The sequence below is a fragment of the Schistocerca gregaria genome, chromosome X (assembly GCF_023897955.1).
Source record: "Schistocerca gregaria isolate iqSchGreg1 chromosome X, iqSchGreg1.2, whole genome shotgun sequence".
In the NCBI taxonomy this organism is placed as follows: Eukaryota; Metazoa; Arthropoda; class Insecta; order Orthoptera; family Acrididae; genus Schistocerca; species Schistocerca gregaria.
This window is the reverse complement of record NC_064931.1, coordinates 694123973-694196061: the sequence shown is the minus strand read 5'-3', so window position 1 is coordinate 694196061 and position 72089 is coordinate 694123973. Positions and strand designations below refer to the sequence as shown.

General features: G+C 42.4%; 1 protein-coding gene across 1 annotated transcript; it reads left to right on the top strand.

The window, feature by feature from the left end:
• The first annotated feature begins 24210 nt into the window (after positions 1–24210).
• Positions 24211–57294, top strand: LOC126297695 (putative uncharacterized protein DDB_G0271606). The gene is made up of 3 exons (XM_049988817.1): positions 24211–24352; positions 52986–56301; positions 56445–57294. Exons 1-3 carry the CDS (start codon positions 24350–24352, stop codon positions 56456–56458), a joined length of 3333 nt encoding a protein of 1110 aa, XP_049844774.1. The 5' UTR covers positions 24211–24349; the 3' UTR covers positions 56459–57294.
• Positions 57295–72089: the final 14795 nt, after the last annotated feature.

Below are 72089 nucleotides of genomic sequence, written 5' to 3'. Positions count from 1 at the left end.
TAGGCAAGAGACGGGAGACCAAGGCAGCAATGCAATCTGATGGACGACCAAGACGTCTCGAACGTTCCGTGCCACGTGTGCTCGTGCATTATTCTGTAGCAATGTGGCCTTTGTCAAACTCCGAAGGTATGGGGACAACAGGCTCCAACACTTCAGAGATGTAATTCCGGGTGCAGGAGCGGTATGGCGATGCATAAGGCAACAGTTCAAATGTCTCTCACCACGATGTCTGGCCATCGTGGTGGTGCAGGAAGAATCGGAATTCGTCGGTAACAACCATGTCGTTCTATTCGGTTGTCCGTGTACGTAGTTCATCGCACCACTGCCGGCGCAGACGCCTGTGGCGTTCTCTCTGAGGCAAATGCAGCAATGGACGCCTTGCGCACGGACCTCTCTGCTGCAAACGACGTCGAATGGTACGCGCGGGCACAGCTTGTTGCACGACAGACCGATTTGTTGGGATGTGGCTCGTGAGTGGCAGAGCGATCCACCACTGCAATGCCAACAGTATGCCTCTCATCGCGTGTAGTGTTGCAACGAGGTGAGTGCAATCGGTCCCGTCGTTCCGTCGTTCGCTCCTGCATCCAGCGATTACAGATCCACATCACAGTTGCTCGGTTCCGTCCGACGCGATCACCGATTTCTCTGAATGATATTCCGCAATCCCTATATGTAACTATTCTTCCTCGCTCGAACTCCGAAACGTGCTCGAAAGACGTTCGCTGTCTTCCACGAGGCAAACTGAAACTCTTTACGCAAAACGACCGCATAAATGAAACGTTCCAGCAAGTCGACGCGGCCACCTGTTTCCCTCTTGCAGTGATGCTACTGGCGCCTATGATGTCCACCTACGCTGAAATGCTAATAATGTGCGTTTCTCGTCGCTCACACCGGCCGGCTGAATACCTTGTTGCTAGCTACAGAGCTGAAATGTAAAAACTGAATAATAAAACAAAATTATTGTTGTAACTACACGAAGTGACCTTTTCTGTTAAATAGCCAAAACTAATAAATTCTTTTATGCAACAGAACTATCCGTGAAAAAATCTAAGTAACACTGAAATATTTCATTCGGTGTGTACTATTGTGTGCCTACGTAACAAAGATCTTTACACTCAACATTAAAAAAAAAACACAAAATCGCACAAAAATATTACAACGAAGTTACAATAGCTGACAGAGTAAATACAAATGTTATTACATATACGCGTAGCGCTGATTTGCTTTGGAGACCCTGTGTTGCAATCTAACTACATAATCACAGAAAAACCAGAGGGCTATCCCAGGCGAATAGGGTCGACATATGTAAGTTTTCAATTTAGTTTATCTGTAAAAGAAAATACTCAATATACTATTATCAAAAATTTCTCCTGTCGTAACGTGTGCTTTAGACATCGTACAGCAATATTTACTGTTCGTTGCCCTTGTGTTGCACGCGTGAACAGTATTGAGAAACAAAACTTTGTACTTAGTGAAAGATAGTATTTTATATAATGAAAACTAATCATGTACACGGGGAAAATCGTTTAACTGAAACGCGGTACGGAAGTACATTACGAAAGTGGAATTTCTGACCTGATATATCCACAAAAATAAAATACTGCTCTCCTCAGAAGAAAAATGACTGATATTCCCTACAATGTTCACCGTAAGCCAATCTGCTTGTTTAGCACAACACCTGATAATTTTGACTACGAACTGTTTCCTCATAAGAATCCAATGTGAGGTCTACCCTGAAATAAAATTAACTTACTTATTGCCCAGTATGTTTTGTGTCTGGTTTACTGATGTTATAAGCAAATAGGAATCAGTAGATGCACCAGCTAAAGCAAATATAAACTACTCACTATAGAATTTGTTTTATGTTTCTCAGAAACAATTTTTGGCTTCTTGTGGCGTAAGGTGCAATGCGGACACGACAAAATATTCAAAACCTTGCTAAGGATTATGGAGAAGCGTCTCACTTTAAACAACGTCGTTCTTGAAAAATTAAACTCTGATCATTGTCAAAAACACTGTGCAACATAAGAACCCAACAATTACGAAAGGCCCTCAGTATAAGAATAACAGACACTCCAGACAATAGTGTTTTTTGTGACTTAATGAAAACAAAGGGATCAATTTAACACTAATCATGAATGTTATTAGTTATATGAAGGACGATTATTTCCTTGAATTAATAGTTCTGGCAAATAAATATTTCGTTCTTGCACATGCATTGGATACCTTCAAAAAATCTTCTCCATCAATAGGATCAATAACGTACATTGGTGAACAATTTTTCGTCTCCATAATAAAGCATTCCAGATAATTTCTCTCAGATTCACAAATATCAAACCTCCATTCCAAACAAAACAAAACAAAAAAAAATCACGACTGCTCCCTACTATGCCTAAGAATGCTTCAGCGCTGCACGACTGACCGGCGAGGAAGCGAACCACAGAAACTTCTACACAGAGTCAACGATCTTATTCACTACTCGTGCAGCCTGTTCATTCATCTTTGTCCCAGTACAGTGTTGGTGAATTATTTACAATTACAGAAACCGTATAAAAACCTTACAAAGTAATTAAACTTTTCTATTGCGAGCGTTTTCCTGTTGCTCCAAAGCCGTCGTATTAATTGTTTGTCACCTGACGTCTGGTACGTATTCCTCTTTTAGTAAAGTCCTGAACAGAGGGTGAATCCTCTCATGGACTTGTTTCACATTTGAAAGGTGAGAGCATTTTCTGGCCATAAACACCTTCTTAGAGTGAAAGACACGACTTTCATGGATTTGTTAATTGTAAGTACTTACGACATATGTAATAGCGTACCCCAGTTACCATAGCTACTATTTACATAATAAATTGACATTTTACTCAATGTCCTACAAACTCACTCTCATCTATCGTTCTCTTGCAGGTGAAGGGCACTAGTCAGTAATTTCTGTATGTGCAATAGTCGACATATCTACTTAAATAATTCAGACATGAGGGTTGTGCCTCGGTCTGTTATTATCCTTTCTGGTGTGCCGCATTTCAGTAGCTACTGGTTGACTAGAGTGGGAGCCAGTGTGTCTGCTTGTTATTTTGCTGTGGCGCTGATGGCCAAGCGACGTGAGGTATGATCAGTTATTGTTAATACATATCGGTTTTCCTCTGGTGTTTGTGCAGATGGTCAGAGGACATAGAGCCCTACCATTTGAAATGGTTTCTCTGCCTCAGACAGTTTTTGCAATGGGATTTGCTCACAACTCAACTCGGCTCTTTGAGCGGAAGAGATTCAGTTACTTGCGAAGTATTCGACAAGTTATTTTCTTGGTGGCCATCGGTGATTTTCTGCAACACGGGGTTCCTTGGCTCATTATCCACTGCACCCAGCTAAAATGGAATTATGGGCTTGTCTCAATACTTGATCCTATAAACAGGCTGGCACAAAGATGCAGCGGCCACATCATATATGCCTGAAAAGCACTCCGTTGTCAGAACTGAATTGTGCTTGTTTTGTGTACTGACGATGATGTTTGGTTTGTTGGGCGCTCAACTGCGCAGTTACCAGCACCCGTACAAATTCCCAACCTTGGCTCAGTCCAATCTCACCACTTTCAGGAATGATGATGAAATGATGAGGACACCAAAAAATGGTTCAAATGGCTCTAAGCACCATGGGACTTAACATCTGAGGTCATCAGTGCCCTAGAACTTAGAACTACTTAAACCTAACTAACCTAAGGACATAACACACATCCATGCCCGAGGCAGGATTCGAACCTCCAACCGTAGCAGCAGCGGGGTTCCGGACTGAAGCGCCTAGAACCGCTCGACCACAGCCGCCGGCGACAACTCAAACACCCAGTCATCTCGAGGCAGGTGAGAATCCCTGACCCCGCCGGGAATCGAACCCAGGACCCCCTGCTCGGGAAGCGAAAACGCGACCACGAGACCACTAGCTGTGAATGTTTTGTGTACTGCTGATAACCGAGGTCGGTGGTGTGAGATCTTCGTCACTCTTCTCTGTCTAGTCCAGTGCATCCTACAGCGCATTCTTATGATTTAACTCGTCAGTATTACCATGAGATTACCGTGGATGTTGCACTGCTTCAAAATCAAATTCGCGAAGCCTTAAGATCCCGCGGATTGGCCTAAAGGTTGGATCCTGTAATCCCAGGAGCCATTTTAGGCCAGTGTGATATGTTATGACCTTAAAACGCCTCCCATACAGATAACAAGTGAGATACGTGATACTAAAAATTGATGTTCCTTTCCATCCACCTTTTGCTTAGAGTACAACCGAGGGCATGGTTGCTCGAATCACAAAATAAAATGTTTTTGATAGTATGGAAAAATGAGAACAAGACCCATGGTCAGTAATTCCTTCACCACTGAAATGCTTGTTAATTTACTCCTTTAATTAACAGATGCATAAGTGGCCTTCCGACCTCTGCAAATTTTACAATGTATTTTCTACAGAAATTCGTGATTCCGAGGTAAGATTGTACTTTCTTCCGCCGAGCTAGGCATTCTCAAATCTGCTGTAGATTGCGCAAGCTGTGGGTCTTTAGGTACCCTTCCCTGGCCAATAATGTGATCTAAATAGCGGACTTCCTGCAATACAAGGTGACACTTTTATAAGCCGAGGGTCAGCTGTGGTGCTCGCAACTATTCCAACACCTCCGGCAGTCACACCATGTGCTCTTGAATGTTCTTGGAACGTACTACTACGCCTTCCAGATATAGTAGGCATTGCTTTGGCTCCAGGCTCCTTAAACCCCCGTCTAACAAGTACTGAAAAGTCACCAGTGCGTTTCTCAAAGCGAAAGGCATTCGATGAAACTGAAAATGTCTGTTCTGGGCCGATCATCCTGTACTACTTCTAACTTGGTGTAATGTCTCTGTGATATTACGCATGGGGTAAACATCGGTAACCATTAGATGATTTAGAAATCTGTAATCGCAGCAGAACCTACAAGCGTTTTTCCCATCAGAGGACTTCTGGGGTATAACTGCTACTGGAGGCAACCTGGTACTAGTACTTTCTTCTATAATTCTCTTCCAAAGCCGTTGGTCAATCAACTCCTCCATCACTTGTTGTAAGTAGTGGGGGACATGGTATGGTTTCCTGTATGTAGGCGATTTGTTCCCATCGGAAATTCAGTGTTGCACAAAATGTGTAGCTGTCAGTGGTTAAATAATCCTGCATATCCCTCCAATAACTCTCCCATATCAATCCTATCACGTACTTTCAGATGTGACACTTTTCCCCTTCGTGCAGTTAACTAGACATCCTCTAAAACTTCCAAGTTATCTACCAGTATTCCTTTCGATAGCCTCACGTCCTCTGAACCATTATTATCTATACTGATGGGCACTTCTCAGTTACCATCTAACTCCCACACATATCGCGAACTACGTCGAATGAAACATTGCGCCTGATACAGTACCTCGTTTTCTGGCTAGGGTTCTACCAAAAATACAGTATTTATCATAAAATCACCTCTTTCATTCATCCAGACCACCCTTCCTGTACTTTTGGTATCATATCCCGCGAGTTGAGCCTAAGAGTCTGTGAATACAGTTTGATTGCCTTATCTGACGTCTTATGTCTTACTTGCAGCAATTCAGTTTTTTCAGCCGTAAATCCAAGACAGAATGATGTCCCATCCAGTTCTACAACGCACTGTTGTAGATCGACTTTGGCGTGATTTTTAGTCTGCAAGTTCAAACCCAGAGTGACATCGTAGCTAATGCCGACGATAGTAAGAAATTCCATACATTGTATTGTACTGTATGTTAAACGGGCACCTAGAAACGACGGAGAGGCTCCGTCCCCACCGCAGCCGCAGTGGTCCACAACCCCACGACGACTACCGCAGTACACTTCACCCCTCCGCCGCCCCACACAGAACCTAGGGTTATTGTGCGGTTCGGCCCCCCGTGGACCCCACAGGGAACGTCTCACACCAGAGGAGTGTAACCCCTATGTTTGCGTGGTAGAGTAATGGTGGTGCATGCGTACGTGGATAAATTGTTTGCGCAGCTGAGGCGGAATAAAGGGCGGATTCGTGTCGGGGACCAGGCCCTCCTTCCCGCCGGGAAACTTCCACACATACTCGGAAGTCTCTCCCTGCCACACGGAAACCAAAAAATGTGGAACTGTGAGAATTCACACTCTGACCATCATCACAACTTAAACTTCAACGTGTTGGGCTTAAACTCAGCACATTCAAAACACCCCTTTTAGCCATGGATAGCTGCGATCATTTATTAGCCGGCCGCTTGTGGCCGAGCGGTTCTAGGCGCTTCAGTCCGGAACAGCGCTGCTGCTACGGTCGCAAGTTCGAATCCTGCCTCGGACATGGATGAGTGTAATGCCCTTAGGTTAGTAGCTTTAAGTAGTTCTAAGTGTAGGGGACTGATGACTTCAGATGTTAAGTCCCATAGAGCTTAGAGCATTTTGAACCATTTGAACAGCACGATGCGGTCACCGACTGGAGTCACAGACAGCGACAATCTGTTATTAACGGCGCGCTCCCGGAAATATGCAAGTACGCGGTCTCGCTTTCGGCTGATGCAGATACTTCCCTATGAGCCTTTGAAACTCTGGTGAATTCCAGAGTGCAGGTGAGCCGGGGTAGAAGGAGGCGGCGGCAGTGAGCTCCTGTGGCAGCACCCAGGCTGTACTGAAGGCGCTCATTGATAGTGCTGCATGCTGGAAGCTTCATCATTGCCAGCCTGGCAGCCTGGGAGTGGGAGTTCGTTGCTCTGACTGAACCACCCATGGATGGCAGAGAGGATGCGATGGTGTGGGGGCCTTCACTGTAGCGGCCGTAGCTGCTTCTTCTACCTCTTGCGCAGCCATGACCAGCACTTTGCACAGCGGTGCGCATCGCTTGTGTGCATGTTTGATGCATATGCTGTAAACAAATAACAACGGTTAATTACATCAGTATCCCAGAATAATAATTATATTCTGTAACGACGATGGCTGCAATATAATCACCTTTTTCACTCTGTGTCCCAGGATTGAGCATTACAGTCGATCTGTCTGCTGGTTCTCCCACTCAATACAATATTTCCACCTTATCATCCAAAAGGACGAGATGGCACTGCTTTTCAGCAGCCACAATCTCGTGCACACACTTTAATATTTCATCCTCTCCAGAACTGTTGTTGTGGAGCCACTGACCCGTCTCACAGATGTCATCTACGACAAGATACTGATTATAAGAAACAACAACGAAAAACGATCGGTACTGAATTTGCCTATAGCGAGATATTGATTATACATAACTACGAAAAAATAAAAAAAAGTTCATACCGGATAGAAATGATGACTTCTGGTCATCATTCTCAATACATATCCCGGCTAGATTCCCATCTTCCTCTTGCTCCATAGAAACATCTACAACAAAGAGGAATATGTGCCTCACGCAACTGTATACGACTAAAAAATGGCTAACGGCAATATACACTACTGGATATTAAAATTGCTACACCACGAAGATGACGTGCTACAGACGCGACATTTAGCCGACCGGAAGATGATGCTGTGATATGCCATTGATTAGCTTTTCAGAGCATTCACACAAGGTTGGCGCCGGTGGCGATACCTACAACGTGCTGACATGAGGAAAGTTTCCAACCAATTTCATCTACATCTACATCTACATTTATACTCCGCAAGCCACCCAACGGTGTGTGGCGGATGGCACTTTACGTGCCACTGTCATTACCTCCCTATTCTGTTCCAGTTGCGTATGGTTCGCGGGAGGAACGACTGTCTGAAAGCCTTCGTGCGCGCTCGAATCTCTCTAATTTTACATTCGTGATCTCCTCGGGAGGTATAAGTAGGGGGAAGCAATATATTCGATACCTCATCCAGAAACGCACCCTCTCGAAACCTGGCGAGCAAGCTACACCGCGATGCAGAGCGCCTCTCTTGCAGAGTTTGCCACTTCAGTTTGCTAAACATCTCCGTAACTCTATCACGGTTACCAAATAACCCTGTGACGAAACGCGCCGCTCTTCTTTGGATCTTCTCTATCTCCTCCGTCAACCCGATCTGGCACGCATCCCACACTGATGAGCAATACTCAAGTATAGGTCGAACGAGTGTTTTGTAAGCCACCTCCTTTGTTGATGGATTACATTTTCTAAGAGCTCTCCCAATGCATCTCAACCTGGTACCCACCTTACCAACAATTAATTTTATATGATCATTCCACTTCAAATCGTTCCGCACGCATACTCCCAGATATTTTGCAGAAGTAACTGCTACCAGTGTTTGTTCCGCTATCATATAATCATACAATAAAGGATCCTTCTTTCTATGTATTCGCAGTTGCCACTCCCTGCACCAAGTGCCTATCCGCTGGAGATCTTCCTGCATTTCGCTACAATTTTCTAATGCTGCAACTTCTCTGTATACTACAGCATCATCCGCGAAAAGTCGCATGGAACTTCCGACACTATCTACTAGGTCATTTATATATATATTGTGAAAAGCAATGGTCCCATAACACTCCCCTGTGGCACGCCAGAGATTACTTTAACGTCTGTAGACGTCTCTCCATTGATAACAACATCCTGTGTTCTGTTTGCTAAAAACTCTTCAATCCAGCCACACAGCTGGTCTGATATTCCGTAGGCTCTTACTTTGTTTATCAGGCGACAGTGCGTAACTGTATCCAACGCCTTCCGGAAGTCAAGGAAAATAGCATCTACCTGGGAGCCTGTATCTAATATTTTCTGGGTCTCATGAACACATGAAGCGAGTTGGATCTCACACGATCGCTGTTCCCGGAATCTATGTTGATTCCTACAGAGTAGATTCTGGGTTTCCAAAAACGACATGAAACTCGAGCAAAAAACATGTTCTAAAATTCTAAAACAGATATAGGTCTATAGTTGCGCATCTGCTCGACGACCCTTCTTGAAGACTGGGACTACCTGTGCTCTTTTCCAATCATTTGGGACCTTCCGTTACTCTAGAGACTTGCGGTACACAGCTGTTAGAAGGGGGCAAGTTCTTTCGCGTACTCTGTGTAGAATCGAATTGGTATCCCGTCAGGTCCAGTGGACTTTCCTCTGTTGAGTGATTCCAGTTGCGTTTCTATTCCTTGGACACTTATTTCGATGTCAGCCATTTTTTCATTTGTGCGAGGATTTAGAGAAGGAACTGCAGTGCGGTCTTCCTCTGTGAAACAGCTTTGGAAAAACGAGTTTAGTATTTCAGCTTTACGCGTGTCATCCTCTGTTTCAATGCCATCATCATCCCGGAGTGTCTGGATATGCTGTTTCGAGCCACTTACTGATTTGACGTAAGACAAGAACTTCCTAGGATTTTCTGTCAAGTCGGTACATAGAATTTTACTTTCGAATTCACTGAACGCTTCACGCATAGCCCTCCTTACGCTAAGTTTGACATCGTTAAGGTTCTGTTTGTCTGAGAGGTTTCGGCTGCATTTAAACTTGGGGTGAAGCTCTCTTTGCTTTCGCAGTAGTTTTCTAACTTTGTTATTGAACCACGGTGGGTTTTTCCCGTCCCTCACAATTTTACTCGGCACGTACCTGTCTAAAACGCAATTTACAATTGCCTTAAACTTTTTCCATAAACACTCAACATTGTCAGTGTCGGAACAGAAATTTTCGTTTTGATCTGTTACGTAGTCTGAAATCTGCCTTCTATTACTCTTGCTAAACAGATAAACCTTCCTCCCTTTTTTATATTCCTATTAACTTCCATATTCAGGGATGCTGCAACGGCCTTATGATCACTGATTCCCTGTTCTGCACTTACAGAGTCGAAAAGTTCGGGTCTGTTTGTTATGAGTAGTTCCAAGATGTTATCTCCACGAATCGGTTCTCTGTTTAATTGCTCGAGGTAATTTTCGGATAGTGCTCTCAGTATAATGTCACTCGATGCTCTGTCCCCACCACCCGTCCTAAACATCTGAGTGTCCCAGTCTATATCTGGTAAATTGAAATCTCCACCTAAGACTATAATATGTGAAATGTATTCCAAATTTTCTCTCAGTTGTTCTGCCACTAATGCTGCTGAGTCGGGAGGTCGGTAAAAGGAGCCAATTATCAACCTAGCTCGGTTGTTGAGTGTAACCTCCACCCATAATATTTCACAGGAACTATCCACTTCTACTTCACTTCAGGATAAACTACTACTAACAGCGACAAACACGCCACCACCGGTTGCATGCAATCTATCCTTTCTAAACACCGTCTGTGCCTTTGTAAAAATTTCGGCTGAATCTATCTCTGGCTTCAGCCAGCTTTCTGTACCTATAACGATTTCAGCTTCGGTGCTTTCTATCAGCGCTTGAAGTTCCGGTACTTTACCCAAGCAGCTTCGACAGTTTACAATTACAATACCGATTGCTGCTTGGTCCCCGCATTACTCGTACACAAACACCAGATGACCGGCGTTGCTTGGTGAAACGCTGTTGTGATGCCTCGTGTAAGGAGGAGAAATGCGTACCATCACGTTACCGACTTTGATAAAGGTCAGATTGTAGATTATCGTGATTGCGGTTTATCGTATCATGACATTGCTGCTCGCGTTGGTCGAGATCCAATGACTGTTAGCAGAATATGGAATCGGTGGGTTCAGAAGGGTAACACGGAACGCCGTGATGGATCCAAACGGCCTCGTATCATTAGCGAGTCGAGATGACAAGCACCTTATCCGCATAGCTGTAACGGATCTTGCAGCCACGTCTCGATCCCGGAGTCAACAGCTCGGAGACCATAGCTGCGGTTACCCTTAACACCGCATCACAGATGGGATGGTGTATTCAACGACGAACCAGGGTGCACGAATGGCAAAACGTCATTTTTTCGGATGAATCCAGGGTCTGGTTACAGCATCATGATGGTCGCATCCGTGTTTGGCGACATCGTGGTGAATGCACATTGGAAGCGTGTATTCGTCATCGCCATACTGGCGTATCACCCGCCGTGATGGTATGGGGTGCCATTGGTTACACGTCTCGGTCACCTCTTGTTCGCATGACGGCACTTTGAACAGTGGACGTTACATTTCAGATGTGTTACGACCCGTGGCTATACCCTTCATTCGATCCCTGCGAAACGCTACATTTTAGCAGGATAATGCACGACCGCATGTTGCAGGTCCTGTACTGGCCTTTCTGGATACAGAAAATGTTCGACTGCTGCCCTAGACAGCACATTCTCCAGATCTCTCACCAATTGAAAACGTAAGTGGTGGCCGAACAATACGCCAGTCACTACTCTTGATGAACTGTGGTATAGTGTTGAAGCTGCATGGGCAGCTGTACCTGTACACTCCATCCAAGCTCTGTTTGACTCAATGCTCAGGCGTATCAAGGCCGTTATTAAGGCCAGAGGTGGTTGTTCTGGGTACTGATTTCTCAGGATCTATGCACCCAAACTGCGTGAAAATGTAATCACATGTCAGTTCTAGTATAATACACTCCTGGAAATGGAAAAAAGAACACATTGACACCGGTGTGTCAGACCCACCATACTTGCTCCGGACACTGCGAGAGGGCTGTACAAGCAATGATCACACGCACGGCACAGCGGACACACCAAGAACCGCGGTGTTGGCCGTCGAATGGCGCTAGCTGCGCAGCATTTGTGCACCGCCGCCGTCAGTGTCAGCCAGTTTGCCGTGGCATACGGAGCTCCATCGCAGTCTTTAACACTGGTAGCATGCCGCGACAGCGTGGACGTGAACCGTATGTGCAGTTGACGGACTTTGAGCGAGGGCGTATAGTGGGCATGCGGGAGGCCGGGTGGACGTACCGCCGAATTGCTCAACACGTGGGGCGTGAGGTCTCCACAGTACATCGATGTTGTCGCCAGTGGTCGGCGGAAGGTGCACGTGCCCATCGACCTGGGACCGGACCGCAGCGACGCACGGATGCACGCCAAGACCGTAGGTTCCTACGCAGTGCCGTAGGGGACCGCACCGCCACTTCCCAGCAAATTAGGGACACTGTTGCTCCTGGGGTATCGGCGAGGACCATTCGCCACCGTCTCCATGAAGCTGGGCTACGGTCCCGCACACCGTTAGGCCGTCTTCCGCTCACGCCCCAACATCGTGCAGCCCGCCTCCAGTGGTGTCGCGACAGGCGTGAATGGAGGGATGAATGGAGACGTGTCGTCTTCAGCGATGAGAGTCGCTTCTGTCTTGGTGCCAATGATGGTCGTATGCGTGTTTGGCGCCGTGCAGGTGAGCGCCACAATCAGGACTGCATACGACCGAGGCACACAGGGCCAACACCCGGCATCATGGTGTGGGGAGCGATCTCCTACACTGGCCGTACACCTCTGGTGATCGTCGAGGGGACACTGAATAGTGCACGGTACATCCAAACCGTCATCGAACCCATCGTTCTACCATTCCTAGACCGGCAAGGGAACTTGCTGTTCCAACAGGACAAGCACGTCCGCATGTATCCCGTGCCACCCAACGTGCTCTAGAAGGTTTAAGTCAACTACCCTGGCCAGCAAGATCTCCGGATCTGTCCCCCATTGAGCATGTTTGGGACTGGATGAAGCGTCGTCTCACGCGGTCTGCACGTCCAGCACGAACGCTGGTCCAACTGAGGCGTCAGGTGGAAATGGCATGGCAAGCCGTTCCACAGGACTACATCCCGCATCTCTACGATCGTCTCCATGGGAGAATAGCAGCCTGCATTGCTGCGAAAGGTGGATATACACTGTACTAGTGCCGACATTGTGCATGCTCTGTTGCCTGTGTCTATGTGCCTGTGGTTCTGTCAGTGTGATCATGTGATGTATCTGACCCCAGGAATGTGTCAATAAAGTTTCCCCTTCCTGGGACAATGAATTCACGGTGTTCTTATTTCAATTTCCAGGAGTGTATATTTGTCCAATGAATACCCGTTTGTGATCTACATTTCTTCTTGGTGCAGCAATTTTAATGGCCAGTAGTGTATTACAAATGTACTTACATTCTTGCTGCATTACGGCCTCCAGCAGTCCCTCAAGGTCGGTAGGCAGCCGCTCTAATGCTGCAACGGTGAGATTAAAAATTTTATAAACACTTGTTAGGATTTGAACACATCAAGAATAGTTTTCTGAAAATGTAAACAATCAAAGAGAATTTGGAGATGCACCTTTTGAGCTTGCTGTTACTGGTGACTTACACCATCCAGTTTTTGCTGCTCTAGTGATAGAACAGGAGGTGAAATGTTATAAGCACTTGTAAGGACCTGAATACTTTAAGAGATATTTTCTGAATGCTGGCGATTTTCAACTTCCAGCTGATGCTCTAATTCAGCCAGCATTTCGGGAATGAATGCTGAAACAGCAAGGACAAAAATCTTGTGGAATCACATGTTACAAAATTTATCACAATGTCGAAAAATTTGAAACCATTGCTATGACATTTTATAACTGTTGCAATTTGAACTCATATTTTTTTTATAAACGCTTACACGGCAATTTCCCCAAGTTTGGCCGTTTTCCATCACCGTTGCCACTGGCATCGCTACTGGTTGGCCGTTTCATATCGCAAGAATCACACGGACCCAACTAGACACTATCAAAGTCTGATGTTGGATGATGGTTGTTGGGAGGGGGAAGTTGGGTTTTATATACCTTCAGACTCTGTCCTATATTTTGCTGAGGACCAATATTAACTGAAAATGCCATACCAGCAAGTTATAACTTACCTTCAACGCCGCCTCCCTCCCCACCAGCTCTACTCTGGCGTCCATAGGCCACCCTGTGTGTGTGTGTGTGTGTGTGTGTGTGTGTGTGTGTGTGTGTGTCAGATCTAGGCTCCTTTCTGTTTTCTGCTTCGCTTTCTTTCCATGATAACAGCACCACCTGTGGACATAGTTGCAACATATCTCACATATACACTATGGTAAAAAAAAAAAAAGAACAGAATGGACATAGGCCGCCAATTTCATCGACATGGTCGAAATTATAAAACGTTAGTTGTACACAGGCTGAAAACAAGTGACGAATGATACTATATACTACTTATTCCACGTTATCGAGCAACCTGATGTTCTCACTGTGTTGCCACGACGATGGGAACTACCTCGTGAGATGGCGTATCTCTCGTTTAGTTTCTGTGAGTTATGGACCTATCTGTGGGCTGGATGTCGCCGATCAGGATGATTTGATTTCTCTGAAACTCAGAAGAAATTGTTACACATGAAGACCTGCTGTATCTTACTACAGATCCAGTGCACATGAAATTTGCGAAACCTACAAGTTAGTAAAGAAGGTGTGAGTTGATCGAGTAACGGTTCTAGTATCAGTATAGTGTACTTGCACAACTAGCACGTCACTATTGGTCAGGAAAAACTATGCATGCGCCAGAGGGCGTTGTAACATCGTGGCAATCGCAGAACGATGGGATGACCCTTCGCAGCTATGGCGAGGGTGGTTTTATGGTCCCTTTAACACCTTAAGCATATGATTATGGAACTTGGCTCTTCCAAAACTGGCGAGACGTCACGCTACCATCTAAAACAACTCTCTTTGACCCTGCGCACTAGTCACCAGGATGGTAACGCTGGCCACCTTAGCAACCTAACCACACAACAAATATTCCGGGGACCGGTTTATACACTAATGCATGGTCGTATTCATCAGGAACGAAAACAGAAGGGCGTCACTCTAGCTACTCGTGCGTCAATCTCTCTTACATTTACAGTCTCCCATAGAAAGCACACCAGTGCTGAACCAAAACTTCTGACCAAACCATAGAGAATCGACTACAGACACGACAGCCCACTGGAAACGAAATGATGGCGATCCCTGAGGAGCAGACAGATTACCAACACGTCGATATATTGTTCACAGGCGAAAATTATGACCTTCATCACCTATCCTGACATATGCACGAACATTTCCAGGGACGGTGCCTGATGCAGAACTGTCGGTCACACGAAACAAAAGAGAGACCTAGAGAAGCACACAAAACAACAACAACAACGAAAACAGAGATATTTCGTAGAGACTAACGTGGACCCTATCCTACAAACAGTAACACATAAAGAAAATTTCACAAAAATGAGAAGATCAAACCAAATAGCAATAAAAAATGAAAGCAACAAATGAAAATTTCTTATTTTAGAAATAGTTTGACATCTGGCGTCAGTTACGAATGGCACTGCGCTGCTGTAGACCATTAGACGGGTTCAGAACCCTAATTCCGATTCCGTCGTCATCGTTATAGTTCTGGTTCTGTCTTCCCCACTGGTTGTCTCCCTGCTCGCTATGCCCTTGCTCATGTTCGTTTCTGTCAAAGCTTCGGGCATTGTCAGCTAAGTAGCCTCGGTCCCCGTAATTCCTCTGCTACGGCTGTACTACTCTTTCCTGACGCACACGCTGCAATTCGTTTCACTCATTCGTACTATCATTATTCTTGTCGAGTTGCTGATTATTGTCTTCGTTTAACCTTCTTCTTTCCTTTGTATTTTCTCTTCCAAACACAAGTCCCAATTCCTATAACCAACATTTAAACATTTTACTGTTGTCACCGAATCTGTAAGCAATGCGTCGAATATTTTGAAAGGGCTTTTGTATCCGGACACTTAAAAATCTGTTAATATCACTATTTCTTGCTTAATGCGATCTTGCATTTTTTGTAGCGAAAAACGCATCTCTAAATTCGTCGAAGGAACTGCAGCGTGCAGCAACGTCTCACTTTTTTCCGCAGCGACTCCCTCCACCTGAGCACAAATAAAATCCAGCTTCGTATTAAGTGGCCATGAATGGGGGTGCGACTTGCTAACCTGTCCCAGCCAAATCTTGGAATGTAAAGTATTCCCTACCTCTCCGAAGTTCTAAAGTGTAGTAGAGACAAGAAGTACACTAGGGGCCATTAAAATTGCTACTCCAAGAATAAATGCATATGATAAACGGGTATTCATTGGACATATATATTATATAAAACTGACATGTGATCACATTCTCACGCAATTTGAGTGCATAGATCCTGAAAAATCAGTACCCAGAACAACCACCTCTGACCGTAATAACGGAATTGATACGCCTGGGCATTTTGTCAAACAGACCTTGGATGGCGCGTACAGGAACAGCTGCCCATGCAGCGTCAACACGATACCACAGTTCATCAAGAGTATTGACTGGCGTATTGTGACGAGCCAGTTGCTCGGCCACCATTGACCAGACGTTTTCATTTGGTGAGAGATCTGGAGAATGTGCAGGTCAGGGAAGCAGTCGAAGATCTTCTGTATCCAGAAAGGCCCGTACAGGACCTGCAACATGCGGCCGTGCATCATCCTGCTCAAATGTAGGGTTTCGCAGGGATCGAATGGAGGGTAGAGCCACGGGTCGTAACACATCTGAAATGTAACCGTCCACCGTTCGTGCACCGAGGTTCGTCGTTGAGTACACCATCGCCTGCGCTCCTGTCTGTGATGAAGCATCAAGGGTAACCGCAGCCATGGTCTCCGAGCTGATAGTACATGCTGCTGCAAACGTCGTCGAACTGTCCGTGCAGATGGTTGTTGTCTTGCAAACGTCCCCATCTGCTGGCTCAGGGATCGAGACGTGGCTGCACGATCCGTTACATCCATGCGGATAAGATGCCTATCATCTCGACTGCTAGTGATACGAGACCTTTGGGATCCAGCACGGCGTTCCGTATTACCCTCCTGAACCCCCGATTCCATATTCTGCAAACAGTCATTGGATCTCGACCAACGCGAGCAGCATTGTCGCAATACGATAAACCGCAATCGCGATAGGCTGCAATCCGACCTTTATCAAAGTCGCAAACGTGATGATGCGCATTTCTCCTCCTTACACGAGGCATCACAACAACGTTTCACCAGGCAACGCCGGTTAATTGCTGTTTGTGTTTGAGAAATCGGTTGGAAACTTTCCTCATGTCAGCACGTTGTAGGTGTCGCCACCGGCGCCAACCGTATGTGAATGCTCTGAAAAGCTAATCATTTGCATAGCACAGCATCTTCTTCCTGTCGGTTAAATTTCGCGTCTGTAGCATGTCATCTTCGTGGTGAAGCAATTTTGATGGCCAGTAGTGTATTTGTGATCGAATTGGGTGCTCCTTCCGCACTTGAACACCTCATCAACTCCACTGTCTGAGCAGGTTGGACATGTTACACTAAATCGACTCTACAGCGACCATCGTACGGACCCGATTTACTGCTAAGGGCGTCCAGTGTGGCTACTCGCGGCCGTTCGGAATGGATCTCCGAGTGCACACTGACCGCCTCTCTGTTCCGGTTGTGTGGGCCGCCGCTCGAATCGGAATCCATCAGTAAAGATTGAACCGACAGTGACCCACATAACCGTACAGGCTCCTGTACATCTTCCCCTGCAGCGCCTGTTTTGAACGTTTGCTCAAGGTGAGCCACTTGATCATCTATTTTCGTGCTTTATTAGTGCAAAATGGCTAAGCAGGGATGGCTAGCGGACAAATGTAAGGATGTAGAGGCTTATCTCACTAGGGGTAAGATAGATGCTGCCTACAGGAAAATTAAAGAGACCTTTGGAGAAAAGAGGACCACTTGTATGAATATTAAGAGCTCAGATGGAAACCCAGTTCTAAGCAAAGAAGGGAAAGCAGAAAGGTGGAAGGGGTATATAGAGGGTCTATACAAGGGCGATGTACTTGAGGACAATATTATGGAAATGGAAGAGGATGTAGATGAAGATGAAATGGGAGGTGTGATATTGCGTGAAGAGTTTGACAGAGCACTGAAAGACCTGAGTCGAAACAAGGCCCCCGGAGTAGACAACATTCCATTGAAACTACTGACGGCCTTGGGAGAGCCAGTCCTGACAAAACTCTACCATCTGGTGAGCAAGATGTATGAGACAGGCGAAATACCTTCATACTTCAAGAAGAATATAATAATTCCAATCCCAAAGAAAGCGGGTGTTGACAGATGTGAAAATTACAGAACTATCAGTTTAATCAGTCACAGCTGCAAAATACTAAAGCGAATTCTTTACAGACGAATGGAAACACTAGTAGAAGCCGACCTCGGGGAAGATCAGTTTGGATTCCGTAGAAATGTAGGATCACATGAGACAATACTGACCCTACGACTTATCTTAGAAGCTAGATTAAGGAATGGCAAATCTACGTTTCTAGCATTTGTAGACTTAGAGAAAGCTTTTGACAATGTTGACTGGAATACTCTCTTTCAAATTCTGAAGGTGGCAGGGGTAAAATACAGGGAGCGAAAGGCTATTTACGATTTGTACAGAAACCAGATGGCAGTTATAAGAGTCGAGGGACATGAAAGGGAAGCAGTGGTTGGGAAAGGAGTAAGACAGGGTTGTAGCCTCTCCCCGATGTTATTCAATCTGTATATTGAGCAAGCAGTGAAGGAAACAAAAGAAAAATTCGGAGTAGGTATTAAAGTCCATAGAGAAGAAATAAAAACTTTGAGGTTCGCCGATGACATCGTAATTCTGTCAGAGACAGCAAAGGACTTGGAAGAGCAGTTGAACGGAATGGATAGTGTCTTGAAAGGAGGATATAAGATGATCATCAACAAAAGCAAAACGAGTATAATGGAATATAGTCGAATTAAGTCGGGTGATGCTGAGGGAATTAGATCAGGAAGTGAGACACTTAAAGTAGTAAAGGAGTTTTGCTATTTAGGGAGCAAAATAACTGATGATGGTCGAAGTAGAGAGGATATCAAATGTAGACTGGCAATGGCAAGGAAAGCGTTTCTGAAGAAGAGAAATTTGTTAACATCGAGTATAGATTTAAGTGTCAGTAAGTCATTTCTGAAGGTATTTGCATGGAGTGTACCCATGTATGGAAGTGAATCATGGACAATAAATAGTTTGGACAAGAAGAGAATAGAAGCTTTCGAAATGTGGTGCTACAGAAGAATGCTGAAGATTAGATGGGTAGATCACATAACTAATGAGGAAGTATTGAATCGGATTGGGGAGAAGAGAAGTTTGTGGCACAACTTCACCAGAAGAAGGGATCGGTTTGTAGGACATGTTCTGAGGCATCAAGGAATCACCAATTTCGTATTGGAGGGCAGCGTGGAGGGTAAAAATCGTAGAGGGAGACCAAGAGATGACTACACTAAGCAGATTCAGAAGGATGTAGGTTGCAGTAGGTACTGGGAGATGAAGAAGCTTGCACAGGATAGAGTAGCATGGAGAGCTGCATCAAACCAGTCTCAGGACTGAAGACCACAACAACAACAACATTCGACATACGGTCGACCACCACCTCACTTGCTCTTAGTCGACTGCTGAAGGTCTTTATGTTCTGATTCACTGTTTGATTCGAATGCTTAGCACTTCCGGCTGCATCGACATCTATCTTCTTGGCTGCTGCCACTCCTAATTTAGCTAAACGCATGTCTCTTTTTGTGGCAATTGCAGTTTGTTTTGCTTCTGCACACGTTTTTTGCTATTTTCAACATCTTTTCCCTGAGTTCAATTATTTCAGTAGGAATTCACTTCGTAAGTTCTGTAAAATATGCGTGTCGTGCCTTTTCAGCCTCCTCTCTCCCCTTCTCTGCCTCATTCCTCTTTTCCACCGCCTCGAGAATATCCTTACGAAATTATTCGGCCTTTTCTTCTCTCTTTCTTTCCGCTTCCTACCTGCTCTTATCTGTTTCTTCTCTTTTTCTCTCCATCTCTCTAAGAAGAGTTAAAATAGCATCCTGCGGCTGTCCATATGCCATACCAGTAACAGGGGGTGCAACTCTGGATTCCCGCGCGCTATTGTGGTGGCCCCGACTGACTGCCCTGTTGCCTGTCTGTAACGGGTTCTGGATTGTCATAATGGCTTCAATATGGTCGGGATACGGCGTGGCTCAACGGAATCCGCGCCGCACGGAGTGGCCGCGTGGTTTAAGGCGCCATGTCACGGACTGCGCGGCCCCTCCCGCCGGATGTCCGAGTCCTCCCTCGTGCATTGGTGTGTGTGTTGTTCTTAGCATAAGATAGTTTAAGTTAGTTTAAGTAATGTGTAAGTCTGATTACCTCCGTAGTTTGGCCCCTTAGGAATTCACACACACGTGCAGAATCCGCATAATCCTGGACGGAAGGTGTCCCCCTTCACGTTCAATCTCAGAACGGTGAAAAACACTGCCATCCGGACCTGTCTGCTCCGTGTTCTCGAACACCATCTGGTCCTCCGGAAAGCCGCCGTCCCTGCCGTCAAATTACTCCATCATGTAATTAGAATGTGAATGATTTGCGTCATTCGCGTCCGCTAACAACCTTGCCGTACTCCTTATCAGCAATCAGAACTGAATGACATTACAACAACGACAATAACTGAAGCAACAACGGAGCAAGTAATTTACCATTCTGTTCTCGAGACAATAATCAAAGAAACTTTTCTACTCCAGAAATAACAAATGCGCAAGAAGAAATCTTATACAAGTTAAGGACGCTGTTCACAGAGTTGATTTATGACACTCCTCATGAATGTGATGCAGAAATCACAAAACTTTGCGTCATCGTGGAAGGTAACTCGCTAAATAAAAGATAAAGAAAACGTAAGGATTAGCACATACGCACCGACAACAGAAATCCACTGCAGAGCTAAGAAAAAAAATATTTCAGTCATCAATGTGGAAATTAGCCGCGCGTTCGCTATTGTGGGACCCTAACTGATACGCAAGTTAGGGGTCAGAATCATGATGTTATGCAAATCACACCCAAGTGGATTTATATTGGCTCTGCTCAAGGTGTATAACGCAGTCTTATAATGGCCACCATATAAATCCTATATGGGATGGATAGCCTCTCATATAATTCATTCTTTAAATTAGGTGGTCAAAGTTCCCGTCCAAAAGCGATATAAGAAAAGATTCTGGTGAATGTGAGTGTTTAACAGATAAATGCCGTCCTAAAAATTTACAATTACATTTATTTACTTTAAGTGGAACACAAAATTGTGCAATCATGTACATTAAAGTAAACCAAACACTCGATACAAGTTTTGGCAAGAACCTAGTAAAACGACACTGCATGGAATCTAGTGTGCTTCTCTACTACGAGAAAGGAGAGCAAAGAGAAGCGGCGAAATGTATAATATCGATAAACAAACGGGTAATCGGATGCAGTACCACGACATCACCTAAGAAGGCAAATTAGTTCTACAGTAGTTCTACAGATGCCACCGCTGAGAAACCTCAATTCGAATTTGGGCAGCTGAAAAAATAACTGAAGCCCTACAGGCTGGAGCTACGTATATTACCGATAGTAAGGCGCAAGGCGGCGTGCTGATGAGGTCTGCTTCTCGTGGTCGGCTCCGCTGCATGGAGATGGACTCCACCATGGAGAGCGCGAAAAAACTAAATATTGTCCGATTGGCTGGGCAAGTGAAACTGCGGATGAAATAACCGTGCAGCAAGGTCGGAAAAGTACGCGACCGATTCCTGGAGCTGCCAGGAACCGACTCAGATTTCCTCCCAGCCGCGCCCAGAGAGTGACCCTTCCCCTATACCAGTACTCGGCCTATCGTCGCCAATAAACAAAGCTTTCGCCAATTACGGCCTTAAAAAAAATTCATCTAGACTCCCACTATCATACAGTGTCAACCTAGGCGCCAATGCCGTTCCTTCCCGCCAATTCCCAATGATGACTGCACGTGTGTGCTGATGTAACAGTCGAGCAGCCTATCACAGCCTCTGCCAGGACTTAGTGCGGGAAGCTCTCTGATGAGGGGTGCTATTGGAATATGATAATCGGGTTGCTATGTGCGGCGCCGTTCTGTCGGCTATCCTGTGAAGCTCCGTGACTATTTCTCCGAAACGTCCCAAACAATATCACAACAGCAGCGTTAGGCTGACGTGTTCCTGCCCAAAACATGAGCTTTCCGAGAAAACTGTCCCCAGCCACTGTAAAAATAGCGAGAGTCCGTCGCTCTAGCCCCTGATCCGATATCAAAAGAGAAAGCTGCCAGCCGTGGGTCGGAACCCTGTTCGCGATTCCCAGTGACCGGATGCTCCCCTTGCCTTCTGACCGTTCGCTGTTATTGTGAGCGGTTAGCCTAATCATAGCCTAAAATTTCTCGCTCGTCTCCTACGTGAAATGAACACAGTTATGATATGCATGCATCCTACTCCCGATCATATACATGCCGGTTCAGAGCATCTGATTGCCTACTTTGCAAGACAGTGTAATATGGTAACGACATGACTTTAATTTGCATGTATGCAATTTCAGAGTTTAGAAGTACAAGGTAAGCTGGTTTGATGGTCCTTAATAAGTGTATATAGAGGCCAGAGGGCCTGCCGCCTTGCAAATCTCATTTTGAAACCCGAAATATCCTCGTAACAGCATCGAAATCTGGCCAACAAACGTCTGACCGGGTCAAGAAATATTTGAAAGATGTTTTCTTTCCCAGTGGGAAAGAAAGATCTGTATTATTGTTATATTCTTGTGGCAGTCAGTGTGAAAGAACGGTTTAGAGCATCGTACCTGAGGACAAGGAACTTGCTCATCTGGTGACTCCAAATGGCTCGACGGCACAGATACAGCCATGGGACGTATACTGCTTGCGATGTTGGAAGAACTTTGTGCGGAGACTTTCAGATCTAGTTCTGTCGAATGATTATGATTTCAATCTCCACTCGAGAAACAATATAATTAAACTGCAGTCATTAGTACATAATCAATTTTCTTTGGCAAGGATTACTAATGTACTCAAATATGTCACACAAAACAGGATGTTTAGAGGATCACCCGCGACAATTCGAAACTCTGCTGAATTTTGTTTTATATTTTCTTCTCCATCGTTTATTGCATGAAGAAATTTCGTTCATTTTGTGCGCATAGTGTAAAAAACGTTATGCATTTCTTTACAGATTATCTTCATTGCAATTAGTTCCTTTCATAATAAAGAATTAAGATTCGATTAGTAATGTGTTTATATATTTATTTAGCACTCCGTCGTCAGGCCACGAGTGGCCTACCGGGACCATCCGACCGCCGTGTCATCCTTAGAGGAGGATGTGGAAGGGAGGAGCATGGGGTCAGCACACCGCTCTCCCGGTCGTTATGATGGTATGATTGGCATCACGAGGCTGAGTGCACCCCGAAATATATTTATTTAGGTATATTGAAAATACTCTGACAGCGCACTATGTACAGCTTATTTTCCAAGAACAGTATTACAGAAATCAGCTTTGTTATACAGGGATTCATGTGGCTTGAAAGCTTCATTAATTTACGTTATAAGAAAAGTTTTCATTTTTCAAAATTAAATGATGGTGGGGGGTATTTTGCAAAATTTCAAGTTATTACAAAAGTTGATTATATAGTTTTCAAGAGCATTAATAACATATCAAGTTTTATACAAAAATTTTATGCATCATCATTTCGAAGATATTCCCTCTAAAACTAAAATGCCAAATTACCTTTTGGGGTGTGTTTTTACGCCTTAAAAGTGGTATTGGTCACAAAAAAATACATACTGCACTATTTTGCCCCCTCTGCACACCCGCCAAGTTTCATCATGATCGTTTATTAACATTTGGGAATGTCCCCTTGTTGGTTATCTCTAAGGCAGAATTTTGATGTTTGTCTACACTAGGGGATCAATGACAACTGGGTAGCGCAGACAAGACAATGATCTATCGGCCAGAGTACGTAGCATGTAACATAACATAATTTACCTATTTAGACTGAGATACGGCAATATGATTTTGGAATGAAAAATCGAGAATCAAACTGATATACGTAATATGCAGTTCCTAAATTGCCACATTGGAAAGGAGGACAGTAACATATGTCACTACGAACTAGTATTAATCTAAGAAAAGTTAAATAAAAGTGTTGGGTAGCTGTATTTCTCCAAGTAATTAAATTACAGCCACTGAGCTCAACCAGCAGTGTCGTGGATAGCTTACTATTTGATTATCTCTCTAATTTAGGGAATTATCGGAACATATGACTTCAGAATTCGCCTTACTGCAATGGTAAACCCTCCGAAAACATCGACTAAAAGAATGTCTCATCCAATTGCTCCACGGCACATGTGCACCGATGTCGGAACTGAAAGAGGCAATAAATTAGTAAGAGTCGTACTGCGACGGTAAATAACAGCCTCCGCCGAAGTAAATACATGACGGAGTGGGAATTCTGGCCTGTGACACGGATGACCCGTGTTCAGACTTCGGACGCAAGGAATCGAGATCAATGACGCTCGGGACCCGGCGCAGGTTCCCACTCCCGTCTGGGAGATTTCGTCACATCTCTTCTCAGTATAGACGAAGGTCAGTCCGGAGTTATCAGAGGGAAGTACCAAAGCGTCGGATAAAAGAAGACGCAGAGCCACCAGCGGACAAGTCTGCAAGTGATTAGCAGCCGCCGCACATCTCCAGACTCAAATGGTGAGTTACGGTCATCTCTGTTTTGTTGAGAAGTAGTATTGGTGCTCCGACAGTAGGCGATCGATAGAGGGGTAGCTCCGAGAGAGCCTCTCGTGTGGTTTGTGGATGGGTACTGAGCTTCTGCTGGAGGCACTCAATCGATAATTGTCTTCGGACTTGTCAGCATCTTATGGGTTGATTTTCTGTATGAAACAGCTGCTAGATTCCTGTCCCCAGGCCAGTACAATTTCTGAATCTGTATCTACTTCTATACTCTTAAAATCACTGTGAAATGCGTGATAGAGCGTGCTTCCCATTGAACCACTTTTTACGGCTTCTTTTCGTTTCATTCAAGTACGGAGAGCGAGAAGAATGATTTCTTAAACACCTCTGCGCTCGTTATAATGGTGTAATCTTGTCTTCGTGATCCCTACGGGAGCGGCACGTAGTGGGTTATAGTATGTCTTTAGATTCCTCAGTTAAAACTGGTTCTTGAAGCTGTGTAAGAAAACTTTCACGGTATAGTTTGCATCTATTTCAAGCACCTGCTACTTCAAGTTTCTCAACATCTCCCACAGGCCGAAGAAACCTGCGCGCATTGGTACTGGCCTTTTGATCCTTGTTAGTCCTACGTGATACGGATCCCACACACTTGAGCGATATTCTAGGTCGGGTCCTACGAGTGTTTTGTTAGCAATGTACTTTTTAGACTGACTGCATTATCCTGTTTTGTTGCTAAAGAACCAAAGTCTGCTAGCTGTCTTACACATAGCTGTGCCTATGTGATCGCCCCATTTCATATCCAATCCAAGTATTTGTACGAGTTGACTGATTCCAGTTGCTACTCGCTGGCATTATAGTCATAGGATACTGCACTCTGTAGTTTTGTGACGTGCACTGTTTCCGAACATTTAAGGAAAATTGCCAGTATTTGCACCACTTTGACGCCTTATCAAGATTTAACTCGCCGTGAGCTTCTGCGTGAAGAATATGGCGTTAAACATCTTCATATCCATTTGCATTCTGCAAGCAACGGTGTGATGTTTTACTGCAGAGTATAAAGTGATCCGCTGTTGGAAAAATTATATCTGGATGACGGGACGGGGAAATGAACCCCCCTCCTCCAATGTTTTGTAGTGGGTGTAGTCACCAGAGGCTGTCTTTGTTCGTTAAACGTTTTTATCAAAATTATAACAGGCAGTAAAATGAAAACGAGACATATGAAAAAAGGAAGTAAATTGTTTGTTATTTGAAAAGTAATCGCCATAAATGCTATTACATTTATCCCACCGTGAGACAGACGGTTAACGCTTTCATAGAAAAACGTTTGCGGTTGCCTACGGAACCAGGATTGCATCCATGTGTGCAACTTTGGCAACATGTGGGTGGGTATTTTGCCGGCAAGTTGTTTGAACTACACCGTAGAAGTTTCGCTGGGAAGCCCTTACACATCCTTCATACAGTCCCGACATCTCCCCACGCGATTTTCATAATTTTGGAGCTCTGAAGAAAGACATCGTGGCAGTCGATTTGCTTCGGTCGAAGAGATGCACATAGGTACAATCGTGGTTCCGTAAGCTACCGCAAACGGTTTTCTATGTAGGCATTAACCGTCTTGTCTCACAGTTGGATAAATGTAATAGCATATATGGCGATTACTTTTCAAATAACAAACAGTTTACTTTCTTTTTCCATCTGTCTCGTTTTTATTTGACTGCCCGTTATATTTTTATTTAAACACTTTATTATCACGTTCAAAATTAATGTATCAGCCTACATGCGAAGAAAGTGTGATTTCTCGCTCTTAGCATTTGCATCGCTGTTGCACTACGTTCTGAGTACTGGCAGAACTTGGGGCACGTTAGATTCAGTGTTGAAACACGGGCTATTAGAAGCATTCGACTCATTCCCATCCATGCCGCTTCTAAAACTTTACACAAATTAATTATTGGGTTCTATGGGGTGCATTAAAGATATTTTCACCGGCCGGAGTGGCCGATCGGTTCTAGGCGCTACAGTCTGGAACCGCGCGACCGCTACGGTCGCAGGTTCGAATCCTGCCTCGGGCATGGATGTTTGTGATGTCCTTAGGTTAGTTAGGTTTAAGTAGTTCTAAGTTCTAGGGGACTGATGACCGAAGCAATTAAGTCCCATAGTGCTCAGAGCCATTTGAGTCAAAGATATTTTCAAAAACTTTAGAGGCTTCTTCCTCACTCCAAAACAAGGTTGGTTGAAAGTATTTCGCTGAACAATGGCAGGATTTTCGTTTCGTTAGCAGACATATATGATTTTTATTAACGGCCACGAGACTTTTAATGGACGCAGAGCAGCATGGCTGTGTCAAAACGCGTTTCCACACAATTGGCAGCTGAGTCAGCCAAACTTTACTGCTGTTTATCGTGTCTTTTCTATGATTAACAACTGAAAAACGAAGTATTTTGGGCATAGGTTTGGATTTCCCGCCTTAATTCCTGTTCCTGGTGTGAGCAATCCGCCTCTGATGTTTGTAAAACAATTTGTGATACCCCTGCGCAAAACATCCGCATTTCCACGAAGAGCCGACGGATAGAGGCCCACATCTACCGTAGGCCTATATTCCAGCAATTATGGAACACGTTTTATACATGCGTATTATGACACTTTTGGACAGCGAAAATTCCCTTGTATGACTTAACACAGACATCGCAAACAGCGATCTTGCGGAACTCAGCACGCTCTGTTTGGATGCCGGTGTAAATCGTCGGCTGTGAAAGTAAGGTCTGGAGCACCGCAAAAGAGTATTATAGGTCTGTTGCTGTTCCACATATAAACTGCTTGATGTATAACGTCGAAACCGGCGCGAGGCCGTTAACGCATGGTGCAACATTATAAGCGAAAATCGTAACCCAGAGTTGCAATGCTGGGAGACAGAAATCTCCAACCCCCCCCCTTACTCATTATTAAAGTTTTTGCTATCATTTATTTAATAATATAACATTCCCAACGGGCAGAGAAGCTAATTTTAAATTTAATATTGTTTCTTCTTCTATAAACGATTTTTTAATTAAAAACTATTTGCTCGTGTAATACAGAAGACAAAGAAGTTTATTTTTTCTTACATTTAAGTATGTCTTTCTAATAAAGGGTACTGTCAACGAGCTACAGGTTCATTTCTATTCAGCTGAAGCCACTGATCTATTTCGTAATATTAAATGACCAGCATATACTCGTATGGAGAAGCGTAGGAAGTAAGATTAGGGATGATCTTTGGAACGTGAAATTAACCACCTAACTAAACCTAGTTGCCGTAACCATCACTCAGCCTTTTATTGATCGAAATTGGAATTTTAATGGCAATCAAAGTTATAAGCAGAGCTAAAACACAGATTTTTAAACTGTGAATCTGCGTATTTGTACACACATAAAGAGAGCAAAATGATGCAGGTAGTTATAACGTCATACGCGAGTTAAATAGTGATACAATATTGGAGACGGTTTAATCGCCGAGAAAAAGTCAGCTAGGAGCGAAGCTCACAGGAAAAACCATTGGTCACCCCCAGTGCAGCGAGCCTCAGCCAGGACACTCCAGTACAGTGGATGTGCCACTCGCCTCTATGGAATCAGTGCAGCAACTGGAGCGATCGTCGTTGTACGGGAGATGTATTCGCAATTGCGGTTATGAACCACCATCGGCTGTATATTGGAATAACGACAATGAAATTTTTTCCAACCCGAATTTCCCGCTTTAAGTGAGCGGTCGCCTTAACTGCTTCGGATATCCGTGCACGAATCACGGCCAGACCTAAACTTCCATGTCGTCGTCCATGTGTCACTACCTGCACTGGTACGTTACGTATATTCCCCTCTAGGAATGACAAATTTATTGAGAATGGAGGGCCTGGTACTGGCGAATATATACGAGTAGCAGTGTCTGTGTTATTAAGAAGAACGATGCAACTTTCCTTCAGACATGCATGCTATTTCGTATTCCTATCGTGGCAGGATGTACGCACGACCATGTTATTAATGAAACTGGCCGATTTGTTGGCATATCAACACGGACTGTCCAAGGTGTCTACAAGAAATGATCGTTGGTTAATTAAGAGGCCACAGTATTTATTTATGTGCTATTAACTGTGCCACTGAATTTTTTTGATTCCTTGTGAATTGTAGAATCGATAAATTGATGTCTTAGTACTGTAAGTTCTGACTGGCTATATTAGTGGTCCCAAAGGCTTAAAAACAGCGATGGATCCAGGGTTCGGTTCTAGAGGGGATCACAGGTCACTGTTTGTGTTTTTACCGCTGTCTTCGCCCTCTCTTAACTTGACAGCAACAATAAGTCGTTATCAAATCTTCGAAGAAAACACTCCAATAACGAATTCACGGTATCCAGATAGTTACGGCTCCAGTATGCAAGTACCTGATTGTCTATACATGACATTCATGTGGGGCCTGAAGATGGCATTATTGAGATCCCGAAACTGGTTGTCTCGATAAATTAACTTGTCAAAACGGACGGCTGTTTGGCGATTTTCCTTTATAGATATTGGACCAGCCGCTGTCCCTTATTCATAATGGATCAACAGAGAAGTTTTAGAAAGGTCAAATATTGCTTTTGATGAATGTTCTACAAGTGAAACAAGTGTTTACGAGAGGTAAAAGCGTTTCGAAGATGGCCGTGAAGACGTCGAATATGACGAGAGCCCTGGACTCCCCAGGACATCATTAAACTATGAAATCGTGTAAAAGTGAAAGAAATGATTACGAAAAATTGGCGAATCACAGTCAGAGAAGTTGCAGATAATGCTGGTTGACCCCGTTCAGCCCTGACTTTTTTTTAAAAAAAAATTGGCGTACAGAGTACAGTTAGGCCAGGAAAAATATTTAAAAAATCTTTTTCAGTTAAGTTTATGAGAAAGGGGCTCACACGTTGTTGCGGGGTACGGTTTATTTATAAAACACTTGCTGTATGCTTGTCAAGTACGTAGGACTGTGATTGAAACATCAGCTGCATATTTATCACGTCCTCATGCAATTATATACTTCATTATTCATTTAAGCATAGAATAGAATATAAATTAAAATAATTAATGAAAGTCATAGGTTAGCAATCGTTGAGAAATCATTAGTAATAGTGAAGCAGACAAAGATATCATTATTTATATGTGTGAAACTATGTTAAATATTTTTATTCATTCAGACGTAAACTAGAATATAAATTTAAAGAGTTAGTTAAAACATTGGAAAACAACCATTGAAAAATCACTAATAATAATCCAACAGACCATGAGCCTGTTACCTCTGTGTGTGAAACTGCTTGAAATAACTGTTGTGCTTCAAAAGACATAGATATACATGCCGTTTTTCGTACGAATTCCCGTTCAACTATTACATCGAGTTTATCTACACATATGTGGAAGAGTCTGATCGTCAACGAATGGGAAATGATCATAACCGTCAAACCCCTTGTCGTCGCAAGAAGTATGGGCAGCAGGATTGCAGTTTATGTCCCTCAGGCTCAGTTCCATCCTCTGGCTCGTGTGCCTCAGGCCATTTATTCGTGGGAGTTGCCATTTCCAGATGAAATATCATCAGGTCTTTAAGCCTTCCTGTTGAACATTATTTCGTTTCGTGGCTATTCTGTATTCCATCCAGCTACTCACTGCAGCTAAGTCGAGAAAATGGAGAGTGGCCTTCAAAAATCATTTCCTTGTCCTAAATCAAGTAATTTGTTGATCACAGATGATCACTCCGCCCGCTGACAGGTTATATCTGCGCAAGCAGAAGGACTTGCTAGCTAAATATAGAGTTTCTTCCTTTTCGGTCCAGCATTCCGTCTTTCTGTTCTGTGTGAATTTCAGAACATGGCCATACCATTAGAACCCGATTTCTGTCTTTCCTTTGTACAGAAACTATCGTGTCATTACTTGAAACGGGCAAGAGTGATTCTCGGACCATGTTCATTATTAAATTTAAACCAAAGAAATGTTTAAGTTCATCATGATTCGTAAGTAACGATTTACCATTTTTTCTATTGAATACATGTTTGTCACCTGTGATGCAAAAGCAACTAAATCTTCAGAGAAATAATGACAAACAGTAGTACATAGTGTTTTTCTATATCACTGGAACCTGAAAGAAATGTATGATATTCCCAATATGTGATTGACACAAAAATATTTTTAAAATCGTAGAGTAAATTAACATGTACTTCACCTCAGTATTGGAAGCATCTATGGAGAGCAAACTCTTCTCGTCAAAATTCTTCTCTCTCCATAAACACCTCCGCTGCGTCGTCGATTTAGAAGGCTGAGAATTCACTGCATGGAAACTCTTCTGGTATTACACATTGTTGTAAACACCCACAATGGGATAGTTTCAGCGACGAAAATTTTGGCACAGCAAGAAACTTTTCATATTCATTACTGCTTTCGACATAATTTCCTTTATGGCTGCTTTCTTCTTTTATATCACTCACCAGCAGTAGTAATGGACCATCAACATGAGCATTGTCGCTTTCAGACAAATCACGGGTGTCTGACGTTCGTTCAAGATATTAAGTATTTCAGTTTGGAAGAAAACACTTTTACCAGTTGGCACCTGAGAAGCAAAAGCAACAATATCGTACTTGCAGTATATACCTTTAAAACATTTCTTAGCTCAGAATTAATGCACACATGACTGTGCAGGTGAATGATGAAATTTAAACAAAATACTAACTCACATGCTAGTGTCAGTTGTCATTTCTCACACAATAAACTCCCGCCGAAGGTTCGGTCCTCCCTCGGGCATTGGCGTGTGTGTTGTTCTTAGCATAGGTTCGTTTAAGTAGTGTGTAAGTCTAGGGACCGATGATCTAAGCAGTTTCCCTTAGGTATTCACACACATTTGAACATTTTTTTGAACACAATAAACAGCATGCCTTGAAAATAAATAGAGAAAAATAGAGTTCTGTTGTAATTACACTCCTGGAAATGGAAAAAAGAACACATTGACACCGGTGTGTCAGACCAACCATACTTGCTCCGGACACTGCGAGAGGGCTGTACAAGCAATGATCACACGCACGGCACAGCGGACACACCAGGAACCGCGGTGTTGGCCGTCGAATGGTGCTAGCTGCGCAGCATTTGTGCACCGCCGCCGTCAGTGTCAGCCAGTTTGCCGTGGCATACGGAGCTCCATCGCAGTCTTTAACACTGGTAGCATGCCGCGACAGCGTGGACGTGAACCGTATGTGCAGTTGACGGACTTTGAGCGAGGGCGTATAGTGGGCATGCGGGAGGCCGGGTGGACGTACCGCCGAATTGCTCAACACGTGGGGCGTGAGGTCTCCACAGTACATCGATGTTGTCGCCAGTGGTCGGCGGAAGGTGCACGTGCCCGTCGACCTGGGACCGGACCGCAGCGACGCACGGATGCACGCCAAGACCGTAGGATCCTACGCAGTGCCGTAGGGGACCGCACCGCCACTTCCCAGCAAATTAGGGACACTGTTGCTCCTGGGGTATCGGCGAGGACCATTCGCAACCGTCTCCATGAAGCTGGGCTACCGTCCCGCACACCGTTAGGCCGTCTTTCGCTCACGCCCCAACATCGTGCAGCCCGCCTCCAGTGGTGTCGCGACAGGCGTGAATGGAGGGACGAATGGAGACGTGTCGTCTTCAGCGATGAGAGTCGCTTCTGCCTTGGTGCCAATGATGGTCGTATGCGTGTTTGGCGCCGTGCAGGTGAGCGCCACAATCAGGACTGCATACGACCGAGGCACACAGGGCCAACACCCGGCATCATGGTGTGGGGAGCGATCTCCTACACTGGCCGTACACCTCTGGTGATCGTCGAGGGGACACTGAATAGTGCACGGTACATCCAAACCGTCATCTAAATCAACGTTCTGCCATTCCTAGACCGGCAAGGGAACTTGCTGTTCCAACAGGACAATGCACGTCCGCATTTATCCCGTGCCACCCAACGTGCTCTAGAAGGTGTAAGTCAACTACCCTGGCCAGCAAGATCTCCGGATCTGTCCCCCATTGAGCATGTTTTGGACTGGATGAAGCGTCGTCTCACGCGGTTTGCACGTCTAGCACGAACGCTGGTCCAACTGAGGCGCCAGGTGGAAATGGCATGGCAAGCCGTTCCACAGGACTACATCCAGCATCTCTACGATCGTCTCCATGGGAGAATAGCAGCCTGCATTGCTGCGAAAGGTGGATATACACTGTACTAGTGCCGACATTGTGCATGCTCTGTTGCCTGTGTCTATGTACCTGTGGTTCTGTCAGTGTGATCATGTGATGTATCTGACCCCAGGAATGTGTCAATAAAGTTTCCTCTTCCTGGGACAATGAATTCACGGTGTTCTTATTTCAATTTCCAGGAGTGTATTACACCTGTTAAGTTTAAGAAAATAAAATCGTTGTTCATTTAAACAACATAATATAAAATAACGCAATATCTTACTTTCTTGTTGCGAAAACACTCGCAGACGATCTAAATTTTTCTTTTATTGAAGTATGCCACCAACAATCGGAATCATAATTGCAGCCGTACCGAGAGGGACAGACCGGCACGACTGACGCAATCCTATATGAGCCAGAGAAATGAAAAGAAGCCGAGATAATAACTTTACAAATTGAACTGCTTGTTTTGGTGATATAACTTGACAGCAAAATTTGTTCCAAAATTTTTAAATTAAAAACCAAAAAAGGGGCGAACGTAAGTTGCTCAGGAGTCGCTATGTGATAACAATATTGCAGAACTAGTGAAACATTTCATAACATTTGATAAAAGGCAGATGTACGGATGTAACGTCGAAACCAAGATTCAGTGGTCCCAGTGGAAAGACATTCTAGGTCGCCAAGGATGGAGAAAGCTCGACGAGTGCGATCCGACCTAAAGGTTATGAAGACAGTGTTCTTCGATATTAACAGGGTAGTGCATCACGATTCTTGCCTCAAGCTCGAACGATCGATAAGGAGTACCCTTTCAAGTTCAACGCTCTAACTTCTAGATTTGTGACGAACAAACCACGCTTTTTGCATCACGATAATGCACGTGATCACACTCCGTTGTCTGTTCGTGAGTTTTTGCCAGAAGCTATACCGTAATGATGCCCCAGCATCTGTACTCGCCAGGCATGGTCCCATTTGACATTTTTCTGTTTGCAAAAATAAAGAAAATCTTAAAGGGTCGTCGTATTACGAGTACAAATGAGATTAAAAACGCGTCACGGAGAGAGCTAAAAGCTATCCCACAGATCGAGTTCCAGAAGTGTTTCGGCGATTGAAAGAAGCGTTGGCGGAAGTTAATAATATCTAATGGGGAATATTTTGAAGATGTTAACACTAATGTATTGCGAATACATAGAAAGAAGGATCCTTTATTGTATGATTATATGATAGCGGAACAAACACTGGTAGCAGTTACTTCTGTTAAATATCTGGGAGTATGCGTGCGGAACGATTTGAAATGGAATGATCACATAAAATTAATTGTTGGTAAGGCGGGTACCAGGTTGAGATTCATTGGGAGAGTCCTTAGAAAATGTAGTCCATCAACAAAGGAGGTGGCTTACAAAACACTCGTTCGACCTATACTTGAGTATTGCTCATCAGTGTGGGATGCGTGCCAGATCGGGTTGACGGAGGAGATAGAGAAGATCCAAAGAAGAGCGGCGCGTTTCGTCATAGGGTTATTTGGTAACCGTGATAGCGTTACGGAGATGTTTAGCAAACTCAAGTGGCAGACTGTGCAAGAGAGGCGCTCTGCATCGCGGTGTAGCTTCCTCGCCAGGTTTCGAGAGGGTGCGTTTCTGGATGAGGTATCGAATATACTGCTTCCCCCCACTTATACCTCCCGTGGAGATCACGAATGTAAAATTAGAGAGATTCGAGCGCGCACGGAGGCTTTCACACAGTCGTTCTTCCCGCGAACCATACGCGACTGGAACAGAAAAGGGAGGTAATGACAGTGGCACGTAAAGTGCACTCCGCCGCACACCGTTGGGTGGCTTGCGGAGTATGAATGTAGATGTAGATGTAGAGGAATAAATAAAATTTTTGGAAAAAATATTTTAAACACATTTTGTATATAAAAATATAAACGCTTCTACTAAAAAAAATTTTGTGGTTGTCATGACCCCCACGACACTCCCCCCTCCCGCCTTGAGGGAATGCTGCATCACAGACAGGGACCGACGCTCCTTGTCATTTCTAACTCTGCAGGAACTACTGTTGTTAGTGATGTCAGTTTCCAAGCGAGGACCGCGAAGGCAACCGCATGCAGTCGACATTTTGAGTCGGGTACTTCGCAGATGCCCGTTAGTAGCTGACTGGAGTATTTTTCGAAATGCTGCAAGGACCCGAGTGCACCGACGCGATGTGCAGGTGTGTAGTTGATCAAGCCGGAGGTAGTTCTCTCATGTTTTTGTGATATGACTTGGGCCTATTCATTCAGGTCACATTCAACACAGACTTGGATTCATTTCAACATTCTCGGTGATCAAGCGGTCTCCTTTTTTTCTACATCTGCTGTTCGCAGGGCTGCATGTCTATTGCCCCGATAAAGCAGCGGATTTCAGTCACATAGAAAATGCATGGGACTATTTGGAACAGCGGATGAAACATCTCAAGAATTTAGCACCTCTAAGGAATGCAATCCTCGATCAGTAGCTTTAGCTGGATAAAACATGTCTGAAGGACTTATGGCCTCTCTTCGTCACCAAACTGAGGCCATTATCGAGGTTTCCTGGAGATGACTAATATGTGCCTTTTTGCGCCAGCAAGTAAACTCTAATATTGCTTCTTAGGCACATTTTCTAGTGTATCTAGGAAATTTGGGAAGTGAGTGAATGGCTGAGTACTCACTAGAAGGAAGTTAAGGAACCACTATGCTTTGGCCTGTGTTGTTTAAAGAGGCACGCAAAAACAGCGTTTTAGATTTCAGCAGGCACTTTCAAAACACTCGGCTTATAGATGGCAAAAAGTTTCTAATTTATTTATTTACTTTTCTCTGTAGTTACAACTGATTCCCCTCTCCTAAATGTACAACAGGTTTCAGTATATGGCTAAGGATTCGTTAATTAAAGTTATATGTAGTAGCATTTTCTTTTCAGCTTCACTGCTTGAAATGCATTACGTTTTATTTTGATCTGCGGCCGTAAATTTTTATTACTCCTATCTGTGAAATTGCCCTTTCTTCCTCGTGGGAGAAGGAAACAGTAATACAGTTTTACGGCTCATTTTGCGAGAGCTGAAACCCACGCAGTAGCCATTGAACCTGAGGAGTATCCTAAAAATAAATAACTAGTAATAAATCCATCACAAATTACCCTTCCACGGTCGAAGCACTGACGGAAAATTGTTTGCAAGACCTTCGGTGCATCTGATGTGGAAATCATGGGTTTCTAGCTCGTTTAAAATTCGTACGACTTTCAGTAAATGAAAATTGCAGCAAAGCGCCATTTTCTTCGTTAAGGACCGACGTTCAGACGAGTGGTGCTCCATTGTATGCAGAAAACTATCTCAGTAGCGCAAAGCTGGCGTCAGACGCCATATTCTTTTCATTATGCACGCGGAGTAAGCAAGAGCAAACTGCCCCAGAATACCCAGATAGGAAGAAGATACATCGAACAAGCTTTCCTAGCAGACAACTCCTAGGAGAAATTGTCGGATGTGAAAGTAACTTTTGGGCGCACCGCAAGGGAGTCCTATAGGGCTAAAACTGTTCTCGCTTTGAATTATCTGGTCCATAATGTCGGAAGCTCTGTGCGAGTGTTTGAGGATGATGCTACTTTATACAAAAACATGACAACGCCAGAGAACTGAAGCAAGGTTTCAGAGGATAGACACTTGTTCCGGGTCAAGCCGTTGACCCTCAGTACAAACAAGTGGAATGTACTGCCCAACAATATGCTGAAACATCAATTCATGTTCTATTACACAATTTGCGCTAATCACCGGATATAGTAACAGCCATAAAATATTTAAGTGTGTGTGTGTGTGTGTGTGTGTGTGTGTGTGTGTGTGTGTGTGTGTGTGTGTGTGTGTGTGTCAAGAACAAGGTGCAATGCAATGGCTTATGAACCTAACTGCAAGGTAAGATGATGTAATCTCAGTAAAATGTAACTCACCTGCAAGAGCCACCTGACAGAGGCTGTATTGAGAATGTACGTATCCGTAGTTTGAACTTTGTGGAGCAGGCAGTGCCAGGTGAAATTTTATGAAAACTAATCCGCAAAAATAGCATTTTAATGCAATGTTTAGTTAAGAGAATATGACGCAGCATTTAAGTTCATTATTTGAGTCTATAAATTCTCGTTTGCACAACTTACGACTAAATGAGTCGATTATATTAAAAATAAAAAGAATTTAAATGATAAAATAATTTATTAACTTTGCTACGAACAATCAATTTGCAAAACATTGAGTTTCATTTTCACGTCCGATACACTTCTTCTCGATCCTGGTCGAATCCAAACTTACGATCCATCTCGAATGACCCCATCTCCCACAGGACTCTAAAAACTAATCTTAGCTTTGATCATGAGTTGACATCAGTGAAATAAGTGTGGATAAATCATTTGCCTCAAGCGCTTTAGGCGAAATGTGGGAGACCTAAATCTTGATGGCCGGATGATGATGATGATATTTGGTTTGTAAGGCGCTCAACTGCGCATTCATCAGCGTCCATACAAAGTCCCAATTTTTACACAATCCAATCTAGCTAGTGTCACGAATGATGATGATGAATATGATGACGAAATGATGAGGACAACACAAACACTCTTTCCCCAGGCAAAGAAAATCCCCAAGCCAGCTGGGAAACGAACCCGGGACCCCGTGATCTAGAGCCAGCAACGCTAGCCACTTTTTTTTATTTTTTTTTTATTCTTTTATCTCATTTTGTTCGCTTTTGGTCGTTGCATCTGCTCGGGCGGTCGTCGTAAGACATCCGTTTAAGTTCGTTGTGAATCGATTAACTCAGTTTTTTATTACAGAAGGCAGTTAAACCTCTGACCGAACACGCTAAGCTACCGTGCTGGCATAAATTGATCTCAATTTGTTTGTTACTGTTCGTTGCATTTGTTCGGGGGTCACTAGACTACGAGCTGCAGACGATGGCCAGATGGAAATTTGAGACCCAATCCTGCCTTATACGCCGTCTCACTCGGTAAGCTACACTATATTGGGAAGTCAAGTGCGTATAACTATTGCTATGGCCATTAACAAAGGAAGTACCCCACATCTAACGGCTAAGAGCAAATAAAAATGATTTCAAAGTACGAAAAACTGTTTGTACTATCACCAACCACGGACTGCCACATTATAGTACAGATAGTAACTGAAAGAAATACGCAATGAGGTGAACAGAGATGACCCGTTTATTCAAAGTCAATAATTATACTGAAGTCACCTTGATTTATTATGGTCCCCTGGACGTTACAAAAGGAGGGGCACTGTTCTTAATAAGATGTGTGATCAAGGCAGACGGAAATGTACGATCTGACCCGTGCTCCAATGCTAGCCATAAGGTTATCAACTTGTTCCTCCACCAGCACGGTTGAGAACTGTTGGACGGCCGACGATGTGTGCGGACGTGATGCAAAATGTTTCCCCGGCGCAGATAAACACGAGATCGATGGGATGTAAGTCGGGGAATAGGGCAGGCCAGTGCATTCGCCAAATATCCTTTCGTTCCGAGAGCTCCTGTGCCTCCACTGTTCGATGTGGTCGTGCATCGTTATCCAGCAAAATGAAGTCAGTGCCGAAATCTCCCACGATATGACGCTCATGGGGAAAGAGTTTAGTGTCACAATAATGTTTACTGATGAGTGTAACGAGTTCAAAGAGTTGGAGGTCAGTACTCCCACGTCAAATTATGTCTCCCCACATCACAAAAGCCGGCCGCGGTGGTCTCGCGGTTCTAGGCGCTCAGTCCGGAACTGCGCGACTGCTACGGTCGCAGGTTCGAATCCTGCCTCGGGCATGGATGTGTGTGATGTCCTTAGGTTAGTTAGGTTTAAGTAGTTCTAAGTTCTAGGGGACTCATGACTACAGATGTTAAGTCCCATAGTGCTCAGAGCCATTTTGAACATCACAAAACCAGGACTGCCAAGAAAATCATGTTTGACGATGTTCCTGGGTGCATTGAGCGTTTTTACCTGTTGGCCTGGCAACGGAAGACACAAAACGAAAGCTGAAATTTTAAATTTGGCATTTTAGAAATCTTTCACGCAGGAGGATCGTACTAACATACCGCCGTTTGAGTCTCGTACAGATTCCCGTTTGGAGGACATAGCGATAGACGTCCCTGGGGTTGTGAAGAAGCTGAATGGGATGAAAATAAATAAATCGCCAGGTCCTGATGGGACTCCAATTCGGTTTTACAGAGAGTACTCTACTGCACTGGCTCCTTACTTAGCTTGCATTTATTGCGAATCTCTTGCTCAACATAAAGTCCCGAGCGACTGGAAAAAAGCGCAGGTGACGCCTGTATATAAGAAGGGTAGAAGGATGGATCCTCAAAATTACATACCAATATCCTTAACATCGGTTTGTTGCAGGATTCTCGAACATATTCTCAGTTCGAATATAATGAATTTCCTTGAGACAGAGAAGTTGCTGTCCATGCATCAGCATGGCTTTAGAAAGCATCGCTCCTGCGAAACGCAACTCGCCCTTTTTTCACATGATATCTTGCGAACCATGGATGAAAGGTATCAGACAGATGCCATATTCCTTGACTTACGGAAAGCGTTCGACTAGGTGCCCCACTGCAAACTCCTAACTAAGGTGTGAGCATATTGGATTGGCTCCCAAATATGGAGTGGCTCGAAGACTTCCCCAGTACGTTGTCCTCGATGGTGAGTGTTCATCGGAGGTGAGGTTATCATCTGGAGTGCCCCAGGGAAGTGTGGTAGGTCCGCTGTTGTTTTCTATCTACATAAATGATCTTTTGGATAGGGTGGATAACAATGTGCGGCTGTTTGCTGATGATGCTTTGGTGTACGGGAAGGTGTCGTCGTTGACTGACTGTAGGAGGATACGAGATGACTTGGTCAGGATTTGTGATTGGTGTGAAGAATGGCAGCTAACTCTAAATATAGATCAATGTAAATTAATGCAGATGAATAGGAAAAAGAATCCCGTAATGTTTGAATACTCCATTAGTAATGTAGCACTTGACACAGTCATGTCGATTAAATATTTGGATGTAACATTGCAGAGCGATATGAAGTGGGACAAGCATGTAATGGCAGTTGTGGGGAAGGAGGATAGTCGTCTTCAGTTCATTGGTAGAATTTTGGGAAGATGTGGTTCATCTGTAAAGGAAACCGCTAATAAAACACTAATACGACCTATTCTTGAGTACTGCTCGAGCACTTGGGGTCCCTATCCGGTCGGATTGAGGGAGGACATAGAAGCAATTCAGAGACGGGCTGCTAGATTTGTTACTGGTAGGTTTAATCGTCACGCGAGTGTTGCGGAAATGCTTCAGGAACTCGGGTGGGAGTCTCTAGAGGAAAGGAGGCGTTCTTTTCGTGAATCGCTACTGAGGAAATTTAGTTAACCAGCATTTGAGGCTGACTGCAGTACAATTTTACTGTGGCCAACTTACATTTCGTGGAAAGAGCACAAAGATAAAATAAGAGAGATTAGGGCTCTTACAGAGGCATATAGGCAGTCATTTTTCCCTCGTTCTGTTTGGGAGTGGAACAGGGAGAGAAGATGCTAGTTGTAGTACGAGGTACTCTCCGCCACGCATGTTGCATTGCGGAGTATGTATGTAGCTGTAGATGTAGATGTAGACATAATGTAGTGGTCCTTCGAGTAGCACTGTTTGTGGTCCGAAACGTTCTCGGTGCACATGAAACAATCTTGTGAGCAGTATCAAATGATTCTCCCCGTGTGAAGTCATCCAGATGTTGTCTCGAGGGTCAGGCTGTGTGACGTCCATCTTTCTTGGCACAACTGGGAGACCTCTGGCGACATGCTTCCAAACTTTCATTCATTTCCATCAAGGTGTTAACACGTTATCTTACTCGGCAGAGCTTTGCAGAGAAGTGCACAAAGGTTAGCTAATATAAAGACTACATAACCAATTTCGCATATAATACATCTTTTATGACTCGTGCGGATCTGCTGGTCCTAATCGTCTGTGATGTGGTATTGTTTCTTTAGCCACATGCATAGCTTTAAGATTCGTTAATTTTTAAAATAGATTGTGTATAAATGCAGAGTTTCAAAAGAGTGCACATTCAGAGTAAAAGATTCATTCTGGATATCTAAGCACAAGGCGCTTAAAAAGCAGTACTGTACAACACACAATTATGACTAGCAGATTCACAGTAATCATAAATGAGACATTATTTCGCAAAAAGACAAACATTTGCTCGAAATAATAACACTGATCAGCCAAAACATTGTGACACTGCCCTTTGAAAGGCTAGATGCCTCGTCTTGGTGTTGTGGCTACGTGACACAGTAAGAAATATTTGTAAGCCGGGATTATTCTAGCGAAGGTATGCGCTGCAAATGGAGACAGCCACTGAGATAGCATAAAAAGTTCTCGGTTTACTTGCAGCGTCAAATTTGGATAACATCCCAAGCTTTCGATGACTACCTCCATCATCTTCGTCAGGGGTAAAACTGACTGTCGTGCACCGTTTTTTTTTTTTTCTTTAGTACGCTGCTCTACAGCCTACAGACTTTTTTTGTAAGAAAAGTAAGAAGAAAGAAATAAGGAGAAACAGGCTATAAAATGATGACTTAAAGTGTAAAACGGCGTAAAAATGCGGAAAGTTAAAACAGAAAGCAAAAGGGGTTGGCAATGTCGATAAAATACACAGGAATCAGACAAGTAACATAGTAGACACACAATTAAAAAACATGGCGACAGTCTGGTTTCTGTTTGCAAGAGATTAAAAATTCACATCCACCGACAGTATGATTGATGACTGTTCGCTACACTTCCCTAAAGACGCATCATGGAACACTCACTGGAAAACACACACTGTAAAACACTGCACGAAAATGGTGGCACAAATATGACACTCCCAAGCCAAAGACAGATGGCGGCCGGGGGTCGTGGACCTGTGAGGCTTCCGCTTTTATAAGCACTGGATGGCTTCTCGTTGGCTGGATGACGTCACGGTGAAAACGGCGCTTACCGAGGTGGCTGCCTCTATATCCACAGATTTTCTTTGTGCGCTTTATCCAGCGTTGCTTGCAGCGCCATCCATCGCAACAGGCGGATAACTGCGAGGAATGTAAGAAGTCTCCCTCTGCGCTCTTTCGTTTTCAATTGCGCGCTTCCATGCATTACTGAGTGCATGACCGGAGTCTCTGTTGAAATTATTTTCACAGAGTCTAATTTCAACTACTTCCCTGATGACTGAGTCCCAAGTACCCTTGTTTCATCGAATAAAATCTTATGTTTATTTAACAAACTGTGCTCAGCCACCGCTGATTTTTCTAGATACCTGTTTTTCAGGCGACGCTGATGTTCCACACAGCGATCGGCAACAGTTCTTATAGATTGGCCCACAAAATTTTTGCCACACTCGCAAGGAATGCTGTAAATTCCCGGTACTCTGAGGCCGAGATTATCTATCGTGGGTCGCAACATCTCCTTAATCTTCCTGTGTGGCCGGAAGACTGGTCTGATTCCCTGCCGGCTCAGGACTCTGCCGATCTTGCTGGACGTTGCACCGCAGAATGGTAGCCGCGCGATGTGTTGGTCCTCTTCATCTGTTCGAACAGCGACCTTCCTAGGCTTCTCCGCCAGAGTAGATCTGATATCACGATCGAAATATCCATTTTTTCTGAATACCGTCGTCAGATGGTTAATCTCGGAGCCGAGATGATCCTTGTCCGAGATAGTCCTTGCTCTGTGTACCAAGGTATTCAGCATAGCTCTCTTCTGAGCTGGGTGGTAAAAACTAGGCGCGTTTAGATATAAATCTGTATGCGTCGGTTTTCTGTACACAGAATGTCCGAGACGTCAATCTGATTTTCGCTCCACCAGCACATCTAAGAAGGGTAACTTCCCATCTTTCTCCACCTCCACTGTAAATCGTATGTTCTGATGTATACCATTCAAATGATGAACAAACTGCTGCAGTGCCTCATTGCCATGTGGCCAGATTAAAAATGTATCGTCAACATACCTGAAGAAGCAGGATGGACGTAAGGGAGCACTGTTCAACGCTCGTTCTTCGAAATCCTCCATGAAGAAGTTAGCTGTGGCTGGTGACAGTGGCGAACCCATGGCTGTTCCGTCAGTCATTTCATGTTTTCCACCATAAAAGAAATAGGTGGTCGTCAAAGTGTGTCGAAATAACTTCAGTATTTCAGGAGAGAAATGAGCAGCCAACAGTTTTAAAGTATCTTCCCCTGGTACCTTTGTAAACAAAGAGGCCACATCTAGGCTGATCATGTCATTCAGACCAATCCTCATCTGCTTTATGATGTCAACAGACCTTTTTGAGGTATTAATATGATGGCTACAGTGGCCGACTATCGGTGCTAATAATTTGGTTAAGTATTTTGCCAACCAATATGTAGGAGACTCAATAGCACTAACAATAGGTCTCAACGGGACCCCATCCTTATGGACTTTGGGTAGACCATATAACCTGGGTGGCCTTGGTGCTCTTGGTCGTAGATTCTTGACTAGTTCTTCTGGGAGGCCAGAGTTCTTCAGTAGCTCCCCTGTCGTCCTGCCAAGTGCTGCTGTAGGCTAAGTGCTGCAAGGACTCCATCGCGAAAGACTTCATAGTCATATCCACTGAGATAGATTTGACAAAGGTCAGATTATTATTACGCAGAGCCCATGAACGAATACCTCGAAAAGAACGAAGCTGGTCGAATGTTCACATGCTACTGTCATGAGCATATATGAAAAGTGGTTGAAGGACAGTGAAACTACCATTACATGCTAAGTGGTTGGACATCCACGACCTTTCACAGAACGTGGGCTTTGTAAGCATGTCTGCTTCGTAAATTAAAATAGATGGCGATCTGTGGCACCCCTGGCGAAAGACACAGTGCCAGTGGACTCACATGTCTTTCGGAGCACACCATTCAGTGCACATTGTCAAGCGAGGGGCTCCAGCGGAGACGATCCCTGCGTTTTCACACGTTGGCCCGACGACGTCGTTAATTATGATTGTAGTGGGCTCGGGATTATCGAGAATGGACTGTGTACCACTAGAAATGTGTCGGCTCATCAGATGAATCACATTTTCCTAAAAAACGGTTGATGGTCGTCTCCACAAACACCGTCGTCCAGACTAATGGACGCTTAAATCTACACCACACCATGGACCAAGGCTGGTAGAAGCACTACTATTCTATGATCGACATTCTCCTGTGCTTGCATGGGACCTGTGGTATAAACCAAAGACACTATGTCAGCTGTGGACCACCGGCATCCCTTCGTGCTCGAAGTCTTCCCCGACAATGGTGCCATCTTCCAGTAGTATAATTATCCATGTCTTGAAGACAAAATGATGCTACAGTGGTCCGAGGAAAATGCTAGTGAAACCAAGTTAATGTCTTGGCCACCAAATTTGCCTGAGGTAAATCTGACAGTTACCATATGAGTTGCTATTGAACACCATCACCACATACAGAAAGCAGTGGCCATTTATTTGCAGGACTTATATTAGTGTGCATTGACACCTTGTTCCACATAGCTCCACAAATATACCAATGAACTGCAGATTTGATGATATGCAGAATTGGTGATAGTCTATATTGCATTACAAAAATGGCTGAATATGCTATTAAGCAGGTAGCCATAAAGTTTTAGCTTGTTAGTGTATGTTAATACTTGCAGTAGCCGTGCAGGATTAGTCGAGCAGTCTAAGGCGCTGCAGTCGTGGCCTGAGCGGCTGGTCCCGGCGGAGGTTCGAGTCCTCCCTCTGGCGTGGGTGTGTGTGTCTGTCTTTGGATAATTTAGGTTAAGTAATGTAAGCTTAGGGACTGATGACTTTAGCAGTTAAGTCCCATAAGATTTCACTCACATTTGAACACATGCAGTATTCACACAATTTCCCAGGTGCTGAGTTGTTATACATTCTTCCCTTATTTGTCATTTAAATGCAAATGTGGAGTTTCAATTAGGTGAATAAAACACAGGAGTATGGAACAGATTATGATAAATATCTGGAAAGCAAAATTGCAAATATCAGCCAAAACACCTGAGAAGATGCATCTGATAATTCTAGAAGAAGACGGCTGGTAGGTTTAGATGTGGTTGTTGTTTGTTTCAGCTTGACTTCACAATCTCATTTTCATTTTTGGTACTGAACTACTGCAGCATGAATATGCTGGAAATGATGCAGCACTGTCACATGTTGCCCTTGTCATGTGTACATGCTGTTTCATTCAGCTGTGTTTTAATTACCCAAAAATCCACATGAATAAGAGATGACACAATGACTGCTATTGGTAGCTATGTAACCTTACAGGCATCGTATGTTTAACTTTTTGCCAAATAACATCTAATTCAGGGCTCTTGTGAATCTCTGGTCATAACACCCTGCTGTATGGTACAGTGAACTGTGCTTCTGAACTCTGTAAAGATTTGTAAACCTTCAGACAATGATAGTACACAAATGCAGTGTTTTACAGATCAGTGACATTAACGAGTGGTAGATCAGATTTGTCTCCGTATTTTAAAATAATTTTTATTCACTTTTAACTATTTGAGCTGAAGAAGTTCCCTTGTAAATAGTTTACCAAGCAGGTATCTTAGCTGCTAGTGTGGTTGTATGTATAGAGTTTTTATACTGTAGGGGAAAAACCACCTAACAGGGGTTCAGTCAAGACTGAAATCCATGCAAACAGCTTCATGTGGAGCAAAAGAACATATTTTATACAAATTTTTCATGAATTTTGATGACTATAACCATACCTATATGTGACTGTATGGGCCCTTTTTATGTAACTTATCATCTGCAATAAATGTAATGAACTCACTGCTAATGGTGCAACTACAGCAAAACATACATGGCTAAAAGTTGAATGAGACAAAACAGTGTTTCACTCAAGGTGGTATCCTTAGAATAATCTCTTTGCCAATCATCCACAACCCTCAATATATATCTGCTGCACAGACTGTGAAGGCCAGAATAGACTAAGAAAATCTAAATCTACAACTACCAGATGTTTTCTCCTAGAGTTCTCAGGTGCATCTTCTCTTGTGCTTTGGCATACATCTGCAGTTTTGCTGTTGTAATACGTACATAAAATAAACCCAAACAAATATATTACTGCTCATCATGTGTTTCATTGAGTGGTTGATTAATTATGTATGTTCAACATTGTTCAAGTGTGGGGGCAATCTAGAGTAATGTGTAATATGGAAGTATAAACTTGAACAGCCAAGATGGCTCATTATCATTAAAGATTTGTTGACCAGTTTTGGCAAATCTAAGTTGCTACAATTATATCATATGCAAATACATCTCAGTACATCTCCATCATGTGTACAAAACACTGATTAGCCAAAACATTATGACCACTGCCTACCATGAAGTTGGATGCCATCGGGTAGCATTGCAGACATGTGACATAGTAACAAAAGTATATAACAGGAGCAGATATGGATGGGGGATCACCCTAGGGAAGATACACACTGCAAATGGAGAAATCCATTGAGATATGCAGCTTTGACAGAGAGCAGATTATTATTATGCACAGCCTGTGAATGAGTGCCTTGAAAACTGTGAAGCTTGTCAGATGTTTGTGTGCTACTGCTGTCAGCATCTATGGAAAGAGGCAAAAGGACAGTGAGATTACCACTAGGCACTAAATAGATGAACATACATGACTCTTCACAGAACATGGTGTTAGGAGATTTTTCTCCTCTATAAAGTAGGATAAATGGTGATTTGTGGCATTTCTGCTGAAAGAGCACAATTGTGGTGCATACACAAGTATTTTGGAGCACACTATTCACTGTAAATTGTTGAACATGGAGCTCCACAGCAGACCACCCCTATGTGTTTACATTTTATCCCAAGACATCATCAGTTATGAATGTACTGGGCACGGGACCATCTGGATTCTACTGTCGATCAATGGAAAGATGTCAGGTCAGTGGGTGAATCACATTTTTGGTGCATTAGGTCACTGGTCATCTCTGCAAACATCATCATCGAGGTGAATGGCAGCTCAAAATGTGCAGCATGCACCCCCCCCCCCCCCCCACACACACACACATACACACCTTTATTGTAACTGCAAAACACTAAAAACGTATTTTGGGTATTTAAGGTAAACTGTTTTGATAAAGGGCTTTGTGTGTGTGTATTTGTGTGTGTGTGTGTGTGTGTATGTGTGTGTGTGTGTGTGTGTGTGTGTGTTTGTGAGTGAGTGAGTGAGTGTGTGTGTGTGTGTGTGTGTGTGTGTGTGTGTGTGTGTGTGTGTGTGTGTGTGTGAGTCAAAATCATCTCTCTTTCTTGTGCCGTAGCTATGAGCCTGACTGTTCAATGTCGAAAATTTCTGAGAGATTTCAGAACACAAACACATTCATAAATGTATAAACCAGGGAGTGTCATTATTTCAAATTCTTTAAAGATTTCCCTTCATGGCTCTCTGTGGGGAACTCCTGCCATGATTCTAATAGCACTTTTTTGAAGTTTGGAAGTATGTTTTGTCATACTTGTGTTTGCCCAGAATATCACACCAAATCTAGGTAAGCTGTTCATAAATGCATCATAAGTACACAACAATGATTCAGTGCTCCAGAAGTCCCAAAGCCTTTTAAGTACTTAACAACATTTAACTAGTTTTTTATTTGGAAATTCTAGATTCTGTTCCCATCTCAGTTGTTCATCCAACCCTAAGCCTACAAATTTTATGTAGGGGCTTATACAATACTAAAACTCTCATGCCATCTCTAACTTTTCTTCTTATTTTACTTAAATTCATTCATATGAGTTTTTCTTCCTTTATAAGCAAAGCATTATCTGTAATTCATTTTCCCACCTATTCATTCTTTCAGAGACTTTCTGCCGATAGGTCATCATCAGTGCATCATTTTATTGAAATGTTCCTATCATTGGTAAACAATAGTGCATTTGCTGTAATCAAGTGTTTTGGCAAACTCATGTATATGAGGGTATGCTGAAAAGCTGTGCCTCAGAATTTTTTATTCTGTTTTCAATATCGGTTGTGGTGTTATGTGTCATGCATATTACTTTGCCAAGTTTCCTGCTTTGCTGACACAAGTTGCAACTTGTGTGGCACCATTCTAGCCACTATTTAGGAAAAATAAAATAATACCACTTTCATGTATTTATATGCTTGAAAATGTAATTATTATAAAAGAAAAACTAAATAGCGGCAGTCCAAGCACCACCAGTAATGAATCTGTACATAGCTACCACACAAGACACATAAATGATGTAAATCTACAACAGAAAAACACAAAACTATTACAGAAAGGCATACTCCGCCCTGGCACCAAATTGTACAATGCACTACCCAAATCGACACAAATAATAATGGACTTAAGCAAGTTCAAATGAATTGTGAAGGATTACCTGGTCGAGCACTGCTTCTATATAGTTAGGGAATACCTAGAAAAACAAAACTGCCTCACCAATTAAGACTGTTTTTATAAAATGTGTAGAGCAAGAAAATATTGTATAATTTTATCTTTTGTTAAAATGATATCTGAAAAAAAGAAAAAATCATGGAACATTTATTGTAATTAATGAATGGTCCCAAAAGCATGATTTTGAAGAGTTTTTCCGCACATGGAACACACTCTCTTTCAGCATGGTAATGCCAGACCACAGACAAACACTGCAACATCTGCAACAATCTGATGCCGTGGGTTCACTCTCAATTGACCATCCTCCATACAGTCCAACTTGGCCCAGTCCAATTTTCATGTTTCCAAAACTTAAGAAGCACCTTCAAGGATTTGATAGTGATGAAGCAGTGCAAGCAGATGTGAGGTTGTGGCTCTGTTGACAAAGTCAGACATTCTGCAGTAACAGCATCAACAAACTGGGAGAAATATGTTTGTCACAAGAGTGGCTTTTGGAAAATAAATTGTATTGTAATGTTTTATTGATCCTCTTCATTTTTGTACATAGATATAAACTGATATGGAACAAGTCAGTTTTATGAGAAGATGAGATGGGACAACATGAGTTAATGTGATGATTATAAATTTCATATCTAACACAAAACACAAGATATAACATTCAATAATAGCTATAAGCAGATATATATGTATATACTTATTTTTTTCAATTAAAATTGTGATTAAATCTAAAAAAAGACACAGGTATGGATACTCTTCATGAGAATGCAAAAAATCTGTTGGATGTTTACCATTCTTACTGCATCATGTGATCATAGTTTACATCATCATCTTTTTTTGCACAAAAGATATAAATGACCACTATATCATCATACTCTGCTTATGAATTTACAACAGTTAATCTAGTTTTTTTAAAAAAAATTAGAGTTTTTGCAGTATCTTTGTGTCCATAGTTTACAACTGCAGATTTTTTGCAGAAGACACAAATTAGAAAATTAAAAGATATGCACAATTTATATGACATCATGATGAAAATGTGTTGTATGATATTCTACTTCTTTGTACTAACAAATACACTCCTGGAAATTGAAATAAGAACATCGTGAATTCATTGTCCCAGGAAGGAGAAACTTTATTGACACATTCCTGGGGTCAGATACATCACATGATCACACTGACAGAACCAGAGGCACATAGACACAGGCAACAGAGCATGCACAATGTCGGCACTAGTACAGTGTATATCCACCTTTCGCAGCAATGCAGGCTGCTATTCTCCCATGGAGACGATCGTAGAGATGCTGGATGTAGTCCTGTGGAACGGCCTGCCATTCCATTTCCACCTGGCGCCTCAGTTGGACCAGCATTCGTGCTGGACGTGCAGACCGCGAGAGACAACGCTTCATCCAGTCCCAAACATGCTCAATGGGGGACAGATCCGGAGATCTTGCTGGCCAGGGTAGTTGACTTACACCTTCTAGAGCACGTTGGGTGGCACGGGATACATGCGGACGTGCATTGTCCTGTTGGAACAGCAAGTTCCCTTGCCGGTCTAGGAATGGTAGAACGATGGGTTCGATGACGGTTTGGATGTACCGTGCACTATTCAGTGCCCCCTCGACGATCACCAGAGGTGTACGGCCAGTGTAGGAGATCGCTCCCCACACCATGATGCCGGGTGTTGGCCCTGTGTGCCTCGGTCGTATGCAGTCCTGATTGTGGCGCTCACCTGCACGGCGCCAAACACGCATATGACCATCATTGGCACCAAAGCTGAAGCGACTCTCATCGCTGAAGACGACACTTCTCCATTCGTCCCTCCATTCACGCCTGTCGCGACACCACTGGAGGCGGGCTGCACGATGTTGGGGCGTGAGCGGAAGACGGCCTAACGGTGTGCGGGACCGTAGCACAGCTTCATGGAGACGGTTACGAATGGTCGTCGCCGATACCCCAGGAGCAACAGTGTCCCTAATTTGCTGGGAAGTGGCGGTGCGGTCCCCTACGGCACTGCGTAGGATCCTACGGTCTTGGCGTGCATCCGTGCGTCGCTGCGGTCCGGTCCCAGGTCGACGGGCACGTGCACGTTCCGCCGACCACTGGCGACAACTCGATGTACTGTGGATACCTCACGCCCCACGTGTTGAGCAATTCGGCGGTACGTCCACCTGGCCTCCCGCATGCCCACTATACGCCCTCGCTCAAAGTCCGTCAACTGCACATACGGTTCACGTCCACGCTGTCGCGGCATGCTACCAGTGTTAAAGACTGCGATGGAGCTCCGTATGCCACGGCAAACTGGCTGACACTGACGACGGCGGTGCACAAATGCTGCGCAGCTAGCGCCATTCGCCGTCAACACCGCAGTTCCTGGTGTGTCCGCTGTGCCGTGTGTGTGATCATTGCTTGTACAGCCCTCTCGCAGTGTCCAGAGCAAGTATGGTGGGTCTGACACACTGTTGTCAATGTGTTCTTTTTTCCATTTCCAGGAGTGTATTTATTTATATTGTAAGAACATTTACTGAGGAGATAGTTGTGCACAGATCCTTGAGTTTTGCAACCTGTTTCATTGTTTCACATTAAACACAATCTATACAAATTTTCCACTATTACTATTTATTACAACAACAATGCACACATTTAGATTTGAACCTGACAAATACCCAGCTACACCCTAATAACACTTCTGCAGTAGGTAGTTGTGAACAGCTGTTTTATATGCTGAAATATGTTTGATCATTTTGATGTCACAAAGTAGTTTGTTGTACAGCTTATTTCCTTCTTGGAGTGCACCAGTTTGTTTGAGTGTTGTATCTGAATATTGGAATTATATGTTTTGGTTTCTTCTTGTGTAATGTGAGTGAATACTTGAAGTTTTTTGAATAAAAGTTTAGATGAGCTTCTGGGAGCAGCCCTTTCCATGGCTCATGCAACTCAACCCTCTTTTGGGCTGTGAAACAACTTTCACTGTTTTGCTAGGGTAGTCTGTGCAGTTGAATGACCACTGTGTGTGGATGGGTTAGTGGTCAGTGTGTTTGCTTAGAAACCAGGAGACCTGGGTTCGACTCCTAGCCTCACACAAATTATCAACTTTCCCCAATGATTTTAGTTAATGCCCACTCACAGCAAATGTCTGTAATTCCCTTATGTCCTAACTTTTGTTGCACTTGAGTTTTCCCAGAGATTATGTGGTATCACAGTAGAGATTCTGCTTTGGCAAATAACACATTTTTATTTTTTCGTTTGCTGTGCAGCTTGATAGAATTTTTATGCAGTAATAGATGGTGTTCAATTTATTGGATACAAACATTGTCCAACTATTGACAGCTACTGTCACATGTGTTAAGGGCACACATGCTCATGAAGTTCAGACCTCTGCAGAACCAGATATGAATATTGTTGCCTCATCTTCTCCATGCACAAGTGGTACCTCATGTCATTCATGTGACAGGCCTGCAGATGACATGACTGGAGTATTGAAACTGGTTGCCTCACAAAACAATATCAAAATAATGGCATATTTCATCAAATGGCCACTGTTCCATGTCCTGAGCCCAAGATGGAGTTACACTTAAAAATTGCAGAAGCTCCAACATGTTGCCAAAATTTCTTACTTTCAAGGTAGTTCCCTTGGAAGCAAATATATTTATCTCAATGCCTCTGCTGCTTCTGAGATGGGTCCCAGAAGTCTTTCTTCATTAATATGTTCAGTCCCCTCTGTGATTCTGCTAGAGTTTTCTCCAGTGTATCAGTCTTCATCCTTCAATTAGATTTTCATGTTTGGATGGTGGAAGAAGTCACACAGAGCTAAGCCTGTTGAGCATGAAGGCTTAGGAGCGACTATCTTCTTCTTTTTAGTCAAACATTCCTGAATAATTAAGGCTGACTGTAGTCATCTATTGACACGGTGGAGCACACAGATGTTGGTATGTCACTTCTGTGGGCATTTCCTCCATATATATATATATATATATATATATATATATATATATATATATATATATATATGCACCAAAGTTTGAAACATACTTTTGGAGATAATGCTTTAGGTCAGATACAGACTTATGACTAGCATAACAATTTCAAAAATGAGCAAACATCGAGTGATAATGATCATCTCTCTAGATGACTATCAAGTGACATCACATTAGAAAATATGCAGAAAATGAGGTATCTGATTCTGGAAGACTGTACACAGACCATCCAAGACCTGTGCAATTCTTTGTGAACAACATATGACAGTGTGAACATATCCTGCCAGACGAATTGAAATTGTGAAGCTTCAAGACAGTCCAAACTTTCCTTCAAAGGTTTCCACTGGTGATAAAAGTTGGGATTACACCTAAGACCCAGAAACTAACCAGTATTTGTTGCAATAGAAGATTCTTCTTTCGCTTTGGCCAAAAAAGCTCGAAAAGCCAGGAGTAACATTGCACAGCCAGAAGTAACATTTCTTTCACATGCACACAAATATATATATACTTGTGCGTGCGCCCACACACACACACACACACACACACACACACACACACACACACACACACACACAAAATGTAACTCTAACTGGAAATATTACTCTGTACTATAATTATTAATAAACTGTGATCCTTGATCTCTGTAACCTGTAGACGTGCACCTGGTGAACGGGAGCTCAAGGATGCAACAGTTGGAAAAAAATTCGAAAACATAGTGCCGCACTGCCCGCTGAGCGCCTAGCGAGTTTGTGACGCAACCCGCCCGACTTGGCTCGGAGCGGCGTAGTTTTCACAAGTTCTAACAAAACTTCATACAGATATGCTGTTCTTTCAAGTCAGCTATCACAAAACTGCAAACTCACAAAAACATGACAGTGGAAATATGCTCACCTACAACTAACCAAATCACTCAGCTCAAAGACATTTCTGACACTGATATGAGCATAATGTATTGGGAGATGCCAAGTGGTATTCCAATTAAATTATAGCCATTTTTGTACAACATTCAAATTGCAGGAACTTTTGGATACCATATCATACAAACTTTAAAATCTAACACTTCTGAAAGGATTATTATAGGTAATATGCTATAAATAAACAAAAATCATTATGTTTTATTCTTTCAGATGGAGCTGCATATTATCTACACTTTGCTGCTATTGGTAGCAGCTGCAGGAGCAGCACCTTACAGAACAGTGCCAGATAGGACTACATGCATCAAAACTTACCAGAAGATGGCAGCACTGCAAGCATCCCATAATGGCAACCAAGAAGATGACTTATTCTGGCAGCAGAATACCCAGCAATACAACTTTGATCAAACACAACAGGAAATTAGTAAAAATTTACTCATATGTGAACAATACTACGGAAAACTCTCCAAACAGTTTCACGAAGAGTACCAGAATCATCGCCGTGGTGATATTATTCAGGAAACACATGAACTCCACAGTTTAAACAATGAAGCTCAACAAACACATGAACAAAGATTCACCAGTGATGATCAGGATGAGCAACACTATCAACAAACTAGCCAGCAGGGTTATCCCGCTCAACTAGAACAACAAAGGTTTACAGATGATGATCAGCAACTGCAACAGGTACCACAAATAAGTGAGTTACAACAGATACAGCAGACAAATCAACAAGAGTATCTGCCTAATATGGAACAAGAGGTGCAAAGCCAAAGATTTACTGACAGTGATCAATATCCACAATTAGTGCAACAGACAGAGGATTTGGATCAACAACAGCAGTTCCAACAAACTAGCCAGCAGGATTATCTTCCTGGACTGCAACAACAATCAGGACGACAGAGATTTCCTGATGACAGTCAGCAAGTGCAACAGGGGCTACAAACAGGTAACTTGCAAGAGCTAGAACAAATTCAACAAACAAGTCAACAAGAGTACCTACCACAGACAGAACAACAGTCACAACATCAAAGATTCACTAACGATGATCAGCATTTGCAACTAGTGCAACAGTCAGATGACTTGGATCAGCTACAACAGTTTCATCAAACTAGCCAGCAGGATTATCTTCCTCGACTGCAACAACAATCAGGACGACAGAGATTTCCTGATGACTCTCAGCAAGTGCAACAGGGGCTGCAAACAGGTAACTTGCAAGAGCTAGAACAAATTCAACAAACAAGTCAACAAGAGTACCTACCACAGACAGAACAACAGTCACAACAACAAACACTCACTAACGATGATCAGCATTTGCAACTAGTGCAACAGTCAGATGACTTGGATCAGCTACAACAGTTTCATCAAACTAGCCAGCAGGATTACCTTCCTCGACTGGAACAACAATCAGGACGACAGAGATTTCCTGATGACAGTCAGAAAGTGCAACAGGGGCTACAAACAGGTAATTTGCAAGAGCTAGAACAAATTCAACAAACAAGTCAACAAGAGTACCTACCACAGACAGAACAACAGTCACAACAACAAAGATTCACTAACGATGATCAGCATTTGCAACTAGTGCAACAGTCAGATGACTTGGATCAGCTACAACAATTTCAACAAACTAGCCAGCAGGATTATCTTCCTCGACTGGAACAACAATCAGGTCGACAGAGATTTCCTGATGACAGTCAGCAAGTGCAACAGGGGCTACAAACAGGTAACTTGCAAGAGCTAGAACAAATCCAACAAACAAGTCAACAAGAGTACCTACCACAGACAGAACAACAGTCACAACAACAAAGATTCACTAACGATGATCAGCATTTGCAACTGGTGCAACAGCCAGAGGACTTGGATCAGCTACAACAGTTTCATCAAACTAGCCAGCAGGATTATCTTCCTCGACTGGAACAACAATCAGGGCGACAGAGATTTCCTGATGACACTCAGCAAGTGCAACAGGGGCTACAAACAGGTAACTTTCAAGAGCTAGAACAAATCCAGCAAACAAATCAACAAGAGTACCTACCACAGACAGAACAACAGTCACAACAACAAACACTCACTAATGATGATCAGCATTTGCACCTAGGGCAACAGTCAGATGATTTGGATCAGCTACAACAGTTTCATCAAACTAGCCAGCAGGATTACCTTCCTCGACTGGAACAACAATCAGGACGACAGAGATTTCCTGATGACAGTCAGAAAGTGCAACAGGGGCTACAAACAGGTAATTTGCAAGAGCTAGAACAAATCCAACAAACAAGTCAACAAGAGTACCTACCACAGACAGAACAACAGTCACAACAACAAAGATTCACTAACGATGATCAGCATTTGCAACTAGTGCAACAGTCAGATGACTTGGATCAGCTACAACAATTTCAACAAACTAGCCAGCAGGATTATCTTCCTCGTCTGGAACAACAATCAGGTCGACAGAGATTTCCTGATGACAGTCAGCAAGTGCAACAGGGGCTACAAACAGGTAACTTGCAAGAGCTAGAACAAATCCAACAAACAAGTCAACAAGAGTACCTACCACAGACAGAACAACAGTCACAACAACAAAGATTCACTAACGATGATCAGCATTTGCAACTGGTGCAACAGCCAGAGGACTTGGATCAGCTACAACAGTTTCATCAAACTAGCCAGCAGGATTATCTTCCTCGACTGGAACAACAATCCGGACGACAGAGATTTCCTGATGACAGTCAGCAAGTGCAACAAGTGCCACAAACAGGTAATTTGCAGGAGCTAGAACAAATTCAACAAACAAGTCAACAAGAGTACCTACCACAGACGGAACAACAGTCACAACAACAAAGATTCACTAACGATGATCAGCATTTGCAACTAGTGCAACAGTCAGATGACTTGGATCAGCTGCAACAGTTTCATCAAACTAGCCAGCAGGATTATCTTCCTCGACTGGAACAACAATCAGGGCGACAGAGATTTCCTGATGACACTCAGCAAGTGCAACAGGGGCTACAAACAGGTAACTTTCAAGAGCTAGAACAAATCCAGCAAACAAATCAACAAGAGTACCTACCACAGACAGAACAACAGTCACAACAACAAACACTCACTAATGATGATCAGCATTTGCACCTAGGGCAACAGTCAGATGATTTGGATCAGCTTCAACAGGTTCATCAAACTAGCCAGCAGGATTATCTTCCTCGACTGGAACAAGAGTCAGGGCGACAGAGATCTCCTGATGACAGTCAGCAAGTGCAACAGGGGCCACAAACGGGTAACTTGCAAGAGCTAGAACAAATTCAGCAAACAAGTCAACAAGAGTACCTACCACAGACAGAACAGCAGTCACAACAACAAAGATTCACTAACGATGATCAGCATTTGCAACTAGTGCAACAGTCAGATGACTTGGATCAGCTACAACAGTTTCATCAAACTAGCCAGCAGGATTATCTTCCTCGACTGCAACAACAGTCAGGACGACAGAGATTTCCTGATGACAGTCAACAAGTGCAACATGTGCCACAAACAAGTAACTTGCAAGAACTAGAACATATCCAGCAATCAAGTCAACAAGAGTACCTACCACAGACAGAACAACAGTCACAACAACAAAGATTCACTAACGATGATCAGCATTTGCAACTAGTGCAACAGTCAGATGACTTGGAACAGTTTCATCAAACTAACCAGGCGGATTATATTTCTGGATTGGAACAACAGTCACAACAGCAGAGATTCAATGATGATGATCAACAACTAAACAATCTGCAACAAATCCAAGAAGAAGATGGGCTGCAACATCAAGGATTCACAAATAATCTTCAGCAGGTCCATCAGCAGCACACTGAAGATGATCTGCATCAGGGGCACAAAAGAAGCCAACAACACTCAAGAATGCAGCAAGAATCAGTTCAGAGAAATAGTTATGTCCATGAATCCAATCAGGACCAACAAGTAAATGGAAGGCTGTCAGAGTTCGAAACCACACACCAGTCAGAAGCGAACAGTGATTCAAGACTTGGAAGTGTTAGAGCCAGTGAGATCAGTGAAACGGAATCAGACTCTGTATCTGATCCTGTGACTGAAGCGCCTTCCTTCTGGGAAAAACTTAGCAATAAAGCAGGATCAATATATACAAGTGTTAAGGAGAAAGGAAAGGAAGCTTTGAATTCAGTAAAAGACACAGCAAAATCTGCTTATGAGAAAGTGAAAGAGACATTTAACTGAAGAAGATATGTCCTGATACACTGCATCATTATCACCACTACCATTATTCTTATATATACATAATTCCTCATTAACTCTCAGTGAAGAATCCCCATGGGGCTGTATTTTGTCAGCAAACAAATTCGATTTCGATTTACAACATCATTCTGCAAACTCATTCCATTCATGGACTGTCATCTTTCTCATTTTGTACATATTTTTCTCAGGATGCTTCATGTTCTTGTACATTTTTTATTTATTAATGAGTGTAACATACATAAATAACATTTTTTAATAAAATGAAAATAAATATAAATTTATGTTCTTTTTTCCATTCCATAGACCATTTTTGTTGTATAGTGTTATATTTTTCATTGGATTACTTTCAGAAACATTTTAGCATGAATAAGAACCAATTTCTGCAGATTAAGTATAGTTAAGCTTATCAATTTCAGATGTTGTTAGTGAAGAATCATTTACTTGTGATCATAAACATTCATTTAAGATTTGTGTGTTTGTGTGTGTGTGTGTGTGTGTGTGTGTGTGTGTGTGTGTGTGTGTCAGTATTGTGAGACCAATACCAATGTATTCAGTTTCAGTTTTCATATAAAACTGTAGCTTCTCTTGTACAAACAGTGGGAGATGGTTCAGTAAATTAGTGGCTAATATGACATGACATTACATCCATTAGACAATTATAGTACAGTGAGAATATTTCTTCATTATGCTTCTAGTGTTCTACAAGCCACTTAATTCATCACACAGTATGTAAAAACCAAACACCAACAGGGGATAGTGGTGGAGGAGAGGAATAATGCCAGAAACAATGAAAAGCCATAGAAATTGTACATAGGAACACATCCAATAGCAAAAAATTTGCAAATACTGTACTTTCCTAAGCAAAATAAAAATGAGGTTTGTTTCTTGCATAAAACAAATTTGAATGGCATTTTCTTTTGCACATATGGAAACCAAAAAGAGTTCATAGATTGAAAGGAATATTGCTTAAAAACCATGTTTCCTGTGGCAAGTTACTTAGCACATCTTTGTGAGTGGAGAGCTCCTGGAATCAATTGTAATATACACTACACTACACTACACTACACTAGAGTACTAAGTTCCGGATATAGGCATTTTTAGTGTATTATTTGCATTTAAGCATGATCAGTTTGGTGGGAAAAAATGTGATCTGCTTATATAGTGTAATATGGAACATTCTAGCTAGGATGGTGAGCCAGACTCAGATCTAATCTATGGTCTGACACACTGGCCAACCTGAATGTGATTTTATGTGGTTTAACAACACTCATTTAGGCAAATGCTGAGCTGATCCTCAATTTCCTTCTCAGAAAATATGATAGACAAATATTTAAGTTATCATAAGACACCTAAAAAAAATTATACAATTCACAGACAGATGGCACAAGTTTTTTCCTTCCCTTAGGGTGCCTTGATGAGTGTAGCTTCAGGAGGGCATATGACCACAAAGTTAAATAATGAAATGAAATTTGCCACATCCTGAAGAAATAGATCACATATTAGAGGGAATAAATGAAAGGGAAAAGAAGAAGAAGTAATTCATACAGGAATGAAAATTTTCTCTGTCAGTTAAAATTTATAAATGAGGAGTGCTGAACATGAATATAGCAACAGATTACCATGAATATTCTGTTTCAGTGATAAGACATTTTTCTTTTCTTTTTGATGACAGACTACTCACTACCTTCTGCCTCCACAACAACAGCTGCAGGGCTGCTCAGGGCTGTAAATCCTACTCTCAGACAGCTTTTATCGCACTATATAAGTTTATTGCAAAAAAATACCATGTTATGAAATGAAACTTAACAAGTGCAATGTGATAAAAATAATGTTTACTAATGAAGGCAGACACCTTCAGATATTCTACATTTCTCTTGAAGGTAAGTTAGATACTTACATATTTCATAGATCACTGTAAGACATCTAGTAATGCTGTGGGGTGAATAAGCATTAAAATTATTTAACAGAACTCATTATAATACAAAGATAGATGCAGTAGTTATGTTTTATATACTCACTTAAAGTGTTGAAAAATATTATTTAAAACTCATCCAGGAACAGAGTTCTTGCTGAATATCACCAAATCTGAAATAACTCTGAGCACCTAGGCTGTAAGTCAGCTCTGACTTTATGTTAGGGTTAATAGATGTTTCACAGAAAGTGTCATTAAATTTTTGATACCGAGCCTGCAGGCAATTTATGAAATGTCATGGTAAGGCAAGCATTGGTACTGAATTCCACTGGTTTTGAAAGAGATAAAAACCTGTATGCATTATGCATCAAAAAAAGTTGCCATCAGATGCTAAGTGATGGTTTTACAGGCTCATTCATGAGGTCAAATATTACACTGGGGCTCTAGGAATCTGTGGCCAGCATAAATCTTCCATAGCAGACACTATCAAGTATCTTCAGATATGTAGGTGTTTTTCACTGATACAGTGTGCTCTCATTGTGCAATAACTTCAAACCACTATGTCCTATTCAGTACTCATCACTGAGATCCTACAAATACCATCATAGACTGCATGTCCTGTCTAGTACTCCAGCCTTTTTTTTTTTTTTTTTTTTTTTTACTGGTGTGCACCATTTACAGGATCAGTGGGGAAAAATAGTCTATAGATAAGAATCACTGAATTTCACTTCTTAATCAGGAATTATACTATTGATGGCAATTGCAAAGAAGTTTACACTTAAAACACATCCTTATGTAAAGACACCTGTCCAATGTTTACTCCTAAAGTTTCCTGTAGATTACAGAGAGCAAAGAATAAAATTTCACAATTTTTGTGAATCAGGGGATCCAAAAATTTGTCTATTGATGTTTAATATCCTAATTTAAAAGGCTTTTCTTTATTGATAGACATTTAGCTTTGTAAATTCACACTTGATTATAATAGATATTGAAATTTCTGATAAAATGGCATAAATTAATATAAAATTCACCAAAATTTGCTCAAAATGTTTTTTAATGAACTCAAACTATTTTTCTCATATTCTGTCTCTATCATCTAACACTGAAAACACATTGTAAATCTTCAGCCAACAATATTCATCAAATCTTGCTTCACTTCATTTCTAGACATCATTCCTTTATTTGCTTCTTGGCATCTAATATATCCTCCTCATTTCTAATGAGCACACACTATGCCAGAAGCCTCTGTTACTTGTTTCACACAGCGCTCTATGGACTGTTCATGACATGGACACTTAAGAACTTACAAACTTCCTTATTTCTGATATTTTGATTTTACAAGTAAGTGGAGGTTCATATGCTTCTGTTCAGTCTCTCAGTTCTAAAAGAGGAGTTGCATTTGGATTTAATGCTGGTGTTTTCCTAGCCCAAACGGGTAGATCTCCTGCTGTATCATCATTTTCATCCTCAATTCAGTTATCTTCTGGATCCCTGCTTTCCTTTCTTCTTGGTCTTCTGAGCATAAAAATGTCTGATGAACCATTTCATTAAATGTGTATCATGATGAGCACTGGATTGTTAGCAAAACAATACTGGCTACTGCCTTGTTCTGGGTTTTTAGGAGCTTCAGTTCATAATGAATGTACTGAGGTCCTTCCACCCAAGAGAATTTGGATCTGACTGTAAAGCAGCAGAGAGAGCAAACATGAACAGTGTATTCCAGATGCACATGTAACATCTTCATGTTGTTGCCTTTAACACCATGTTTTGAAACCCATATGGGAGGAATTCCATTCTCAGTCATTAAGCACTACAAGCGGCTTACAGGATAATTCCAGATCAGCTGGAAGTGCATCTGTCCTTATAGCCTGTGTTATCCTGTAATCATAAACCTGAGCTATGGAGAGTTTTGACAATAGTGTCACTCAGTGGAACAAAAGGCTCTTGAAAGGATATTCTGACAATGGAGGATTGATTTCAAGTTAGTTGCACTATGAAGCATATTGCCAACCTTACCATTCCACTTGTTGTTTTTTAAAGTTTCCCCATCCAGTTGTTTGGTTAAGTGGTGCAGAGGTAGCTCATAAGTATGAAGTGCACAAACCATGCAGATGAGTTTATGATTCAACTTAATCTCAACTCAATGTGTGACTCCTCCTTCTCAACCAATACTGATATTTGTTGAGTTGCCACCAGTAGCCTGCAAACTTTTATCAGTGCTATTTTTCTTTTAAAGAAATTGACAAAGTGGTTAGCAATAACTTCAGTAGATTTCCTATTTATTATGTCTTTCTCTTGAGTAAAATAGCAAAGATACCTTCCAACTGGCTCACTGATAACATTGACTGCTCTCTGTTGATGCTCTTCATGAGTATGCAGCTGGATTTCATCAACCTGACAATACAATATTTCAACGGTCCAACTGGCCGCCATCTTCAGGTGAGATTGTAGGTGCACAATCACACCATAATTGAGATAACATCAGATGCAGCAGCTCCTTTGTACCCTGGAAACAAGCCACTGTGCATGCATGAGAAGCAAAAGGACTGTCCTCTGTGAAAGAAAGAACTGCAGCACTGCTAGCAGTAGAAACTAACAAAAGTGATGAATTGCAAATTAGGCTGCAGCCTTCGAAAACCAGACCATTGTTGTTTTATATCTGATAAAATTGGATGCCATATCTTGCTAAAAAGAAAACCTTTGTCATCAGATAATCTTATTTCAATGGATTCCTCAAATACACAGTCCCAGTAATGGGAAGTTGGAGCAGTAATTTGTGTCTCAGGACAATGAAATCTGGCTGTATACCCATGAAGAGCACCAACAAGTATTACAGCAGAAAAATCTACACAATCACATCAGAAACCTCTATGGGGAGGAGATGGTTATTCTCGTCAAGAAGTTTGATAAATTTTGCAAGAAGAAAGGAAAGCTGCTGAGTGCACTTTATTCCTATTGAGATGATGTGACAAAAGTATTATTCTTAAATTTGCTAAAGTTTCTCATTTTATTGACACTAATATGGCTAAAAAGATGAAGAAACATGCTAGTTTTGCTTTCATATATGACAGAATTTGTTTTGAACATCAATGACTGAATTCAGTATCCAAAGATTTGTATTTTTTGCATTTAGACCTTCCTTCTTGTCCATCTTCTGCATCCTGGGCTTTGGTTGATGAAACTTCATGAGCCTATTTGGAGTCAATGCAGAAGAGAACTGTGAAGAAACAATCTTCCAAATTCCATTGACTTTGTCAACACCCATTCATACCTGATGATATCACATTCTGGCAGACTATTTTTAATTTTACCGATAAGAAATTGGATGACACTAGTTTGTCGGTTTTGGTGAAAGGCATGAATTTCGTTCCCACACCGAGGAACTTGTCTACTATTCAGTTTATTAGTGCTGTTGAGCAGGCCATTGCTTGTTTTCCTGATGATCAGGCACAGGAAATTAGACAGACAGTCTCTCACCACCATGGAGTAATGTGTCCCATAGTGAAAGGAAGGCCATTCAGTCATTGAGGGCAAATATGGATCAGGAGTTCTCCTCTCTCGTGAAGATTATTTGGCAAAAATGGCCTGTTTATTGCATATTCTGCATATTGTAAATTATGGACAGATTCTACATGCGAGATAAAGCAGAAGACCATCTCACTTATTAAGAAGATTTCTCTACATGAGGATATCATTAAAAAACATCATACAGGAATGGCAGTACCACCCAGGATGTACGTTTTACCCAAGGTTCATAAACCTGAAACTCTCCTACGTCTGATCATCAGAAATTTGGGCATTCCTATTTACAATTTAACCAAATATCTTGCTCCTGTCCTTGGAACTCATGTAGGGAAATGTGAGAATCACATATCCAACTCTATCCATTTTATTCAATTCTTGAAGTCTCTATGCCTTGGAACATCTCACCTCTACTTAGTTTTGATGCTGTTTCACTTTTTACTCAGGTACCTTTGGAGGAGTCCTTGTTGCTAATTGGTCAGCTTTTGGGTGATAAAAATACTGAACTGTATCACCAAGTATTGCCATTGACATATTTTTATTTTATGATGCATTTTTTAAACAAACTGACTGTGTGGCTCTGGAGAGTTCTCTTTTCTTCATTGTTGTCAATCTTTTTGTGGAAGATTTTGAAGATACTGCACTCAGGACTTCTTCTCTCAAGCCCACATATTTTTTGAGATACATGGATGATATTTTTATCATGTGACCACATGTAATGGGAGCTCTTAATTAGTTTTAAGATCATTTAAACTGCCTTAACCACAATAATGTTTTTGATGGAAACTGAAAAAATGGCAAATTACCTTTTTTGGATGTTTTGGTACATAAAAAAGAAAATATTACTTTGGAACACATCATATACCATAAACCTATGCATACAGACCACTACCTCCATGCTACCAGTTGGCATCGACCACAACAAAGCATATGGGTTTTACATACACTGATCGAGAGAGCTTATGCTATTTCGGTTTCTGGTAATTTGATGCAAGAACCGGATTACATTAAGGTTGTTTTCAGGCCAAATGGATATACATATCATCAATTCTTTGTGCTTTTCAATTTGGACCACCATGCGATCTCAACAACAGACACTTGTAAATCAGATGCTTTTTCACTCTTATACAAATGCATAGTTTTACAGTGATATACACTGATAAAAAATTTTTCTCAGGCTTGCAGCCACGTCCAGTGGTTTAAAATCCATGAGCTTTTGGCCAAGTTGTCCTTGTCCATTGTCAAGTAGTGACTGTCAAATGATTGCTGCTGCCATCCCTATATAGCCGCACTGTCTTCAGTGGCGTCACTGGTGCCTGCTCCAGTGCCACATACGGTAATGTTTTTATTGTGTACTTGCCACACCCACTTCAGCTTTCTGATGGTTCAGATTCTGAGCTGTCCTCAGCTGCAGCCCACTATCTTTATTGAAGGTGTTGCCAGAAATTTTTAACTTGATCAATTATTTTATAACAGAGTCCCAAAAACTAGTAGTCTGTGTAACAACAGATGTCTCACCAAATGCAATACAGTGTCTGTTTTCTAAAGCATGTTCCGCCACTGCTGATTTCTCAGGATACCATAGGCAAAAACATATCTCATGTTTCGCATAGTACTGTTCAATAGTACATACAGCCTGTCTGCTATAGGTTTGTCCATACCCACATGGTATTTTATATACTCCTGGCGTTCTGAGTCCAAGATCGTCTTTCACAGGCCTAAAAACTATATTGATTTTATGCTTCCTTAGAAGTTTGCTAACCTTTCCTGTTACTGAGCCACAGAATGGCGAGAATGCAAGCTTCTTCATGTCCTCTTTGGAGGTCTTGTGTTTATGTTTCTTTGGCCAGATGACTTGCAAAATATGGCAGTTGTTGTAGCCATTTTCTTTGAAGACTTTCTGTAAGTGCCTCAGTTCCTTCAAAAGGCTCTCAACATCTGAAACAGCTTCTGCTCAATGCACCAATGTCCTCAGAACAGAACTTTTCTGCAAAGGGTGGTGATATCTGATAGCATGCAGATATCGGTCTGTGTGGGTGGGTTTCTAATAAATACTGTGGCTGAGACTCCCATTTTCTTTCCAGCAGATGAGGACATCTAGAAAAGGCAAGGCACCATCTGTCCCTACTTCCATTGTGAATCTGATGTTATCATGGATGCTGTTGATGTGGTGGAAAAATTCTGCAAGCTTTTCATGCCCACGAGGCTAGGCAACAAATGTGTCGTTGATGTAACGGTAAAAGCAAGTAGGCTATGCAGGAGCTGTGTCTGGGTTGATGTTCCCAAAGTACTTCATGAAGAGGTTGGCTGTAACAGGAGCTAATGGACTTCCCATCATGACACTGTCCATCTGGTTAAAATAAATTCCATCATACAAGAAACATGATGATGTCCGAGTGTGCTTAAATAAATCCACAACAATGGCGTGAAATAACTGGGAACGCAAATCTAAAGAGTCTTTGATGAGAAATCGCATGAACATTTGCCAAGACATCTGTTATTACATTAACTACTAGTTTTTTGGACAGTGTTAGAACCGTTTCAGTCACTATTTTTCTTTGCCAATGAAATAATTTATTTTTGCATTTTATTTATTTTATTTTTTTTAATTTTTTGATCACGTAATTTATCTCAACATGTTTTCTGAGAAAAGAAAGAAATTTTGAAAATGGTTTTTGAAAAATATAATGTTTTTATTTGACACCATTGTGTTGCTACAGGTACATATAATTAACGAATGTGGTCAACAGCTTCCTGGTACAGAAATAATTAGTACACTAATCAAGTGACAACATTTATTGCAACAAATTATTTAATATTAAACTTAACCAAACAATTTTTATTTTTGTGCAAACAAAATGTTACTTTGTGTGTTCGTAGATTTTCCCGGCGAATGAGATGCTTGAAGGTCTCTCGGGCATGCAGCCTGGTTGACTGGTCGTTGTTGAACGAATTTTCGATGGCGTAATGTGCCATCATCATCAGGTTACTCCTGTTCACTGATGTCCTAGGCCAGCGGGTGGTGTGGTATATATACCTGTTACCTCTCCCCTCCAATCACTCCGTGTATGGACTGAGGGATGTGCAGGCCGCGGTGGTGGGGGTAGCTTGCGGTGACGAGATGACTGATGGGCATCAGTACGTGTGCCGCCTTCGGCGGGTGTGGTGCCCCAGCAATAAAAAGTCTGCAGGAGCAGCGGAAACGGGGCACCATGCCCGCCAAAGGCGGCACGCGTATTGATGCCCATCAGTAATCTCGTCAGCGCAAGCTACCCCCACCACCGCGGCCTGCACATCCCTCAGTCCGTATGCGGAGTCATTGGAGGGGAGAGGCGAAAGGTATATATACCACACCACCCGCCGGCCTCAGACGTCAGTCAACAGGAGTAACCTGATGATGATGGCACGTTACGCCGTCAAAAATTCATTCAACAATGACCAGTCAACCCAGCTGCATGTCCGAGAGATCTTCAAGCAAAGTGTTACTTTAATTTGCATCTTTGCTCCCTCACTTCAATGTAATATGGCGAATGAGAAAACCCGTCATATCTAGCATCCATAAGTGGCATCACCTCTCTCTGGGATGTTTTTACTGCATCCAATGTGGGTTCTTCATCTTCAAACTCATCCTCAGTCAATCACTGATGCCCCCTTTTCTTCAAAGTGGAGCTGATTTCCTACTCATTTAGAATTAAAACTTCAGCTACCTGGTTTCTGAACATCAGTAGATGCATTTTCTCTTTATGTCCTTTTCCTTTGGCATCCAGATCACTCAGGTATTGTAGCCATGAGTGGAATATGGAGAGATGAACCATGTGGAAAATTACTTTTACAGGCCACTTCTTAGTTTTCATGCATGTTCTGTGCAGAGATCAAAAACTCAATTTTGTCAATCCCACCCATAAATGCACAGTAATCCTTTACGATAGTTGGTCTTGTGTTCTCCAGATGTTGCTTCTGTGCTGCACTCCACCTCTTTACTTTATCAGTAATGTCTGCACCCATATACGAGGAAGTGAGAGTGACAGCATTATTATCAAGCCAGCGAATGATACAGAGATCTTCTTCTGTGGTCACCCAAACATTGACAGATCCTCTTCCTTCCTTCCTCACTTCAGACTCGGATTTCAGTGGGCACTTTTGTAACCAGTTAGTTCTGATGGTCCCAATGAAAAATTTCTTATTTTTCAATGTTTCTCGCACCAGTGACATAGCTGTAAAATAATTATCGAAATATAGTTTGGAACCACAGCCTGGTGGAATGTGTTTGCTCAGTCGCATCACAATGGAATCAGCAAGGCTCAGGTGCTTGTGCTCACTTCGAATTCCTGTACTTTTTCCCTGATATATTTCAGAATCATATACAATTCTGGAAACTCCATAAGAAGCAAATTTTTGTAGACCAACAGGGCTTTGCTTACCACAAACAAATTGCTTCATTCCAGTCCTTCCTTTGAAAGGGATCATTTGCTCGTCAGTTCTTTGCTTTTCTTCTTATTTCAGGCTGCGATAAGGTTCCCTGATTCTATTTAGCAGTGGTCTCATCTTTCAAAGTTTGTCTTCTGGAGAGCTGCCTCCCATGTTGTCGACTAAATGAAGATGATTCCTCAGTTTGAATATTCTATTTACAGAAAATGTGTCTGCAATCAAAGGTATTCTTGTGTGGGGCTCCCAATACATACGCAGTCTGGGAAATCCTAATTACCCATCAAAATATGTACTTCAATGTTTTTATATTTCAGAGCTGGTACACTTCATTGGAACTCCATTTTTCAGCATTGAATACAAATTTGATTACTCCAAAAGTCATTCCAGAAAATCATTAGTGAAGTATTCTGAAAAATATTCAGTGGGCCTTCTTACTTCTTCATCAGCTTTAATATCTGGACCACTGAAAATAGTGTCAAGACATGTGAAAGACATTTTTTCCCATTTGAAGTTACCTTGTAGCTGTTCATTTGCTGCTATTGTTTTGAAACTTCTTTTTCAGATTCTAGAGTGTCTCTTTCATGTTGTAAGGTCCCGTACTCCCATTGTGCTTCTTCATTTCTTGTATCTCCAACAGTTTCAGGTCCAGACTCTTTACTGTCTGAGAGCTCTGAAAGCTCACTGTCATTGAGTTCTTGTAGAATCTGCTCAATTTCCTTGTCAGAAAGTTTAACCATATCAGAACCTGAAAAATTAAAATATTTACTGAAATGACTTACGTGACGTGTGAAAATAATCAGAATATTCACTAAATATTAAGAATGATTAGCTTTCAAAATTATTTCAACTGAACATCAAAAATATTACCTACAAAAACGAGAATGTCCATGCAACATGAACGCATGTTGTCGTAGTGGTGTCAAATGACAACAATCAGATTCGAAAAGATGTCATTAACAATGTAACAAAAACATTCACCATAATTACACACACACAATAACCTTACCTTTAAGTATCTTGTAACAGATTTGTCTTTTATAAATCTTCAACAGGCTCAAAACAGAAAAGAAAAAAATGTGAAGCATGTTCTACACACTACAGCACACATAACACAGCATGACAGACATTCAACTATTGACTTCCCTATTAAAAGGAGACAAAACTTTTCACACCTGTACTAGACTGTTGACATCCACCATTAGTGTGACAAAACACAGACATTTTGTGTTTCCACTCTTCAGTCAGTGAAACTTAATGGATTGATGGTGTCAATTGTCAACACGATGAACGAAAGGGATAAAAGAAGCAATCAAGTTAAAAATTTCTGACAATACCCTCAATAAAGATTGCAGCCTGCAGCTAAGCACAGCTTTGAACCTGGCCATTGGAAGGTTCAAGCAGGCATGACATGCACATAATGAAAATATTACCACATATGATGCAGGAGTGAGCACCAGAGATGTTGAGGAAGACAGTATGGCTATATAAGGACAGCAACAACAATCATTCAACAGTCACCACTTGACAATGGCTGAGGACAACTCTCATGGATTTTAAACCACTGGATGTGACTGGAAGTCCGAGAAAACCATGAGCCACCATATTAACACTGCTGAGGCCAGGAGGATATTTCATTGTGTCAGCTTTGTCCTGCTGTGAGAGAGGATACATCATGCTAGAAAGCAGTTGGATACAAACAGCCATGAACTAATGGCCATCCACTGCAGCTTACAGGGATGCTCTCAGCTTTGGATTGGGACTGGATTGATGCAGCCACAGTAGCACAACAGATGTCATTGCAGAGGAAAACCACAGAAAGGCAGACAGAGAAATTCAATCAGGTTACACAGGAACAACCTGGAGCAGAAGGTAAAAGAACAGAATGTGCCATTATAAACATGATAACGAGGGATGTCAATGCGGGTGCCATGTTGGCTCCCAAGAAGGAACTTAACTTCACTCCATCTCCAGGAAGCATCCCTTTCATTGACATCATAAGTGGTGTGGAGCAAGTGGTTCGTAAGCTTCCCAGTGAAACTGCAGAATAAATCTATCATGAAACGAGCCACATACTTTCAAAATCCAAGCCACCAAACTCAAACTTTACAAGAGCTGAGCGTAATGGTGTTCACGAGCTTTGCAACGATCCTCTCATTGTAGTTTTACCAGTAGACATGGGCAATGCAGCCATCATTATGGAATGATCTGACTATGACACAAAGATCTGGTTGATGCTGGAGGAGGAGATGTAACAAAAATGTTCAAGGGATCCAACATGTAGAATAATGAGGAAGACATTGAAGTTTAAAAGACAGTCTTCACTGGAAGAGAATGTCATTGTAAAGCTCATCCCTCAGGCACCTCATCCACATACTTTGTAAGGCCTTGCCAAGGTTCATAAGGAGCATTGTAAGCACCATCATAAGCACCATTGGATCATCAACATACAGACTAACTAAACATCTGACCAGCATACTTACTCCACATGTTGATCATTGTGAGCACCACATCAAGAATACGACTGACTTCATCAGTTGAATTAAATGCTCATGTTTCGGAGAAGGAGACATGCTGGTTAGCTTTGATGTGGTCTCATTGTTCACACAGGTTCCCATGATAGATTCTTTAGATTTGCTTTCTCAATTATTTATTGACAACGTTGCATGTTTACTTAAGCACACTCTGACATCATCCTTTTTTTTATGGAAATTATTTTAACCAGATGGACAGCAGGAAATCTTGGGAAGACTTTGGAAACAGGTTGGAGACTTTGGGTCAAGCTGCTGGAAAACCATTTTGGAGTGGGAATAGCAGTCTTCAAAAGGGAGGTAAGAAGGAAATGTCAAGTATTTTGGACAGGTCAGGAAAACTGCTTGTGAATCCTGTGGATTCCTTGGGCAGATGGAGGGAATATTTTGAAGAGTTGCTCAATGTAGGTGAAAATACGATCAGTAATGTTTCAGATTTCGATCTACAATGGGATAGGAATGAGGATGGAAATAGGATCACATTTGAGGAAGTGGTGAAAATGGTCAATCGATTGCAGTGCAATAAAGCAGCTGGGGTGGATGAAATTAAGTCAGAACTCATCAAATACAGTGGAATGTCAGGTCTTAAATGGCTACACAGGATAACTGAAATGGCCTGGGAGTCGGGACAGGTTCCATCAGACTGGACAAAAGCAGTAATCACACCAATCTTTAAACATGGAAACAGAAAAGATTGTAACAACTACAGAGGTATCTCTCTAATCAGTGTTGTGGGTAAAATCTTCTCAGGTATTGTTGAAAGGAAAGTGCGAGCAGTGTTGTGGGTAAAATCTTCTCAGGTATTGTTGAAAGGAAAGTGCGAGTATTAGTTGAGGACCAATTGGATGAAAAGCAGTGTGGGTTTAGGCCTCTTAGAGGTTGTCAGGACCAGATCTTTAGCTTACACCAAATAATGGAGAAGTGTTATGAATGGAACAGGGAATTGTATCTATGCTTTATAGATCTAGAAAAGGCATATGACCGGGTTCCTAGGAGGAAGTTATTGTCTGTCCTACGAGATTATGGAATAGGAGGCAAACTTTTGCAAGCAATTAAAGGTCTTTACATGGATAGTCAGGCAGCAGTTAGAGTTGACGGTAAATTGAGTTCATGGTTCAGAGTAGTTTCAAGGGTAAGACAAGGCTGCAACCTGTCTCCACTGTTGTTCATATTATATATGGATCATATGTTGAAAACAATAGACTGGCTGGGTGAGGTTAGGATAGGTGAACACAAAATAAGCAGTGTTGCAAATGCGGATGACTTAGTTGTGATGGCAGATTCGATTGAAAGTTTGCAAAGTAATATTTCAGAGCTATATCAGAAATGTAAGGACTATGGTATGAAGATTAGCATCTCCGAAATGAAAGTAATGTCAGTGGGAAAGAGATATAAAGGGATTGAGTGCCAAATGGGAGGAACTAAGTTAGAACAGGTGGACAGTTTCAAGTACTTAGGATGCATATTCTCACAGGATGGAAACATAGTGAAAGAACTGGAAGCGAGGTGTAGCAAAGCTAATGCAGTGAGTGCTCAGCTACGATCTACTCTCTTCTGCAAGAAGGAAGTCAGTACCAAGACTAAGTCATCTGTGCACCATTCAATCTTTCGACCAACTTTGTTGTATGGAAGCGAAAGCTGGGTGGATTCAGGGTACCTTATCAATAAGGTTGAGGTTACGGATATGAAAGTAGCTAGGATGATTGCAAGTACTAGTAGATGGGAACAATGGCAGGAGGCTGTCCACAATGAGGAAATCAAAGAAAAACTGGGAATGAACTCTATAGATGTAGCAGTCAGGGCGAATAGGCTTAGATGGTGGGGTCATGTTCACACATGGGAGAAGCAAGATTACCCAAGAGACTCATGGGTTCAGCAGTAGAGGGTAGAAGGAGTCGGGGCAGACCAAGGAGAAGGTACCTGGAATCGGTTAGAATGATTTTGAAGTAATAGGCTTAACATCAGAAGAGGCACCAATGTTAGCACGGAATAGGGGATCATGGAGGAATTTTATAAGGAGGATTATGCTCCAGACTGAATGCTGAAAGGCATAATCAGTCTTAAATGATGGTGATGATGATGATGATGGATGACATCACAATGGGAAACCCATTAGCTCCAGTTACAGCCAACCTCTTTGTGGAGTACTTTGAGAACATTGCCCTGGACACGGTTCCTACAAAGCCATGTTGCTTTTATGATTACATCATTGACAAATTAGTTGTTTGCCTCATGGGCATGAAAAGTTGGGAGAATTTTTCAACCACATCAGCTGCATCCATGATAACATCACATTCACAACGGAAGTAGAGACAGATGGTGCCTTGTCTTTTTTAGACGTCCTCACCCACAGGAAAGAAAATGCAATTCTCTACCACAGTGTTTATTGGAAACCTACCCACACAGACCAATATCTGCACGCTAACAGCTATCACCACCCTTTGCAGAAAAGTTCTGTTCTGAGGATAATGGTGCATCAAGTGGAAGCCGTTTCAGATGCTGTAAGTCTTTTGAAGGAACTGAGGCACTTACAGAAAGTCTTCAAAGAAAATAGTTACAGCAACCATCAGATTTCACAAGCCATTTTGCCAAAGAAACATCAGCAAAAGACCTATGAGAAGGGCATGAAGAAGCTTGTGTTCTCATCAGTCTGTGGCTCAATGACAGGAAAGATTAGCCTGC